The sequence below is a fragment of the Pelodiscus sinensis genome, chromosome 4 (genome assembly GCF_052426305.1).
Source record: "Pelodiscus sinensis isolate ZL-2025 chromosome 4, ASM5242630v1, whole genome shotgun sequence".
Lineage (NCBI taxonomy): Eukaryota > Metazoa > Chordata > Testudines > Trionychidae > Pelodiscus > Pelodiscus sinensis.
This window is the reverse complement of record NC_143055.1, coordinates 58,251,213-58,323,301: the sequence shown is the minus strand read 5'-3', so window position 1 is coordinate 58,323,301 and position 72,089 is coordinate 58,251,213. Positions and strand designations below refer to the sequence as shown.

The 72,089-nt window shown below is 42.4% G+C and overlaps 1 long non-coding RNA gene across 1 annotated transcript; it reads right to left on the bottom strand.

Annotated features, from left to right (window-relative positions):
* Positions 1-22,569: 22,569 nt before the first annotated feature.
* LOC142829642 (uncharacterized) lies at positions 22,570-48,343 on the bottom strand. Its single transcript, XR_012904279.2, has 3 exons — positions 47,690-48,343; positions 24,048-24,167; positions 22,570-23,946 (listed from the first exon to the last, which is right to left on the bottom strand). It is a non-coding gene; the product is annotated as an uncharacterized LOC142829642 (long non-coding RNA).
* Positions 48,344-72,089: the final 23,746 nt, after the last annotated feature.

Here is a 72,089-nt window from a genome sequence, read left to right as displayed (position 1 = left end):
TCAAGGTGGTGTGTGGGGGCGGGGGAACAGAGGGGGATCTTAATCCAAGGAACGGTGGCTGGGTGGGTGGGTATTTAGGAAGGGGTCCTATGGTACTGATATCTTTACTTCTGCACCGTGCTGGCATCAGTCCAGTAGTGTGTTCAGGCATAATGTTCTTGATGCATTTGTGCGGCTTTCATCCCCCCTCTCTCCTGCCACACACACACACAGAGGATTAATGGATAGAGTGAACCACAGACAAGCCATCAATGGCAGCACAAAAACTGAATAGATAATTACCTAACTTATCCACTTTCACAAAATGGATTTATATTTAGAAACATAAATCCCACAAACTTATGCTCCGGTACTAATGCTTCGCCTAGATGTTTCAAACCACTAGTGCTTGTAGTAACTGTGTGCAACTGTTTAATATAAGACAGTTAGTGCCAGACATTAGACTTTAGTGCTATACACTGCTGCAGTGATCCACTGCAGCATCAGAATGACAGTAAATATTTTCTTCCTTTGCAAGCACTGTGGAGACAGTGAAGAAAATGTAAAGAGATAAGGATAGAGATGAGTAAAGTCAAAGTGAAGGGAGGGAAAGGAAATGAGGGTGGGTTCAAAGACTAAAATAAAGCAAAAGGAGAAAGCAGGGCATAACACAAAGAGAGAGAGAGCGCCCCACTTTCTATTGTCATGGAGTCCAATAGCATAGTCAGGATCATGGCCCCAGAGGCTGTATAAACACCTGATAAGACATGGCCTCCATCCCTGCTAGTTTACAGCCTAATGAGCAACATAACAAAATAAGTTAACAGGCAATGGGAGAGGAGGAAGAAAAATCACACGGGTACATAGTTTGCAGCGAAGAATTACAGCTACAAAACTGACAGCAGAACTTGACCCCTTGCATAAAACTCAGCCAACAACATGGAGGACCACAGCATACCATGATTCAGCTCTCCATGCATGAACACTGAAAACAGCCGTGTCACACTTTTTATAGGTTGAATGTGTCCATGGAGGAAGGAGAGGAAATGGGGAAGAAAGGATTAAAAAACAATGAACAAAACATCCATCCCACAATCACCCACCATAAACACACAAACCAGAAGTAATGGAAGTGTAGCTAGCTGTCAAAGCAATCCCAACATTTAACTACAGGAGCCAGGGAAGAGAGCCAGCAATGTTAATTAAACATGAGTTCTTAAAATAGCCACCCCTCTGCTTTCTCCTAAACTCAGATGTGTAGGCCATCCACCAGGGAAATACAAAATAAAGTTACAATAAAAATCAACCAAGTAGGGCTCGTGGTGTGTGTTTTTATTTTGCTCCCTCCAGCCTCGTTCCCCTTTCATTTCTTTATCCCTTCTTGGACTTAGTCTAGCTCCATGCTCCTCTCTGCCTTCCCCCATGACTCTGACTCCTCCTCCATCTGCCTTCCCTCTGAATTCTCCCACCCATCCACCCAAATCATTTTTCTCTCTTCTTTTGCCTTCTAGTTCCTCTTATTGCCCTGACACCCTGAAAGAGGTGGCTATGAGCAGCAAAAAACAATCCTTATTTTTCCCATCAACCCCGAAAAAAGTGTATGTTGCCTTAGATAAGAGTGCTCAGCTCTGCTGTTACTGAGGGGAGTTAATGCATTGGCCTGCAGTTGTCTACCTGCCTCTCTCTCAGTGATTTCTGTTTCTCCACTATGCTGCAGTGCGGCTCGGAGGAGGCTGGGGGCAAGGAGAAAAAAAGCACTAAGACTGGCTGCATAGAGCAGGTGTCCACAGTTACTTGCGGGTGAGGAAGACATACATCAGTCTTGCAACTACTCTGTGGGATAACACACACACAAGTGGTGGGTACTTCTGAGGCAATTTAGGCCTGTTCTGCATGACGTAAGAGAGTTGATATCCCTAGATCAAGCTGTTTAAATAGGTTAATTAGTAGGATTTGATTGTGTGGGTAAGTTTCCAGAGGGCTCTTTGGCAAACTTTAAATAGGATCCTGCTACCTGAACCACTGCCTAGAAATTCTGTGGCAAGGACAGCAGGATATAAATAGAAAGTAGCCAGATGCAGTCCATGAGCCAAATCTGGCCCTTGGGCCACATCTTGCCCTATCCTGCTTTAGCAGCAAGATTCTGGCTTTGCTGAATGCTCCTTTAACAAATGTCAGAACAAAATGTTTAACCTAAACTATATAGACACAGTGCTGGTCAAAACTTAAATGTTACAAAACTACAATTTATGTTTCAAACACCTGCTTTTAAGACTAGCGTGTAACCTAGTAAATGTCAGTTTATAAAATCTGTGTAAGAAAGCGGTATTGCTACTGCAGCAAGCAAATAAAGTAATTGCAATAAAAAATAATATAGTAATGTCAAAAGCTTAGCAAGAATTGTATACTTCTTAGATCTCACTTGAATCCTAGAGTCAAACAGCAGAACTGTTTGTTAAGGTATTTTAGGAAGAACGCAGATTTTCATGGCATTGATTCAACAAAGTACTTAAGCATGTCCCTAATTGTCAGTATGGGTATGTCTACACTACAATGTTAGTTCGAACTAACGGACGTTAGTTCGAACTAACATTCATAGGCGCTACACTAGCGCTCCGCTAGTTCGAATTTGAATCGAACTAGCGGAGCGCTTAGTTCGAACTAGGAAAACCTCATTTTACGAGGATTAAGCCTAGTTTGAACTTACTAGTTCGAATTAAGGGGTGTGTAGCCCCTTAATTCGAACTAGTGGGAGGCTAGCCCTCCCCAGGTTTCCCTGGTGGCCACTCTGGCCAACACCAGGGAAACTCTATTGCCCCCCTCCCGGCCCCGGACCCCTGAAAGGGGCACGGGCTGGCTACGGTGCCCGTGCCAGGTGCAAGCCTGCCAGCACCCAGCCAGCAGACCCTGCACCTGGCACGGCACAGAGCCACCCACCCGATGTCCCCCAGCCCACCCCCTCTTCCCGGGACCAGGCTGGCGGCTCCTGGGAGCTTGCCCGGGACCGCAAGAGGTGGGCACCTTCCTGGGCTAGTGCGGACATCGTGGACCTCGTCCACGATCTCCGCACTAGGCACAGGAAAGTGGCTGGCTAGGGCAGGAGAGCTGCCAGCCTGGCCATCCAGGAGCAGGTGTGCATGAAAATCAAGGGGGTCCACTGAGACCCCCGACCCTGAGCCCTGAGCTTACAATGGCCGTCCTGGGTCAGACCAAAGGTCCATCTAGCCCAGTAGCCTGTCTGCTGACAGCGGCCAACCCTAGGGACCCTGGAGGGGATGGACCGAAGACAGTGACCAAGCCATTTGTCTCATGCCATCCCTCTCCAGTCTTCCACAAACTTTGGGCAGGGACACCACTCCTACCCTCTGGCTAAGACTAGTCAATGGACCCAACCTCCATGACTTGATCTCACTTCCCTTTAAACTCTGATTTAGTTGTAGCCTTCACAGCCTCCTGCAGCTAGGAGTTCCACAGGTTAACTATTTGCTTTGTGAACAACAACTTTCTCTTACTAGTTTGAAGCCTGCTACCCATTCCTTTCCTTTGGTGTCCTCTAGTCCTTTTTTATGGGAACTCATGAAGAACTTTTCTGAATGCACCCTCTCCACCCAACCCCTGCTTTTAGAGACCTCTGTCCTGTCCCTGCTCCATCTCCTCTTTTCTAAGCTGAACAGTCCCAGTCTCTGTAGTCTCTCTTCATCTGGGACCTGTTCCCAACCCCTGATCATGTTAGTTGCCCTCCCCTCTCCCAGCCTTTCTCTTCCCCTCTCCCACCTCCTTTTCCCAGTCTCCCCCAGTTTTGTTCAATAAAGACAGAGTCAATGTTGGAAGAAACGTTATCTTTATTTTGTACATCAGGAAGGGGGGCTAGGGAGGGGTAAGTGGAAGGAGGTGAGGGAGGAATGGGGTATGAGCCCCCGAGGGGGAGGACTGAGCTGGCTCTGTGGGCTTTTGGGGGTGGAAGCTCTCCTGCAGCCCCCCAATTGCCCCCTCTCCCCAGATGGCAGCCTGCGGCAAGTGCAGCCGGTCTGATGGCCGAGTGCTGTGATGTGCCCAGTGTGGGCACTCCGGGCACTCCAAGCCAGGACTGGTTTTCAAGCAGGGCACCCCTGAGAACTGTCTGTCCGGGGTGGGGGTCGGGTCCCTTTAAGCGCAGCCCTCGGCTAGCCTTAGACAGCATCTCCATGCTCTAAGTCCTCCTCTGATGCCCTGCTGGCACTGCTTCCGGCCATCCTTAAGCCCTGTTCAGGGTCCACTCAATGTGGACATGCTAGTTCGAATTAGCAAAACGCTAATTCGAACTAGTTTTTAGTTCTAGACGCGTTAGTTTGAATTAGCTTAGTTCGAATTAACTAATTCGAACTAAGTTAGTTCGAACTAACTCTGTAGTGTAGACATACCCTATGTGAGTAGAGAAACTGACTCCAAAGGCAATGTTCATTATCTTGAAATTAGGCACATGTTTAAGTGGCTTGCTGGATAAGGCCATAGAAAAGTAACATGTCTGCAATCAACATTGAGCAGTGGAGAGGTAGAATATGACTTTCAATCTCATATATATTTTATTTCATAAAGTTTGGAAAAAAATTCTAGTCAATAGGGTTTTTTAAATTATTTTTTCACAGTATGTGGTCTTGGGTGCATTATCAATAGCTTCATCCACACCACATCCTGAAGTATTTGTCCATCGGTCACCATTGTAACGTATGCAGTAGGTCTTTTAAAAAATTAAAATAATTTTAGTGAACTAAGATAGCATAGTTATAACGATGGGGGATAGTTCCACCTAAAAGTTTCACTGATAGTCATATTGACACTCCACTTCAAATTAATAAACAGGCTAACAGCAGCTCGTAACAGGGAATCAGAACTGCACTATTATATGGGGAAATGAATTAATACTTGTGATTACATATTTTCCCTATAAAATCTTTCCACCATTGGAGTGAATGGTAAAACTTCCCTAGACTATAATAGACACAGATTCAGACCCTGACTCTGGTATGGTCTACAACCATATATCAGCATAACTACATATTTATACCAAACTAACTCCTGGTGCAGACAACATTATATCTATGGGAGGATTTCACTGCACTGATATCTCCTCCTGGGGAGATGAAGTACTTAAGCTGATGGGAGAAGCTTATGCAGAGTTCTGTTTTTTTCCTACCTGAGGAGATTTTTTAGTCTACTCCAAAGAAGTTTACAGAGCAATGAATATACTCAAAGAACATTCAAGATGTGACAGAAGCTAACTGATCTTCAGCACTTAGCCCTAATAGAGTGACTCTTTGGCCTATTTCCATAGGTCACTGCAGTCAGTCTCAAAAAGAAAATTCCATGTTTTAATACCATATTTCATGCAATCAACATTTTTCAATGTGTTTTGATTAGTTAATTAAATAATACATGGCTTTGTCATGCTTACATATTTAGTAACATTAGAATGGGGTTAGAAAGTGCACCTTTCATCCTATCAGCATGGAATAAAATATTTTACAGTACACAGGGCAGTGTGTTGGCCATGCTTAGAATAGTAATAGAAATGTAGCTGTGTTAGTCTGGTGTAGCTGAAGCAAAATGCAGGACTATGTAGCACTTTAAAGACTAACAAGATGGTTTATTAGATGATGAGCTTTCATGGGCCAGACCCACTTCCTCAGATCAAATAGCGGAAGAAAATAGTCACAACTATATATACCAAAGGATACAATTCATATTTGGGTTCGGCCCACAAAAGCTCATCATCTAATAAACCATCTTGTTAGTCTTTAAAGTGCTACATAGTCCTGCATTTTGCTTGCTTAGAATAGGCTGGGCAATTAGGACCAAATTCCATTCTCAGTTATAGTAATGCAGCTAACTCCACTGTCTTCAAACAAGTTGAACCAAGTCAATGTACTGAATGGCCCTTCTAATTTGATTATTGAAGATGTTATTCTTCTACACCTGAGCCCAGATTTGGTAACTTTAACCTTGCACAGTTATCTAGACTTTTCTTCCATATGTAGTGGAGTTGAATTTTTTTTAGAAGCTTCTGTTTGTCTAATGTTTGATGAGTATAATTCAATTACTCTGGGTTCTTACCTGATGTAATGCACCTAGCAATTCACAGGTGCTATGAAATAAACAAAGGTGCCACAGATGCTGGAATTTTTATTAGTATAAGTCCCACCTGAATAGTTTCTAAGGAATAGAAAGAAGGACCTCAGTTTAATAGCGCTGCTAAAATATTTATAATCATTGACTTTTTCATAATATAGAATTGATAGCTATTCATTGCAAGAATCAAAAATATTCACTGAAAATTCACAAGTTCAGATCTTGCCATATAAAATGTGAACGTAGCTCCCTATGCAAAATGAAAGTATAGAAAATCATACCTACAATATAATCCTGTTTCATTTTAGAGTCATAATATTGTGTCTGTTACAACTTCGCTGATAGAGCCCTTTCTGCTTTTTATTTCTTCTGTGCTGGTTTTTTATATCTGTTTAAACATGTAAGAATAAGGCTGATACCAAAAAAAGCTTTTAAGCAAACTGAATGGCTAAATATAGACAGCTAAAGTTAGTTTCCTTTTAAATATTCAATAAAAACTCAGCCTGTTCTCCCTCTGAACCTTACTGTTGAGTTCCCATCCTTTTTTAGCTACACATCTATATGCAAACCTAGTTTATTATTTAACAAGATTTAACAAACCAGAAAACAACATGGAAAGTCTTCACTTAGGAAGCTAAAAATAAAAAAGGGTACTGACAAAAGACAGGATAATTATCTCAATGGATAACAGTTGAAAATTCCATTATAAAAATCTTGAAAGGATGGCAAAATGCTGAGAAAATGGAGTGGTACTGCCTAAACAATATACTTACTACTATGGCCTAAGGCTGTGTCTACACTGGCACGATCTTGTGCCAAAGTGGCTGCTTTTGCGCAAAAACTTGCTGCCTGTCTACACTGGCCTTATGTTCTTGCTCAAGTAAACTGACATTCTAATGTATGAAATCAGGGCTTTTTGTGCCAGAACTCTGACGCTCCCGCTCAGGAATAAGCCCTTTTGCACTACTGTTCTTGCGCAAGAGGCCAGTGTAGACAGGCAACATGATTTTTTTGCGCAAGAAAGCCCTATGGTTAAAATGGCCATCAGAGCTTTCTTGCACAAGAGAGTGTCTACACTGGCATGGATGCTCTTGCGCAAAAGCACATGCCAGTGTAGACGCTCTCTTCTGGAAGAGTTTTTGCACAAGAACTCTTCTGCAAAAGAGTTCTTGCGCAAGAAGCTGCCAGTGTAGACGTAGCCTAACAGAATGGTACCACTGTTGTACAAATATATAACATTGTCTATTATTTAAATAGTGTGTGGCATATAAGTTATAGTTCTTGGCCCCAATGACCAACCAAAGTGACCGGTTTCAATCTAAACCATTTTGTTTTCCTTGAAACATCCCTAAATAGGGGAAATCACCTATAAGTCTTTGGGTATGTCTATACTGCCATTCTAGTTCAAACTAGGGTGGCTAATGTAGATATTTGAATTTGCAAATGAAGTCCGGGATTTAAATATCTTGGGCTTCATTTGCATGTTCCCTGGCGCCGCCATTTTTAAATGCCCGGTAGTTCAAACTACCTGCCCGTGGCTACACGCGGCATGGGCTAGGTAGTTCGAATTAAAGCTCCTATGTGTAAAAGAAAAGGTTACTCACCTTGTGCAGTAACTTCTGTTCTTCGAGATGTGTGTCCCCGTGGGTGCTCCACTACAGGTGTCGGGCTCGTCCCGGCGCCGCAAACCGGAAACTTCTTCGTAGCAGTAGCCCCCTCCGGAGGACCGCGCGTGCGCAGTGTGCCCCGCGGTGTTCGCGCCTTTTCTGCGTCGCGCGGTCCGACCCGCCAGTTCCTCCTAGCCGGAACATCTGCAAGATACAAGAGAGATCTCCGAAGCAGGGAGGAGGGCGGGTCGTGGAGCACCCACGGGGACACACATCTCGAAGAACAGAAGTTACTGCACAAGGTGAGTAACCTTTTCTTCTTCTTCGAGTGATGTCCCCGTGGGTGCTCCACTACAGGTGAGTATGAAGCAGTCACCCTCGCACTGATTGTGCTTCGTATTTACTTGTGCACGGACGAAAGGACTGCTTGAGCGACTGCTGTGTCAGCGACCTTGAGACGGTCAAGGGCATAGTGTCTAGCGAAGGTGGATGCGGACGACCATGTCGCTGCCCTGCATATGTCTGTAAGAGATACATTTTTCATAAAAGCTGTGGAGGCAGCCATACTTCTGGTTGAATGCGCTGTTAGCGAACAGGGCAGAGATTTCCCCCTGAGAGTGTAGCAACGGGTGATGCAGTTAACTATATGTTTGGAAATACGTTGGGACGACAGCTGATGACCTTTAGAGCGATCAGCGAGTGATAATAGCAAACGCGGAGACTTCCGGAATGGACGTGTTCTGTCAAGGTAAAATGCCAATGCCCTTCTAATGTCCAGAGTGTGCCAGCGGGCTTCCTCCGGTGTAGCATGCGGTTTGGGGTAGAAAGTAGGGAAGAGTATAGGTTCATTGACATGAAAGGACGAGTTGACTTTTGGCAAGAAGGATGGGTGATATCTCAGTGAGACTCCCTGCTGAGTGAACATCGTGTATGGCGGGTCCGCTGAGAGTGCCGCAAGCTCTGAAACTCGCCGAGCTGAGGCTATTGCCAGGAGAAAGGTAACCTTTATCGTGAGAATTTGTAACTCACAAGTCGCAAGTGGTTCAAATGGTGGGCGGGTAAGGGTGTCCAGTACAAGGCCAAGGTCCCATGGCTGCGGGATAGGCTTGTGTGGTGGACAAATATTGGAAATTCCCTTGAGAAATTTCTTCGTAAGTGGATGAGAGAAAACGGAAAAGCTCTCTATGGGAGCGTGAAAAGCCGAAATAGCTGCCAAGTGTACTTTTAGCGAAGCAGCGGCCAATCCTTGGGAGTGTAAATGCAGGACGTAGTCCAGAATACGCTGGATCTGCACATTTAGGGGGTTAATGGCTTGTGGCCGGCACCAGGCTGAGAAGCGACGCCACTTATAGATGTACGATCGTTGGGTGCTGTGTCGTCTGCTTTGCACGAGTACATCCATGACTGCTTGGGAGCAGGCTAACTCTAGGCCCTGGAGCCAGTTAGGAGCCAAGCTGTCAGGTGCAAGCGGTCGACATCCGGGTGGAGAAAGTTGCCGTTTTGTTGTGAGATCAAGTTGTTGATCCTTGGAAGACGTTGAGGTCTGGACACCGACATCTGCATGAGTTGCGTGAGCCAAGTCTGGCGCGGCCAGAAGGGAGCCACGAGGATTACTGTCGCCGAGTCTGATAGTATTTTCTGTATTACCCGCGGTATCAGCGGGATTGGGGGAAAAGCGTAGAGGAGATGGTACGCCCCCCAATTGAGAAGGAAGGCATCCCCCAAGGATTGGTTGTCTATCCCCGCTCTCGAACAGTAAGAGCGGCACTTCCTGTTGTCGCGAGTGGCAAAGAGGTCGATTTCTGGGTAACCCCATGCCCGAAACAGATCGAGGGCTACAGAGTGAAGGAGCTCCCATTCGTGTTGGGAGTGGAATGATCTGCTGAGCGTGTCCGCAATTATATTGGTTTTGCCGGGGAGATAGGAAGCTACGAGCGCGATCCTGTGGCGGATCGCCCAGTTCCACAGGCGCACTGCTTCCGCACACAAAGTCCTGGACCGGGCCCCGCCTTGCCGGTTGATGTAGTAAACCGTGCATATGTTGTCGGTAAGGACTTGTATGGTGGTCCCCTGTATATGTTGGACAAAGTGGCGGCATGCGTTGAAGACTGCCCTGAGCTCCAGGAAGTTTATATGGAGTAGGGATTCCTGATGGGACCACAGTCCCTGAATCCGGTAGTGCAACATATGCGCCCCCCAGCCTATTAGCGACGCGTCCGTGGTCAATTGAATGGATGGGGGCTGGATCCGGAATGGAACGCCTGCTAGAGTATTGGCAGGTAGAGTCCACCAAACGAGCGATTTCCTGACTCGGGCAGGGATGGTTATGAAAGTGTTGATATTGGTAATGCCCGGTTTGTAGGCTATGAGGAGCCAATGTTGCAGACATCGCATGCGGAGGCGAGCATGGGCTATGACGTATGTGGTAGAGGCCATGTGGCCCAATAGTTTCAGGCAGGTAAGGTAAGAGACCTTCGGGGCTGTGAGCAAGACGTTCGATAGGTCTCGAATGGTGTCGGCTCTGTCCGTAGGCAGATACGCCATAGCAGTGGTAGAGTCTAGTCTGGCCCCAATGAACACGATGGACTGGGCCGGAGTTAGAGTAGATTTTGGCAGATTGATAATTAGGCCAAGGGTCTCGAAGATGCCTTTTGTAGTGGCAACTGCCATCTCGGCTTGTTCTCTCGAAGGTGCTGAGAGGAGGTAGTCGTCGAGATAAGGGAAGATGGTGATCCCCGCTCGACGGAGGTATGCCGCTATGACTGCCATGGTCTTTGAAAATACTCTCGGAGCTGCGGATAGGCCGAAGGGAAGTACCGCATATTGGTAGTGGTCGTCTCCGACGGTGAATCGCAGAAACCTCCTGTGAGCTGGATGGATAGGAATGTGGAAGTATGCGTCCTGCAGGTCGAGAGACGCGAACCAATCCCCCTTTTGTAGTGTTGGAATGATGGAACCCAGAGTAACCATCTTGAATCTGTATCTTCGCAGGTAGCGGTTGAGACCGCGAAGGTCTAGTATCGGCCTCCATCCCCCCGACTTTTTCTCTGTGAGGAAGTATCGGGAATAGAACCCCCTGCGATGGAATTCGGGAGGAACTATTTCCACCGCACCTATGGTAAGTAGGTGTACTACTTCCTGTCGTAACAGATTTTCGTGGGAGGGGTCCCTGAAAAGGGGTGGGGAGGGAGGGTTGGTGGGAGGCAAGGTGGAGAACGGAATGGTGAGTCCTGAGGTTACAATCTCCCTGACCCAGCGGTCTGTGGTGATGGCAAACCAACGAAGGGAGTATGGATACAGACGGCGGTTGAAGAGTTTGGTTACTCTCGCGTTGGGTTCTAGTTGAGGGATGGCTCGCAGACTCTCGATCAGTATGTCAAACTTGCTGTCTAGATTGTTGCTGGTTGTTGGCCTTGTTAGGTTGCTGGCGGCGACGTTGGGGGCGCTGCCTCTGTCTATGCTGGTCGTATGGCCTAAATCGTTGGTTGGTATAGTAGGAAGCCGAAGAAGGAGGCGGCCTCTGCCTGTTATATGGCCAGGCTCTCCTGCGCCTGAAGGGCGGGGTGTACATCCCTAGAGTTCTTAACGTATTTCTAGAGTCTTTTCCTGAGTGGAACACTTGGTCTGTGTTTTGAGCGAACAGGGATGCTCGGTCAAATGGGAGGTCCTCCACCTTAGGGTGTAGATCCTTTGGCACGGAAGCCAGGTGGAGCCAAGAGTCTCGTCGCATGACGATGGACGTCGCGGTAGTGCGGGAGGCCGAGTCCGCGATATCGAGGGATATCTGGAGCGCATTACGGGCCACTGTGTACCCCTCTTGTACTATGGCCTTCAGTACCTCCCTTTGGGAATGTGGGAGATGCTGTATGAGCGGCACTAACTTCGAATAGTTGTCGAAGTCGTGGTTGGCAAGATGGGCAGAGTAGTTTGCCATCCTCAATGTGGCCGTAGCAGATGAATAGACCTTTCTGCCTAGCAAATCCAAGCGTTTGGCCTCTTTGTCCGCGATAGAATTTCTCGCCTGCGCGGATCTCGCCTTTTGCTGTGCTGCGTCAACCACGATAGAGTTCGGAACAGGATGGGTAAAGAGAAACTCTGCATCCTTGGCGTCGATAAAATATTTCCTGTCCGTGCGTTTGTTGGTAGGAGGCATAGACGCCGGAGTTTGCCAGATGTCATTGGCTACCTCCAATATCGCGGCATCGAAAGGAAGAGCTAGCTTGGATTTACTAGAATGTTGTAAATTTCTGAGCAGCGGATGGTGTTTTGGAGGCGCCCCCGAGGTGCGTAAGTTTTGTGAATCCGCTACCCGTGTAAAAAGCTCATGGAACTGCTTATAATCATCTGCTAGAGGGGGTTCGTCGTTAAACACCGCATCATCAGGAGAAGAGGAAGCGACATCTGTCGGGGAGGCCACTGACTGGTGTTCCGCCACTGGTGACTGAGTGGTATCGTCCTGTGGGACCGAAGTCGTGGACGCATCTCCCGTAGGCGCTGGTGGGCGTTGAGCCGGTGGAATAGAGCCTTGGGTCGTTGGCGAATATATTTGCTGTCGGCTCGGAGACAAGGGTGAGCGCCTCGGTATTGATCGTGAACGCTCCGAATGCGGTGAGCGGTGACGAGACGCACGATGAGAGTATTGTGGAGAATAGGACAGAGTGCTCCTATGACGATAATAGCGGGAGCGGGTAGGTGATCGAGGGGAACGAGAACGGTACGAGTAACGGTACGGCGATCTGGAGTAGTATGATCGGTGATAGTGAGGCGGTGTGATGGACCTTCTCGGGGATCTATAGTAGCGGCGTGCAGGAGAGTACTCGTGATAGTGGCTCCGCCGTCTTTGAGGTGAAATCGAAGGTCCAGGCGAGAAGGCTGCCCTGTCCGAACCTGGAGAAGGGGTACGAGGGTGGTGTGTTCTCCTCTGTGCCTTCGTCGGTACCGCTCTAGAAGTATGGGGGACCGGGCTATCTGGGATCGAGATAAGTGAGGCCCCATCAGAGATTTCCCCTGGAAGGCATGGTGATTGAGGCGCAGGAGGCGAGGAAGGCGGAAGCACTTCTTGTCCCGACACCTGAGGGTGTAAGGTCGTCGGATCCGGTGCCGAAACGGGAGACTGAGACGGCTGCTCCACTTCCAGCGATCGGTCGGTGCGGTGCGGTGCCGACGCGCCCTGAGGATGAGGAGTGGCTGCGTCGCTAGGCTTTGGATGGGATCTGGGTGCCGAGTGTTTCCTCGGTGCCGTGTCCGGTGCCTTAGGTTGTTGCGGCTTAGGCTTCGGTGCCTGTTTAGGCTTCGGTGCCGGGCCGGCCACCGGTGCCGTCTTAGTCGGGGCACGGTCATGCGCCGACGGTGCCGATTGCCTCGGTGCCGAGGACCGCACCGAATCCGGCTGCGGTGCCGCTCGGAGGCTCGGTGCCGCTGATGATGGTGCCGACTCCGGACGGGTTGGCGGGGCCGATGCCACAGAGAGTGCGGGGCTCGGCGCCGATGTGCTACGGGCTTTGGAAGGCTTTTCCATCGCCTGTGGGTGGCCCGACGCGGCTCTCGAGTCTGCCGCACTTAGGCTCCTGGACGAAGCGGAGGCCTTTTCTTTGGTCTTGTGCGTACCCTCCGTCTCTCGCTCTGTTGACGTCGGCGGCTGGAGAGCCTTGTTGAAGAGGAGCATTTTAAGGCGCATCTCTCTGTCACGCCTCGTGCGCGCCGTTAGCTTGGCGCAATGGCCACACTTCTGAGGGATATGGCCCTCCCCTAGGCAGCGAATGCAGCGGGAGTGGCCATCCGACACCGGCATAGCCTCGCCGCATGATGCGCACTTCTTGAACCCGGGAGAACCGGGCATGGTTCGCTGTGCGGGTGTAACCCCCGGGATTAAAACAGGGGGTTGAAGTAACAGGGGTGTTGTGTTTTTTTTTTTTTTTTTTTTTTTTTTTTTAAACAATTAACCAATCTAACTAACTAACGATATAACACTGACTAACACTACGTTGGGAAGGGGCTAACTGGGAAAACAACTGAACATATATCTGATTTCTTTGACTAAACGATTTCTCCTCAGGAGAGGAGCGTGTTCCAGATCCGTCTGCGGCCGTGGACGGTTAGGAGGAACTGGCGGGTTGGACCGCGCGACGCAGAAAAGGCGCGAACGCCGCGGGGCACACTGCGCACGCGCGGTCCTCCGGAGGGGGCTACTGCTACGAAGAAGTTTCCGGTTTGCGGCGCCAGGACGAGCCCGACACCTGTAGTGGAGCACCCACGGGGACATCACTCGAAGAAGAACTGATTGTTCTTTCCTAAGAGAAAGAACACTTTGCATTTGTCTTTTTCCTGTCATGGTACAAAGGTTTGTAGGAACTTCAAACATTAATCATAACTGATTTGTTATTAATGTAGGTCAGATTAGAGTCTAGCTTTTCCTGACGCTCACATTTCTGCAAATTGAGGTTCTGGGATACTGCTACACTTTAACACCTCATTCAACACTGATATTCCTTTACTTTTCATTTCTGTGCTTTTACATGTTTCAAGTTGGACATTTTAAAATGAATTATACATATTGTCTCATTTTTGCCTGTGAATGTGTAGACATAGGGTACGTCTAGACTACATGCCTCTGTCACCAGAGGCATGTAGATTAGGCTACCAGACATAGTAAAATGAAGCGGCAATTTAAATAATCACCTCTTCATTTAAATTTACATGGCTGCTGCGCTGAGCCGACAAACAGCTAATCAGCTGTTTGTCGGCTCAGCGCAATAGTCTGGATGCGCAGATGGCGAAATCAAAGGTATTTGTCGACCACCCAGGTATACCTCATCCCAGGAGGCATACCTGGGTGGTCGACAAATACCTTTGATGTCGACACCCGTGCGTCCAGACTATCGCGCTGAGCCGACAAACAACTGATCAGCTGTTTGTCGGCTCAGCGCGGCAGCCATGTAAATTTAAATGAAGCGGTGATTATTTAAATCGCCGCTTCATTTTACTATGTCTGGTAGCCTAATCTACATGCCTCTGGTAACAGAGGCATATAGTCTAGATGTACCCATATTCAGAGATTTCCTTATCCATACATATTTGTCTATCTGTGAGTGTGTATTCTAAATGATATGTGAACACAAATAAATGCTTTAGTTGTATTATAAATGGCCTATTCACATTAATGCACATTGAAAAGAATATTTTAATTTAAGGCTGTCAAGTGATTAAAAAATTAATCACAATTAATCATGCTGTTGAACAACATTTTAAGTATTTTTGGATGTTTTCTACATTTTCAAATATACTGATTTCAGTTACATCACAGAATAGAAAATGCACATGGCTAACATTACATTTATTTTATTACAAATATTTGCATGGTAAAAACAAAAGAAATAGCATTTTTCAATTCATCTCATACAAGAACTGTAGTGCAATCTCTTTATCATGAAAGATGAACTTAAAAGGTAGAATTATGCACAAAAAATAATTGCATCCAAAAATACTACCATGTAAAACTTTAACATCTACAAGACCACTCAGTCCTATTTCTTGAAAAGCCAGTGGCTAAGACAAACAAGTTCGTTTACATTTATAGGAAATAATGCTGCCCTCGTCTTGTTTACAATATTACCTGAAAGTGAGAACAGATATTTGCATGGTAGTGTTGTAGCCAGCATTACAGGTATTTACATACCAGACATGCTGAACATTTGAACAACTATCAAGCCAGAGGACATGCTTCCATGCTGATGGCACTTATTAAATGTGTTAATTAAATGTATTACTGGCCTCCTTGTGACTTAGAATTGTATGTGTCCTGCTTTGTTCTACCTGAATTCCCTCATATATTTCAAGTTAGCTGTCTTGGATGATGACCCAACACATACTCATTTTAAGAACACTTTCATTGCAGATTTGTCAAAACACAAAGAGGGCACTAATGTGAGATTTCTAAAAGTAGCTACAGCATTCATCTCAAGGTTTAAGAATCTGAAGTGCCTTCCAAAATCTCAGGGCTGAATTATGGAGTATGCTTTCAGAAATCATAAAAAAGCAACACTCCAGTGCAGAAACTTTAGCACCCAAAATCCCAAAAATGAAAATTAATTTTCTGCAGGTGGTATTTGATTTAAATGATGAAACTGAACATGTGTTGGTTCATACAGCTTTGGATCACTATCAAGCAGAACCCATCATTAGCATGCACGCATGATCTCTGGAATAGTACTCGCAGCCAAAAGGAACTTATGCATCTTTAGCACACCAGGCACATAAATAATTTGTGATGCTGGCTAAAACAGAACCACCCAAATGCTTGTTTTCACTTTCAGGTGACATTGTAAATAAGAAGTGGGCAACATTATCTCCACAAATGTAAACAAACTTGTTTGCCTGAGCAATTGGTTGAAGAAGAAGTAGGACTCAGTGGATTTGTAGTCTATAAAGTTTTACATTGTTTTGTACTTTCATAATAGATTTCACTACAATATTTATATAAGGTGAATTGCAAAATGTTATTTATTTTTTGACTGTGCAAATATTTGTAATAAAAGTAATGTAAAGTGAGGACATACATTTTGCATTCAGTATTGTGATTGAAATCAATATAGTTGAAAATGTAGAAAAACATTCACAAATATTTAATAAATTTCAATCTACAGGCAGTCCCCGGGTTACATGGATCCGACTTACATCGGATCCCTACTTACAAACGGGGTGAGGCAACCCCACACTAGCTGCTTCCCCCCAGCAGACCAGGGAGACGCGAAGCTAGCACCCCACCCCAGTAGACTAGGGAGACGCAGAGCGGCTTTTCTTAGTAGACACGTCAGCTTGAGAATAAAGGACTGAGGGAAGTGAGGTGTGGGAGAATAAAACTGAGCTCTGGAGAAATGTTTGGCTAGAGTTTCCCCTACAATATGTACCAGTTCCGACTTACATACAAATTCAACTTAAGAACAAACCTACAGTCCCTATCTTGTACGTAACCCAGGGACTGCCTGTATATTCTATTGTTTAACAACACAATTAAAAGAGCAATTAATTTTTACAATTGTAATTACTTTTTTCAGTTAGCTGTTTGAGTTAACTGTGATTAATCAATATCTCTATTTTAAATATGACCCTTCAATGCCTAGAAAAAATTATATCTGAATTCTAACAACCAGAAGAAAGAAGCACAAAATATTTTTGGATAATAAACAAATCAGGATGTTGAATGAAATCACTGCTATCGCCAATTAAATGCAATGTACTATGCTAATACAATAGTAACACTGATAATTTAAAATGATTGGATGTCAGCTAATTCAAATAGGTTACCAAAGTAACATCAATTCATTTGTATTTTACAGTAAACAATATTTTGCATTTTTATTTATTGTGTTACATTTATGTTCAAGTGTGTGTTTATCTGATGCTGTGCAGTGGTGCTGTACATTTATATTAAAGCATTTGTGTGTAGTGGGAGAGAGTTACAAGCATGCTAGAACAGGTTTGTGCAACCTGGCCAATTAGAGTAGGGAGCAGTCAGCCAATGAGGGCCAGGCTGCAAGGGCTGAGAGGTGCATGCTCTTGCTCCAGCTGTGGATCAGGAGGAACCTGGCCACAGGGACAGGGACAGGGATGTGCTACAGGCCTGATACAGAGGCCTAAAGAGTGCTGTGGCTGCAGGAAGGCAGCCAGGGTAGGAGAAGGCAGCGGGTCCACACCCCTGTTGCCAATGATGGGTGGCCATTTCAGACTGCAGGTTGCATCTGAGGCGGGGCTAGATGACTACTGGCAGTGGGTCACTGAGGCAAGAAGGGTATAAGGGATTGGGGTTACCTGGGAGGGGAGGAACCCAGACACAGAGACACTGCTGCAGGGACGTACCATGCAGGAAGGACAGTGGGAACTGGAAGGGACATGAGGCCTGAAGTAGCACATAAGACAGGTAACTGAGGGCGAGACACTTGTTGGTCAGTAGTGGGCACTCCAGGGCTGGAAGAGCTAATTTCCAAGGAAACCAGCAGGTGGCATAGCACTGGTGAGTTGATCCCACTATATGCTGTTATTGTAAGATATCAAGTTCAATGGGAGGACCCTAAGCCACTTATCTCATTAACGGTCTGTCTTTGCTGACCGATCAAAGGTCTCTTCCACCAACCTGTCTCTCATGTTCCCACTTGGGGAGGGTCTCCCAGTAAATTAACAATCACATTTTGAATCAGTAAATAAAAATGAATACCACTACTCAGTTCTTGCACAATGTTAGTCTCACACAGAAATCAGAATGCTTAATAAAGGAAATTAAGTAGTATTAGATCCATTTTACTCAATGAGAAACTAAGTCCCAGAGGGTATGTCTACACTACAAAGTTAGTTCGAACTAACGGACGTTAGTTCGAACTAACTTTAATAGGCGCTACACTAGCGCTCCGCTAGTTCGAATTTGAATCGAACTAGCGGAGCGCTTAGTTCGAACTAGGTAAACCTCATTTTACGAGGACTAACGCCTAGTTCGAACTAGCTAGTTCGAACTAAGGGCTGTGTAGCCCTTTAGTTCGAACTAGTGGGAGGCTAGCCCTCCCCAGGTTTCCCTGGTGGCCACTCTGGCCAACACCAGGGAAACTCTATGCCCCCCTCCCGGCCCCAGACCCCTTAAAGGGGCACGGGCTGGCTACGGTGCCCGTGCCAGGTGCAAGCCTGCCAGCACCCAGCTAGCAGACCCTGCACCTGGCACGGCACAGAGCCACCCACCCGATGCCCCCAAGCCCACCCCCTCTTGCCGGGACCAGGCTGGCGGCTCCCGGGAGCTTGCCCTGGACCGCAAGAGGCGGGCACCTTCCTGGGCTAGTGCGGACATCGTGGACCTCGTCCACGATCTCCGCACTAGGCACAGGAAAGTGGCCGTCTAGGGCAGGAGAGCTGCCAGCCTGGCCACCCAGGACCAGGTGTGCATGAAAATCAAGGGGGTCCACTGAGACCCCCGACACTGAGCCCTGAGCTTACAATGGCCGTACTGGGTCAGACCAAAGGTCCATCTAGCCCAGTAGCCTGTCTGCCGACAGCGGCCAACCCTAGGGACCCTGGAGGGGATGGACCGAAGACAGTGACCAAGCCATTTGTCTCGTGCCATCCCTCTCCAGCCTTCCACAAACTTTGGGCAGGGACACCACTCCTACCCTCTGGCTAATAGGACTCCATGGACCCAACCTCCATGACTTGATCTCACTTCCCTTTAAACTCTGTTCTAGTTGTAGCCTTCACAGCCTCCTGCAGCAAGGAGTTCCACAGGTTAACTATTTGCTTTGTCAAGAACAACAACTTTCTCTTACTAGTTTGAAGCCTGCTACCCATTCCTTTCCTTTGATGTCCTCTAGTCCTTCTTTATGGGAACTCAGGAAGAACTTTTCTGAATGCACCCTCTCCACCCAACCCCTGCTTTTAGAGACCTCTATCCTGTCCCCCCTCCGTCTCCTCTTTTCTAAGCTGAACAGTCCCAGTCTCTGTAGCCTTTCTTCATCTGGGACCTGTTCCCAACCCCTGATCATGTTAGTTGCCCTCCCCTCTCCCAGCCTTTCTCTTCCCCTCTCCCACCTCCTTTTCCCAGTCTCCCCCAGTTTTTTTTCAATAAAGACAGAGTCAATGTTGGAAGAAACGTTATCTTTATTTTGTACATCAATAAGAAGGGGGGCTAAGGAAGGGTAAGTGGAAGGAGGTGAGGGAGGAATGGGGTACGAGCCCCCGATGGGGAGGACTGGGCTGGCTCTGCGGGCTTCTGGGGGTGGAAGCTCTCCTGCAGCCCCCCAATTACTCCCTCTCCCCAGATGGCAGCCTGTGGCAAGTGCAGCCGGGCTGATGGCCGAGTGCTGTGATGTGCCCAGTGTGGGCACTCAGGGCACTCCAAGCCAGAACTTCGTTGCAAGCGGGGCACCCCTTAGAACTGTGTGTCCGGGGTGGGGGTCGGGACCCTTTAAGCGCAGCCCTCGGCTAGCCTGAGACAGCATCTCCATGCTCTAAGTCCTCCTTTTATGCCCTGCCGGCACTGCTTCCGGCCATCCTTAAGCCCTGTTCAGAGTCCACTCAATGTGGACTTGCTAGTTCGAACTAGCAAAACGCTAGTTCGAACTAGTTTTTAGTTCTAGATGCGTTAGTTCGAACTAGCTTAGTTCGAATTAACTAATTCGAACTAAGTTAGTTCGAACTAGCGCTGTAGTGTAGACATACCCTGCGTGATTAAGTGGCTTGGCCAAAGTCATATGGTAGTTCATGGCAGAATCTGGCTCCTGATTCTTAAGGGCTTGTCTATACAGTGAGCAAGCATATGGCATGCCAGGGTTTCAATCTATATTTCCCTAGCTTGCTGCACACTAGCTGGCTGTACGGACCCTACTACCATGCATAAAAATCTCGTTTCAAGTGGCAGTACATCAAAGCACATTATGCAGTTTTTACTGCATGGTAGCAGGGTCCATATAGTTAGTTAGGGTACGTCTACCCTGCACGCTTATTTTGAAATAAGCTATTCCAGAAGACATACCCTGAAATAGCTTATTTCAAAATATCACATCTACGGTACAGAGAAGCCTCAAAATTAGTCCAAGGCAGACTTCACTGACGTGGACGTGCTACCTGATTTAGAGCCCCAGGAGGCAGTGGGGAGTAATTAGTTTGAATGGCCCTGGGGAGGAGTTAGTTTGAAATAGCAGCAGTGGAGCGTCCACACTACTGTTATTCTGAAACAGCTATTTCGGAATAAATGTTATTCCTTCTGGAATGAGGTTTATAGAGTTCAAAATAAGCCAGCCATTATTTGGAAATTATCTTGAAATAACGGAACTGCTGTGTAGACGCCTGCATTATTATTTCAAAATAGCGTCAGTTATTTCAAAATAACTATGCTGTGTAGATGCACCCTTACTGTGTGGCAGGCTATTGTGATATACTGTTATATCCCAGTTTGCTACCAGTGAAGATAAGGCTTTAGTTTATTGTCCTATCCAGGGAAATATGTATCTTAATACAGTATACTTCCGATAATCTGGCATCTTTGGGATCTAGGTGGTGCTGGATTATTGGATATGCCAGAGTATCAGGAGGTACTGCATACTCCCCCCCCCCCCCCCAACCTTATGTTCAGGTCCCGGAGTTGCTGGTACAGCCATGCGTCTCCCTCCAGGCACTGGGGCACGTGTGCTGAGCAGCCGGCTTTTCAGTGAGCTGGCTGGGATGCCGTGTGTAACTCAAGCCCCCTCTGCTTCCCTTCCCCAGAGCCAAACTGACTCTCCTCCCTGCTGACCCATTCCCCTCTCCCCACCTCCCCACAACCTTGTGCTCGGGTCCCGGAGCAGCCGCACGTCTCCCTCCAGGCGCTGAGGCACGTGCGCTGAGCGGCTGGCTTTTCAATGAGCTGGCCGGGATGCCGTGTGTAACCCAATTCCTCTTCTCTCCCTTCCCCTCTCTTCCCCCAGAGCTAAATACCTCCTTTCCCTGCTGTAACCCATGTGAGAGCAGCTGACCTGAGCAGCTCCGGGTTCCATCCCGGTTCCGTCAGGCGCACTTGCCATTTTGATGCTGGACTACCGGGAGTGCCGGACAATTGGGTGCCAGACTACTGGAGTTTTACTGTAACTAAATCTAGTGTGAAATCCTGTTCTCAATGAAGTTATGGGCCTGCCTGTCCCCGGTAGTGATTTCATTGTGGCCATGATTTCACTTTAAGAGCCTGTCTACACTACAATTAAACATTCCCCTTGGCCTGAGCCTGAGCCAGGTCTAATTGCCATGTAGACATTCCAGCTCAGGCTACTGCCTGAGCTCTGAGACTTTCTCAGTCTCACAGCATCCTAATGCTTGTACCTGAATATTTACACTACATTAAACAGCTCCTTAACCTGAGCCTTCTGAAAGCCCCTGACAACTGGAGTAGGCCAGCCACCAATTTTTAATTGCAGTGTGGGCATTACCCTTAGATGACTTATATCACTAGTGAAATATTTGTGCTTATATACTCCTGTCTTGCACACCAAGTCCTGTTAGCAGATCAGAACATCTGTACATTTCCATTGGTTCTGCTTGTTTGCAGATGCCCTTTCACTCTTGATTCTTCATCTTTGTTACCAAGAGGCAGTAAGGCTGGAGTTCACTGCTTCCACAATAATGCTCTATTGTTGGAGTACTATGCCTAGTGGCAATGGAATTAAAATGTTAGTGTTTGCTCCTCTACATCATTCATCTGCTTAAGAGCTATGTGAATTGTCTTTGTGGACAATAGCCCTGGGTTATTTCTGATGCAGTTCAGAAAGTAAAGAATATGTTTATTGTTAATTTAATTGAAATAGTGCATGAATTAACTATATTTTAATGGTAAGATATTATTCTTTGCAATTTTCAATGCTGTCATTAACATTGGATCAGTCCCCAATAGGAATGTAATAGTGCAGTTGATTAATCGAAGCAAAAGTTTATAGCTTTAATGCTATAGACTACACACATTTCTACCCCCCACCCTCCAGTAAATTTTTTAGCAGGCTGGGCAGCCCAGCTCAGTCTTAGCTCATGCCGGATCCAGAACCTGACTGCTGCTCTGAATTTAAAGTGAATTAGGAGCCAGGCGGGCAGAGAGCCCAGCTCAGTTCTAGCTTATGCCGGGTCTGGGAGCGGAGCTCAGCCCCCTCTACTCCCGCCAGTCAGGGGATGATGCCACCCTGCACTGCTTCCTCTGTATCAGAGGCGGCAGTGCTGGGTGACAGGCAGCCAGTCTGCGAAGGGAGCTGGTTTTTAAACTGGCTCCCCTTACGGATCAGCTCCCACCTGGTGTCCCTTGTGGATCAGCCCCTGCCTAATACAGAGGCAGCAGCACCAAGTAGCAGGGGGCTCCTTGGGAGTGGAGCCAGAGTACACTGACTGCCAGCCCCACCCCAGGGAACTATAGAATAGTCGAGTAACTTATAAGAATTTATTAGGTTAATTGACTGTTCAATTAACCAATATTTAACAGCCCCAGTCCCCAAAATTAGTATACTTGTCATGTCTGACAGTCTCTGATGAATTCATATAAAACTTGGTTTTCTGTGCATGGAACTCACCTGCATCAAATAAATGCAACAGTAGACAGTCATTAAAATGTATGTTTGCATTCATTTATTGAACAAATTGAATCTCAAAGGGAGACAGCACAGAATGCTAGAAATTGAATTTTCAGAGTTCTGAAAAAAAATATATATGGCTGAGTCCGCACATGCTCCAGTCTTAAGGGTGGGTGAACTAGTGGATCACAGAAATCACTGACAGTAAAATTCCTAAAGTACTAATTTGAAGACCCTTTTAGTTGCCCTTTAAAATGAATTATATTATATGATTCTGTTACATGTTGCTGAATGCTCTTTGCTAACAGATTTGGTTGTGAATATTTCCCATATCCTGAGCAGGAGGGCTGACAGTTTTGCTGGGCCCTTGTGCAAGGTGTGGAGTAGTGGGTCCATGCTCCTGGAAGGGGAGGGGCCTCTCTTGGAAGGGGCAGGACTGGTGCTAACGAGCCCTCAGCTCCACCCCAGTGTGCCAACACCCCAACTTTCAGAGTCACCCAGAGCACAGCTCTCTGGAGGTGATTTAAAGGGCCCTGGGGTTCTTTTGAATCACCAGGCTCCAGGGAAACATCTTCCCCTGCAGTCCCCATCAACGAGCCTGTTCCAAAGGTAGGTGCTGACGGTAGAAACCTTCCCTGATTTTCACTGCTCATTCTCCAGGTTAGGGAGGGAGGGGCTTAGGCGTTTTTTTGTAAGCAGCAGGAACATTTAACTAAGCTAAGAACTTGGTGTAAAGCAGTAGTACCGAGCTACTTGCCTGAAATGTAGGTTCTGTTAACAGGTCAGAGGAAGAGGCAGAAATCCCTCTCCCACAAAAGCTACTACCCTTGGCATTGTCAGGGATAGAGAAATAAGAAACTCCCCAGCCCTAGGGATATCAGAGTTGCAAAACTTTTTACTATACACCTCTACCATCGGAAGCTAGATATACAGAAGTAGCAGAAATTAGCCCTCTCTCCCTTATTAAGATCATTCAGTTGAAGGGACTGTAGCCAGAATAAGACATTACATGAGGCATGTGGGGGCAGCATTTATGTTCTTCTGGGGGCAATGGAGGGAAAAAAAATCAGCAGAAGGCTATTCCAACTCCAGTGAATGCTTCATTGCTCAAGATCGGACACTGATCAACATTTAGAGCTGGTCTTTTTTCTTCTTATCACTGCATCTTTTTGACATTTCCTCCTCCTTCCTTCACATAGAAGCTGTGGGATAAAAAAAGACAAAAAATGTGTCCAGTAGCATACACTCCATGATTCTCAAGCAAAAATAGACAAAAAGCCAGGAGTCAACTTGGAATACGTACCTACAATTAGTGACAGAATTTTTGATCTCCTTTCTGGATAGGTACTGACAAGCAACTCTCTCTAAAGGACTGTCAATAGTAAAATGTGACACCCCCTCCATAAAAATCATATTCAAATTTCTACAAGACAGAAAAAGAACATTATTGAATATCCCAATTTAATTCTTCTGTTTTTCCAGTAGCTCACATCATGCTAAAGAGGATTTGATTGTACTCTTGACATCCAGTGCAGCTTTATGTGAGGAAGTCTTATACAAACTCAAGTGTGAGGGTACATCTACACAACAGGGCTAAAGTCGAATTAAGCTACACAACTTCAGGTATGTCAAATGTGTAGCTTAAGTCGATAGCTTGATTCAGCTTTTGGCTGGAAGTCGAAGGAAAAACACTCTTACTCTGACTCATGGTAACCCTAATTTCATGAGGGATAAGGGAAGTCGAAGGAAGAAGTCCTTCAGCTCAACATTTTGAAGTAAAGGCTTGTAGTGTAGATGTGCACTATGTTATTTCAGAATAACTTCAGTTATTTCAAAATAATGATGCTCTGTAGATGTACCCTAAGTGTCCTTTAGTTGAGATCTGCATTTTTCTAAACACATGGTACTAATCAATACAGACAGAGGCTTTAGAAACCTTCCTGAATGCAAACTTTTTTCAGCTAGTATAAAGCAATCTAATTCCATTGAAAGTAGGAATAAAATATCCTCCGGAAAAGGGTTTATTTTCCGGAGAATCACGTCTAGACTGGCACTTTTCTCCGGCTTATCCCCAAGCCAGAAAAAAGCAGCAGCCATGTTAATGCAAATACCACAGTGGATATTTAAATCCCCCGCGGATTTGCCTATTCCAAAGTGTCTAATCTGCATCCCTTTTCCGGAAAAGGGGTGCAGTGTAGACACAGACTTGCAGTCTATGGTATTATACCAGCATAATACATTCTCATGCTTTTGCCCACGCTGCCTCTTCTGCTTGAGATGAGCTCCCTATGAACATTTGCAAAGCTACTCCTTATCCTTCTTCAACTTTCCTTTGCTATGATAACTACATACAATGTGACAATGGTAAGCCGACTGGGGTGCTGAAACCACTGCCTACTCTGCTATCTCATTATTTCCTTGTACTTCCTATTTATATTACCTCTAAAGAGGAGGATCTGGTTGGTCTGCCTGTATCCAGCTGTTCTCTTATTTTGTACTTGGATTGTAAACTGTTTGGGAAAGGAATCATCTTTGTGTTTGTATTGCACCTAGCACAAAGAGATCTTGATGCTTAATGAAGGCTCTTAGACACTGTGGTAATACAAATAGTAAGTACAGCATAGTGGACAATCAATCCTATACTTTTAGCCTTAAATTATCAGCACTATGTGAAGGATAGACACACAGTTCCTATTAAAATAACCTCCAGATCCTGCCTGTTACTCTATTCTCAGTCTGTTAGGAGTAGTGTTCGAGATCTGAACATTCAATTATTAAAAAACCATCTAATTTTTCTATGGCCTAATCGTCAATCACAGTACTCAGTGGCTGCACTGGAAGTGTGTATGAATGTTCTTTAAATCACCTATCAGTCTTACCGCAAGATATTCAAAGGGTATTGCTCCTGGATGGATAAAATTGATGTGAGAAGCCTGCAATTACAACTGGCCATTTGTTAAAACAAGCGCTACATGGAACAATCAAGCACCTAAGAACAGTTCAGCAATGACTTTATGGCCTCCTTCCAGCATAACATACTGTCTCTAGTAGGTTCAATCTCAGGGATTCCAGACATCTGTCATGGGAAGAAGCCTCTGTTCCACAGCCAGAACTGACATCTGCTCAGTTTCCTGTTTAAAATGTTAATTGTAAAATAAAAGTTTAATTAGCTACTCTGTGGCACTGGCTGATGATCATAAATCATAAACCATGATTTATACTTCTGGTTACTGTCTGTCGCCTGCTACAAATCAGCAAAAGTAGTGTTAGAAGACTTTTTGAACTCTAGGGATTACATTTTTGATGCATTATACCATAAGAACTCCTTGGCCTTATGTTTGTTAGATAAAATCTCTTTTGGCCCCAGTGTTATCAGTCTCAAAATTGTAGGTTATTACTTGAAAGAAATAGAGCTTACCATGGAAACTCAATCACAGCATGCACGATCTAGCTATTACTGCCACTCCACAATGCTTATGCCTGGGGAACTGGTAGGGTTAGGAGAGGAACAGATGGATACTTGGCAGCACAAAGGCTTGTACACTGAAGGGGATCAACAATCTTAGGGCAGATCTACACTATGGAGTGAAGGCAACCAATTCCAGCTATGTGACTAGGTAGACTTACCTAGGCATCTTACCTTACTAAGGGATATATAAACCATGCTAGCTCAATGGGAGAATTTCTCCCATTGACTTTCCTTACAGTTCTCATTCTGATTGAGTACTGGAGTTGATGGGAGAGCAATCTACAGTTGATTTAGCAGGTCTTCATTAGACCTGCTAAATTGACCCCTGACCACCCCCTAATTCTCTGCTTCTTACTTGTTTGAATCTGCATGACTCGGTGTAAGAAACTGTACAAGCAAAGCAGATATACAAAAAGAAATAAGCTGTGCAGTGTCTGAAAAGCATTTCCATTTGGCCTCAATATGCCTGCTCTTAGGGGCCAAATATGTGAAGTTTGAGCTGGATGGAATTTTTTTGATAAAACAGATAATTGACATGAGAAGCTGATTCATCAAAACTAAAATGTTTAATTTTTATGAACTTTTGCTGAAAAAATGGGTAGGCAGGATCCTAACAGAACCTGCCTGGTTTCCTGCCACCTCACCTAGTGAGCTGCTGAGGAGCTGAGACTTCCAGTGTCCACTGGCTCTGAGGCAGCCCCATCATGTTAACTTGACTCAGAGGCTATGTCTACACTGCACTCTTCTTTCGAGAGAGGAATGCAAATGAAGAAAAACAAAATTACAAATTAAGCGCAGATTTGAATTTCCCGTGCTTCATTTGCATAATCGCTGCCGTCCACTTTTTCAAAATAACCTATTTTGAGATAGAAAAATTCTGTGTAGATGTGGTTATTTCGAAGAAAAAGACTTTTTGAAATAATCTATACTCCTTATAAAATGAGGTTTAAGGGTTATTTTGAAAGAAGGTTTTTTTCTCAAAATAGGGTATTTCAAAAAAGTGGCTGGCCACGATTATGCAAATGAAGTTTGGAAAATTCAAATCCGTGCTTCATTTGCAATTTCGTTTGTCTGCATTTGCATTCCTCTCTTGAAAGAGGAATGCAGTGTAGACATACCCAGAGTTGGGAACCTGAGAAAGGCTGGCAGCCCTGTAAATACTGAGTGAACTTCTAGGTTCCCCCATTCTTGTTATACCAAATAAAAGCAAGCAGGATCTTATGAGGGGGATAAGGCAAAAAGCCACATTTATTGTAAAGATAATAATAAAAAAAAATAAAGAAAAGATAGAAGCAAACAACATTGTTTAACTACTTAACCCTTATACATATAAACATTCATTCATCCATTTATTCAGGTTCTGTGTATTTGTTATAGTTACCAGCCTGGAAGTTGCTTGTGACAGAATACTGGCCAGGTATTTTGTACACAAGTGATGGTAGTGGGGAGCGAAGTCCTGATCAGATGCGCATCTGAAGCTCCTGGTAGGCTGGCAGCAGAACCTTGGACTCTGATTCCATAGTTTTTTAGTCCAGTTCTTATAGGAATTTTTTCCTATGCCAGTCTATGGAAATTGCTGCATTATGCTGATGTCTTCAGGGTGGTTGCCAGGTGCTCATCAGTGATCTCATCGGGTGGACCTCCAGTACTTGGTTTTCTCCACTTGACACCTTTTGGTTGCACTGGCACCTGACGCCTTCTTCAGCCCTTGTTGCTGTATTCTCAGGCTGGTACCTCTCAGAACCATTCATTCATCGTCCAAGCACTCTCTCTCTCTCTCTCTCTCACATACATTCCCTAATTAATGTTTCCCATACAGTATTTCATATAACAACAACTTTACATATTCAAGAGTTGTAGTTACAAAAAAGTCAAGTTGCTGGGTGGCATTTCTTGAAACATTCTCTGTCTGAGTGCTGAGTTACAGTTGAAGAGAACAGGCGTCAATTATGCAACAATGCCCTTAGTCAATTACAGGGCTTGGCTCCCATAGCAGAGTTAGTGGCTTGACAATGCATTGTTACAATGTATCTCTGCAATGTCAATTTCAAGCAGCCCCTTGCATAAGCTTGAGCTTGCCCTGGGACACGGGGGGGGGGGGGGGGGGGGAGAGCTATTTCTGGCTACATAGTCCTAACATTATATTCCTAACAAATTATATTCTAGAGGGGCAATAATTATAAAAATCTAAACATTTAACAATCTTAACAAATAAATAATAATAAAATAATAATAATAATAATAAATCTAAACACTTTAAGTTGTGAGGAACAAATTATGGGGAGTCACTTCCACTTGGGGGAATCATTTTTAATACATTGATATGTTATCCCTACATTCTCTTGCCTCACATGGCTTCTCCCAATTCCAGGGAACTCCCAGAACTGTTCTTCACTCCCTAGGAGCAGCACAGGGAGTGCAATGGGTGTAATGCATGGAATCCTAAGAGTTGAGACAGCTAGGTGTAGGTGCTCTGGCTCTTCAGAAAACAAAAAAGTTGATTTTTTTTCTTCAAAAAGAAAAATTATTTAGCATTTCAATTGAAAATCCTTAGATTTTATTCCAATTTGAAACTCAGTTTTTGAAATGTCAGAAGTCCTGCAGAACAAAAAAATCCAAGTTTCTATGAGTTTAATCTAAAATATAAATGGACCCCGCCAAAAAAATTTGGACCTGGATTTCTAATTGCCAACCACAAGTCTGGTGATGTTTAGTTTTGGGGTCTGGCTCAGGCCCATGTCTAATCTGCAATGCAGGAGACATGTTTCCAGAATGAATTCGAAGAATCCCAAAGATCTTCAGTTAAGTAAGGCTTATAGTGAGTGAAAATGCTCCAAAAGACATTTTTTTGGAGATAGAAAATGGTAAATCTGACAGCAAAATTTTGCCAACTGATTTTTAGATTTACTCTTACTTTAAGAGTTCTTCATAGAGCCAACCATAGCCACTATTAGGAATACATTTAGTTAATTCAAAGATTGTATTAATTCAATGAATAATTTCCCCCAGAAGAAGATTCCTGCTACTTTGTAAAGTTTTAATTTACATTTGTAATATATTTAAAAAATCCTAAACAATTCTGAGCTGTGAGTTAGAAGACAGTACAAAATCTTCTTCCAGGTACTTGTTTGCTCATGCAATAAATTACACATAGTATTTACATACCTGCCAAGCTCCTCTCATTTGAAGTGAGACTAATAGCTGGCATGCATTCAAAATTCATTTGCTCAAAGAAAAAAAAAATTATATATAAAGAAATGTTGACATATCTAAAAAAGCTTTGTTTGAACAAAAGTTGAATAACCAAACTGAAGTGGTAGATCTATTTTAGGCAAATATTCAATATTTAACCATTTTAAATGAACATTCTATTAATAGAACCAAAGATCTGTTTTAAATACTAGAACAAAGTGACCTGAAAATTGTGCCCTCAGGTTGCTTCACTTCTTAATGTTTAGGTATTGATTTAGCCTATTCCCTCTGGATAGGATAAGACAAAAGAGATGGTGGAAAGGTTCTTAAGTAAATAGAAAATAAATCTAAAAGACACTTGTATATATGAACAAGGAAAATGATATTTTGGACACTACTTTTTGATATTCTCTTTTAGTTTACAAAAACAATTTTAATACAGCAAATATAATTTTTGTAGAAAAATTACCTATGCAAATTTTTTCCATGACCACAGATTCTGGGATATCAACTGGCATGTGGTAACTAAGGGTACATCTAGACTACATGCCTCTGCTGACAGAGGTATCTAAAATAGGCTACCCGACATAGTCAATGAAGTGGGGATTTAAATATCCCGGGCTTCATTAAAATAAAAATGGCTGCTGCGCTGTGCCAGCTCAGCTGATTGTTGGCACAGTGCACGAGTCAAGACGTGGATCGATTGACAAGGGAAGCCTTTGTCAACTGCTCCTGTAAACCTGCTGTGGTGGAGTAAGAAAATATTTTACAAACCTCCTATTCAGGAGGAAACATACTCCTACCCTGGCTCTTCAAGCTAGTGCATAAGGAGGCAGAATTATGATTTTGCCTACCATTACCTACATGTACACACACTGAGGGAGAGGAGATAATGGGGCATGCAGCCATTACGCTCCCTTAAATATTAGAGCTGCAGTTTAGGTAGTCCTAATGCATGACCTGTGCAGTTGAATTAAGGCTAGGCCCATCTAGCCTTTAGTCTTGTGTGCACAAAGCCACTGTTAACATTAGTTTAAATGGATTATAATTAGTAATCTCTCCTTTAAAAGAGATAACTTGATACAAATTTGATTTTACTAATTGCTAATCAATGAAATAAGATCTATATATGTATCAAAAGGCATACATTATAATATGTGATACAGTATTGTTTTTCGCTGTCTGCTATTGGGATGTAGGTTGAAATGGAATTGCCAGCTCATTCCAAGTTTTTCTAATTATAATAGACTATACCGAAACTAATGAGAACCATGTAAATGAGTGTCTTTCTTTCTCAGCTCTAAGGTATTGATGCATTCATTTTATAAACAGGAAAACCCATTCCAGTCCATTGGAGGATTTGGCCCCAAAAACACAAGTTTCAAGTGCTCATTTTAGTCAAAAGATTGACTGACCATTTTGTAATAAAATGAACTAGTTACACCCGCGAAACAGAAAGCCAGCCAAGTGTAATAGGTGGAAACATACTCTCTTTAAGAGATGTAATCTTACACTACAAGAAATGGAGTTGTTTTGGAGAAATGAGATTTAGCTTCAATTCATCATCTAATTACAGGCACATACTCCCAATTACAGTAATGCAAATAAATATCATCTAAAGTGTAAGAACAAATTAAGGTCTGCACAGTAGCAAGGGATTTAAATACAGTAATTTAAGGACAAGTATTTTCCTACTAGCTGGACGCATGATGAAAATTTATTGTAATTTGGGCACATGTAGTAAGTAATTGCTTAAAGCAATAAAGAGACTGAATTATGCTGCCTGTGAACCTCTGCAGGTATAAAGCAAGCAAAAAAATATAACCACTGAATTAGAAGTTTGGCAAATTCCATTTCTTAAACAGTAAAAGATGTAGCCAATAGTCTGATTCCCTTCTCACTCATCCCGATGTAAATTAGGAGTCATTTAAACTAAAGTCAATAGCATTTAGCCAACATAACAGTAGTCTGAGAGGCAAATCACCCTCAATACAGGCAGTCCCCGAGTTACGCGGATCCGACTTATGTCGGATCCACACTTACGAACAGGGCTCTCTCGCCCCAGAGCTCGCAGGCAGCGGGACCGCCCAGAGCGCAGCGGTCCCGCCACCTCGACCTACGGGGCGAGAAAAACTGCTCCGGGTGCCCCTGGTCTGCTGGGGACCATCTCCAGCAGACCAGGGACACCGGGAGCAAAGCCGCAGCGGCGGCGGGGTCCCGCACCTCAGAGGCTTTGCCAAAGAGGGGGGGGGGCTCAGCTAGTGCACTTCCCCCCAGCAGACCAGGCTTTTGTTGTGGACCCTGGGGTACAGCAGCTGGGGTGCTGCCGGGTTGGTCCTGCAGAGACCTACCTGGCAGCCCAGCTGTTCTGTCCCAGGCTCGAGATTCAGCCGCTGTTGAAACTGATCAGTGGCTGATTCCAGGAAGCTGGGGGTAGAGCAATTCTGCCTCCAGCTTCATGTAGTCAGCCCCTGGTCAGTTTCAGCAGCAGCGGCTGAATCTGGAGCCAGTTCAGACTTACATACAAATTCAACTTAAGAACAAACCTACAGTCCCTATCTTGTATGTAACCCGGGGACTGCCTGTATTTCTGAAGAATATTTAGCTCTGAATGATGGCCCAAACTGCATGGCGCTACCTCTGTGTAAGAGGGCATTAGACCCTCCCTCTACTTCCACACAACATCCCTGGGTTTTGAATTTGGGAACATGAGTGTGAAAGCAGGCTCTTTGCTGGCCAGGCCTCTCGTGCATATTGCCATCCAAGCAAAAGGTCAACTTCCCCTTGATGAAAACCCTTACACTATGTAACTTAAAGATCAGCGATGAACAGGAACCAAAACCAGACCCAAAAAGTTCATGTAAAGTTCGTGCTGGTTGTGCTGACTGTGCCATGCCCAATAAGGCAGAAAAGGAAAAACAGGAAACCATCTCACCCCCTTACTCCTGTCACTTAACAGACAGGGTCTGCTAGCCTATCACAAAAAGCGTGCAAAAACTCTCTCTCTAAAACAGCTTCCCCTCCTGTATCAAATTGAGGAATCCCGAATAAACATTGGATGGCAGAATATGAGCCAGGTCTGAGGACTGATCACCCGAGGGCCACCTCCCTCTCACCACTCCTGTAGAGCGTAACGTATACCAAACATAACGAATACCAAATATGTTATTATTGTAGTTTGTTGTCTGTTAAATGTAAGTATTGTTATCTGAAATTGTTTAGAGGTATTGTTAAGTAGTAGTGTTAAAAGTTTTAGATAAATGATTAGACTTATAAGACTGATGTAAATGTAACTGTTAATAAACCCTAGTCCCTTGTTAACAACTATTGGGATTTAGAGAAACCTCAAGGAATTTTCTTTACTGTATTGCATTTTGCTTATTGGACATTTTAATAATTATTTGATGCCTGCATATGTAAGAAATTGATAAAATAATAATTTATACGTAGAAGCCCTTTAATAAAAGTTTAAAAGATATTTAGTAATAGTTTGCCTGTTTCTGTGCCTCCCTGGGACTAGCCACATTTCCAAACCTTTTACTTTAAACCACAATGAGGTAAGCAGGTTCGGAGCTCCTTTTTTTGAGCAAGTGGGATGGGCCCCAGAGTGGACAGAGATTAGATTCTGATCCCCAAGCTGCTGGGCAGCTCAGCTGAGGCAGCAAGAAAATATGATACTGTTACAGGGCCAAGTATCCACTGGAGCAAATTGAGTTGCAAGGTAGAAACATGCTATGAGACCTCTTTTAATGGAGCCAAAATAAATGCTGAGGAAGAGTCATAAAAATCTGCTAGATGAAAGAGATAAACATGTGGCCTTTTATAACTTATTTTATTGTCATGTTTTGTCTCCACATGAAATGGTCAGATGTAGCAGCAGTATTCCATGACCTTCTCACTCCTGGGTAGCTAATGGATGTGGCATGAAGCTTATCAAGCAAATCCATCTGAATTCTATTAGATCAGTATAACCAAATACTTCGCTCTTTGGTGTCACCAGCTGATGCAGCAATGAAATATAAAAAGCTGTCAATGAGTTGTATTTCTCCGGTGACAAGAGAAAGATTTTCCCTGGTGGGTTATATGAAGCCATGTACTGCAGCTAAAGCATCAGCTTGTCCTCCAGTGACACATCACTGACTGCTGACTGCCAGGAGAAAGGTTAACTTCCTTTAGAAAGAGTTTTGGTCCTCTTATTACATTGAATGATACTTGCAAAGCCACCTTGGCATTTACGTTCACAATAATTGTAATTGGGACCTGGCAATCCAGCTCCTCTAGGCTGCTTTGAAATTCTCACCGATCAGCTTATACCCTATTGATTTCAGTCAGGCTAGCTGCACTTGAACCTTTTTAATCCAGCTACCCCAGGAAACAGGGAATGACAGATTGAAGATTTTACTGGGTAAGGGAGGGCATGACTAGGGTGAGGTTGGGGCACTAGGTCTGGGCATGACTAGGGTGAGGTTGGGGCACTTACCTGGCACACTGCTCCCAGAGGCAAATATGGCTCCACTGTCACTACCAGGCATTGTCCCCCCTGCTGCTATAGGAGTGGCAAGAAGAAAAACACAGGGGAAGCAGAGTCGACATGCTGCTCTGCCATTCCCCCAGTTGGAGGAAGGGGGAGTGGCGGCGCACAGAGCTACTTCCTCCTCCATACTACCAGTGTTTCTGGGTTAGGGACACCTGGAATATGGAGATTTAAGTGGTTTACACACTGGCCCCTAATTTCCGCAATGGGATTCCACCCCTGCTCGGCCCCACATTCTGCCCCAACTCTACCCCTTCTCCCAAGCTCTACACACTGCTTCTTCCCACCTCTGCCCTCAAGGCCCTCCCCATGTCCTGCCTTATTCCTGCCTCCACTCTACGTCTTCCCTGCGTAGTCTCACCTCATTCTACCCCATCCCTGAGCACACCCCATTCTCCCTCCTCCCTCTCCCTCCCACACCTCCTGTGTGCCATAGAATAGCTCTTCTCCAGGGTGTAGGAGCTGCTGGGAGGAAGAGAAGAAAGAAGTTGATCAGCAGTGACTGAAGGCAGATGGGAATGGGGAAGAGGAAAAAGAGGCTGGCTGCCAGTGGGTGCTAAGCATTTGCTAATTTTTTCCATTGGTCCTGGAGCATGCTCAGTGTCAGCACCTGTGGTATTACATTCCATGGTTAGCGGCTCAGAGCTAAGTCCAAAATAAATGGATAGAGAGGTAGAGGAAAGACATTTTTGTTTAAAATCTAAGATGCTACGAAGAGAAAAATGAAAACAGATTTCTGTAAATTTGTCACATTCTATGTCTACTTGGCAATTCTTTGCTGTACTAGCTGTGAAGAATCTCAGTCAGCGTGAGGTGATTTTTTTTTAAGGCAAATATAGTTTCAGGCAGCAGGATTCAAGTTGCCTTCTAAGCTTACAGGAAATGAAGGATTTTTAGATAAATCAAAAATCAAATACGCCTTGTGTGTGATGGTGAGAACACAAAGGAAATACAATAAAAATATTGAATAATATACATCACTACAATATTAAACAGTACACTCCTGTTTCAGTAAGGAACTTTTTTCTTAAATGGATTTTAACACAAAATATATTTCTTCAAAATACATGTTTCATTTTGCTAGCCTCTCTTCTTGCTGCCTCATCTCAATAGTTATGTTGGCAGTGTCTGAGTAGCCAATCCTTCTTTGTCATCTCTACTTTACACCATTTTTCTCATTCCATTCAGTTCTCCTCCTCCTTCTCTTTCCCTATGTCTTCCCTCCCTCCCACCCATAACTTCATCACTGTCTTCTCATTTTAGTATCGTACCCTCTTCCTGAGAGGCTTCATTTATCATGTGCACAACACCTCTGATTTAATAGGAACAAATGATACAAGATTGAAAGGAACCTCCTGGATCAATTAATCCAATCAGCTATTGCAAGGGACCCCATGATATAATCCCCTTCATAAATTTGCCAAACTCCATCTTAAAATTAGTTTGGTTTTTTCCTCCCACCACTCCTAATGGAAAACTGTTCCAGAACCATACTCCTCTAAGGGTTAGATATGTTCTGAGTTCTAGCCTAAACTTTTTCTGGGCCAGTTTATAACCACTTGTTTTTGAGCCAACATTGTTCTTTAGCTTAAAATAGCTTTTCTTCTCCTCTGATATCTACCACCTTGATGTATTTATAGACAGCATTCATATCCCCTCTCAGCATTTGTCTTGTCAGGCTAACAAAGTCAAGTTGTTTTTATCTTCTCTTATAAAATAGGCTCTCCATTTCCCTGATCATCCTAGTAGCTCTTCTCTGTTCCAGTCTGAATTTGTCTTGCTTACAATAATCCACATGAAGTGGTAGCAGTGCTTTGAACGACGGCATTAATACTTCCCTCTTTCTAATGGAAATACCAAAGTTTACATGTCCTAGGCTCACATTTGCCTCTTTTACAGCTGCATCCCACTGATGGGTCATGATCATTCCAGGGCTGGTTAATATACACAAGTCTTTCTTCTCCTCTCATCATTTCCTGCTGGTAAGATACCAATTTTATAATATGAAATGCAGAGTCATGTACCTGGGGACTATTTTGGATTTCTATAGTAAATTCCATCTTATTTCTATTTCTAGTGTTCAAGGTAATTCCATTCTTCCTGTACACTACTCCTCCCAACTGTTGATGCCTCGCAACATTGGATGAGGGCAGGTAGGGAAGTGAGTTTGTCTGGAAGCATAAGTAGGAATTCTTCACTATAATAAATATAACACTAGTGGTTCCAACTGGAATTTTAGTATGTTGTACTGTGTTCATAAATAATGATGTTATTTAACAACAAAAAACCTAGAAAATTTATATTTGTTATGCCATTGATAAATTATACATATATTTAAAAGAACAGTTCAAATCACATGGAAATTAAGGCAGAATGAATTCAGTTATCATATTACAGATGTGTACAATATCAGGAGCTGTTTAATGTTCTAACCATGAATTTTGTACTGGTTAAGTAATTCTAAAGGCTCATTCCAGGAATAGTCCTGTGGCGTCTTGCGGTTTTTCTACGCTACGGGATAATGTCAAATTAAGATATGCAAACTGAGCTACATTAATTGTGTTTTTAAAGTTGCAGACTAACATGGCTACCTCTCTGAGACTTCATTCTGGGAATGTACAAAATAATCATTTCAGAGCACTCCAAAGGAATTTAAAATGCTAGGAGCTATTTTGCCATTTGAGACTTCAAAGGCAGTCACTCTGACTATAGGCAGAATGTGCTAGTCCTACAACCAGGATTAGATACATTATGGGCCTACTAATTAAAAAATAAAGCAAAAGGCATTCCAATGTAACTAGATTGTCCATCACCCAGAACAGTTTAATTGACAAGAAAGTCACAGATGCTATGTTGGAGAAGAATTTTTTTAGGGGCCAAATGCATTTCTGGTATATATAGGCATAATTCTTTAACCTTTGCAAAGCTGAATCTGCTTATACCAAATCTGAATTTGATTCTGAGCCCCCACCAAAGCCATAGGGTAATTTCACAAAAACTACTAAAAACATAGCTAGTCAATAAGCTTCAGAATTTAGCCGTCAGTAAATGGCACTCTGTTTTCATGTCCTCTGACTCAATTTTTGGAAGAACATTGTTAAATACTGGTGACCTGAAAAGACAACATGGAAGATAGAGATCTATTCAAGAAGTTAAAACTGAACACTGATGTTCACAGACAACATAGTGGTCTATTCAGTGCTTATTTGTAATGAAAGATGTGTCAGGACTCAAGCAATTAGATGCTAGGGCTCAAACAACGTTTTTACTTTCATAACTGACACAGCAAGCCAAGAGTCGCTGGGGCTATGAACTGCCAAGCCTAGAGGTGCTGGGACTCAATCATAGCAAGTCCTGGCACAAATTAAACACTGGTTGGAATGTCCCATCAGGCTAGTGTTATACCTCAATATATGTAGCAACATACTCAGATAGAAGATCATTTCTGCATGCCTTCCCCATTGAAAGATTAGTAAGACCCATAATAGAAGTGTGTTCACTATACTCCAAACATCTATCTCTACACTTCAGGCCATATACATGATACACAGGGCACTCACTTGCATGTCTAGAGCCAAAACTCACTTGGAATAAATCTGATTGTTGACATAAAGGCCAAATATCTCAGGCAAAAAGCTAAAGTTCTCATCTACATGTGTACCCTGAAGACCATATCTACATTCTCCACCAGAGAGAATTTTGGTGACTAGTACAGTGACTGCTTTGCATCAGGCTGATGTAAGACATGTTTCCATTTTAGTTTTATACTAAGTGGATGCACTCAAAGAATTTAATCTCTGGAATTAGACATTTTCTACATCTGAGATCAGACACTAACCATCCCAATACTCAATTTTCCATGTGCCTAGGATTTGTGCTATACTACACTACATGGATAGCCAAAAAGAAGTATGCAATCACAAGACCTACACATAGGTCTCAGTGATAAAGATTTAATATTGTATTCATCACTATGTCATAGATAGTGCTGTTTTACTGATATAGTTATTTCTAGGATACCCAGGGCCATAGAATTTGAATGCCAATGCATTAAAGATGATCAGCTTGGCATTCAAAGTTTAGGGTGACCAACCCAGGTTTAGGGTTATTGCTATGTGCTTTAGACAAAACTATCAGAAAAAGGAACGCAAATTGTGGAGTGCAATTTGCGTATCTTTTTCCAATAAAAAGCAGCACTCTAGCCTGGGTGCATAAATAAGAATTGGCACTACATAAATCTTGAGAGATGATGCTGGAGTAGAACACTGAAGGGTCTTTTCAGATTTTGCATTCCATTTATATGGCTATTTGTTGAACACCTACAACTTTCCTAATTGTGAAGACAATGGGAAATGAGGCACTCAAAAACAACACAGGATGAAGCATTTAAAATCTTGTGTTTGATGGAATTTGGTGAGCTGTATTTTTAGAATAATTTCAGAATCATGAGCATAATTTTAAGTGGCAGAAATTATAGAATAAGTACGTACTTGAACATATAAGTTCTCTTTTTAGTATGCAGTGAGAAATTATACTGAACATTATGTAATTCATTCTTTTGAAATTTTGCTCAGGGATTCAAAATGACCTAGTGGGCCAATTTTATTGGATTTTGGAAATAGTTTTAGTTGCTGTGAAAATGACCGTTCAAGCAGTGTTCCAACAAGTGAATAGCTAGTTACACATACACATATTGTGGCACAGAAAGGATAAGTCTTCTAGTTTGATTTCACTTATGCCTCTATATAGAATAGAATTTCAGCTAAAAAATATTTTGTTTTCTTTTTCCTCATAGCGTATCTCAGGGAGCTTTAGTGTGTTTGTCTATTTTTAATTTTCAAAAATATGGTTGTGTAAGGACATTTATTCAATAATCAAATAAAGTATTCCACTTAGGAAGAAACAATCAATTGCACACACATCAAAAAGAGAAATGACTACTTAAGAAGTAGTACTACAGAAATGGATCTAGGGGTCACAGTGGATCACAAGCTAAATATGATTCAGAGTAAGACTTACAAAAAAAAAAAGTGCAAACATTCTGGGAAGCATTAGTCGGTGTGTTTTAAGCAAGATACAAGAGGGCAAGACTCCATATTAATTAGGCCTCAGCTGAAGTATTGTGTCTACTTCTGGGTGCCACATTTCAGGAAAGATGTGGACAAACTCCATTTTGGGAAAGATGTGGAGAAAATCCAGAGAAGAGCAACAAGAATTATTAAAAGTCAAGAAAACACAGCCTATGAGGGAAGATTGAAATGACTGTGTTTGTTATTATCATATCCACTCTCAGTCTTCTCTTCTTCAGACTAGTTTTCAAAAACATAAAAGATTGTTACAAGGAGGAGGGAGAAAAATTGTTCTCCTTAGCCTTTGAGAATAGGACAAGAAGCAATGGTCCTAAATTGCATGCAAGGGACATGGAGTGTGAACATTAGGAAAAACTTCGGGGTAGTTAAGCTCTGGAACATACTGCCTAGTGAGGTTGTGGAATCTCCATCATAGGAAATTTTAAGAACAGGCTAAACAAATACCTGTCAGGAATGGTCTTGATAAAACTTGAGATGAGTGCAGGAGACTCACTCCCACTCCTGAGGTTCCTTCAAGTCCTATGATTCTATGGTAAGATGAAACCATCTTGAATTCCCTTGTACAAGCATGGCTAACACTTCCTCGATGGGTCAACATGAGCTTCCAGAATCCTGGCAATCGAGCAGGGGTATTTCACCTCACAGATGAGTAATTCTTGAACCATTAAATTTATCAGATGCAAACAGGTTTCCCTAAACTATCAGGAATGCAAAAGATCTTTCCACCTTGTTTTTTTCTTTTAGGAAAAAAATTCACATTGGTATTGTTAGAATTAGCAATTTTATGTAAAAGTTTGGTTCCCTGTACGTCTTCTATAGTATCTTAGGTTACTAAGGAATTTCAAGCCTTGATATAGAACCATTTCTTCTTAAAGAAATCACTGGAACTTACGGTATAATCAAATAAATGTCAACCCACTGAATCACATGGGTTTTTTTAATACAAAGTTTCTCTTTCATTCTAATCATACCTTTTAAAAATAAAAAGCATCAACGTTTAGTTGAAAATGTATGAAGTATTTTAAACAGAACTTACATCCCATAAAAATGACATAGCCACAACAGAAAAACCACTGGATATTATTGTACTTTTATGGAGAAACAAAAATCAATACTATAATTTCCATTTATATTGTTGTACTAGTTTTCAGCTTCATTATGACTCATTTTTTCATTGAGAATTGTTTTCATTGAGGATTAATTGCAGTGTTGTGAGACAACAAGCTTGATACTGAGGACAGCGGAATTCAATTTGGGGAATGCAGGTTTATCCATCTTGAATTGCACTTAATCTTTGTTAGTAGATTAACAAAATGTATGTTCCTGTTTCTTGCAGATTACAGAGAAATGCTCGCTCTAAAGATAGATTAGAGGTAAAGATCCAGATCTTCTATAGTTATGGCTAGAAAGCCATTAACTGTCATTGGCAATATCTTTATGATACACTATAAAATTTCCCAGCATTGCCAGGGTCCTTGACTTAATTTTTGTTTTTCTTCATTTAAAGAATTGCTGTGGGGTGGGGCTGAGGATGAGGTGTTCAGTATTCAGGCTGCGCTAGGGACATAGGACTAATCCAGCTTTCACCCATTGCAGCAGCTTGGGGCCCAGGTGAGAAGCACCTCTCCGAGGCTACCCCAGCTCCAATGGGTACAGCTGGGGGAGGGGGAACGTCCTCTGGCAGAGTGTCTGGGAGTGAAGGGAAAGTGCATCATTTGCTGCATTCCTCAAAGAGGAACAGCCAGAAACATTCCCATAAAAATGGGAGAAAGCTGCAGCTTCCCCCCACCATCCCTAAAGGGAGTCTTTGGGCTGGGACACTCCCAAATGGGGGATACATTCCCAGGCAGCTCTTTCAATCTGCCTGGGATTCTGTCCCTTTTCTGTATGGTTTTATGCATCCTCATAAGGCAAGAGAAAACTGCATACCAAATTTGGTGGTCCTAGTTCTTACCATTTAGGAGGAGTTTAACAAATGGATAGAAAGACAGACAAACTTGCTTGCTCACAAACTCTCAAATATATAGTAGATGAAGACAGCCAAATCAGAAAAAACAATATTTATACAAAGGAGAATCTTTATCAAAAAATCCTCTTAAGGTCTCCTCTTGTTCCCTATTAAGTCTATGAGGTACTCTTGTAAAAAAAATTATACACATTGGATCAAATTCATTATTGGTATTATTACAGTGACCCAAACACAGAGCAACCCAAATAATACATTTGCCATACAGATTTCTGGCATGTGAGTGAGTGGTGGTAATACAACTAGTTACTGCAGGAGGTATTGAACCCTCACTTGAATTTTTAGGTAAATTCAGATTCAAACCCAAATGGATGACTCAAACTCATCTCTGTTATGAGCCCAGATCAGCCTGCTATTTTTTTAAGATGCATTCAACTGCTTTAACCTGGTAATTGGATACAGAAATCGTTAAATTAATAGTGTTAGAAAACAGTGTGAAACAATAGCATGGAACTTAGTTGTTTAATATTATTCATGAATCTCAGCAACAAGGCTCATGCATTAGGGATATATTTCCCCCCTGTTGAGCAATCAGTCCTATTAATATTACCTGGACTGATTTTTGCATATAGAGAGTTGAAGAGGCCATTTAGCACCTGCACCAACAACTGCATGGATATGTGCTCCAACAGGCCTATCACTTACTTCTGTGTACTTGTGGAAAGTCATTCTTTGGAACGTTTCAGTCATGCTAAGTATTCCAGCTTGCTGTCTGTAAATATAATGCCTTTCAAACCGCATAATTTAAACACCCCCTTGAAATGTTTTATACAGTATTAAATATGCCACTTCTTACTTATTTAGCACCCTGAAAAGTTATTGTTAGTCATATAAATTCATTATTAAGCAAGTCAATATACTATGAGAGAGCCAGGCACTGGCAAGTAAGTGGTAGGAAAAAGTTTCAAAGTCATCATGCATGCACATTTCTAAGAGATTAAATTAAAATGATAGTTTGGTAACTTTTTAGCAGTTTTAACCTAACTGTAAACAAACAGCTTCTAATCTGGTTAAATATATACAAAACAATCTGCTTTCTTGTGGAAACCAATCAAGTTGTAGAATAATCTTTGTTAATATTTGGCTGCCTTCACTATCAAAACATAATCACTTATGTTTAGGCTCCACCCTTCACACTCTTAGCTCGGATTATGTCAGGATATATATATGTGGCTGCTACTATGCAAATTGCTTGAGAAAACTGTTGCATAAGACATGCATTGCCTATATTTGATATGTGCAAAGAATATTAGTTACAAGAAGGGAAGTAACTAAGAACTAGAGGGTCACCAAATGAAATTTATGGGAAGCAAGTTTAAAACAAACAAAAAGGAAGTTTTTCTTCATGCAGCTCATAGTCAACCTGTGGAACTCCTTGCCAGAGGATGTTGTGAAGAGCAAGACTAACAGGGTTCAAAAAAGAACTAGATAAATTCATGGAAGATTGGGTCCATCAATGGCTATTAGCCAGAATGGACAGGGATGGTGTCCTTAGCTTTTGTTTGTCAGACTGGAAATGGATGACAGGAAGGGATCACTTGATAATTACCTGTTCTCTTCATTCACTCTGGGACATCTGGTATTGGCCACTGTTGGCAGACAAGGTACTGGGCTAAATGGACCTTTGGTCTGACCCAGAATGGCCATTCTTATGTTTTTATTTCTTGTGGAGAGATGGATATAAAATAAAGAAGAGCTGGCACTAGAGAACCATGTATTTTATTCTGAATGGCTGCTAGCTATCTCAACCCAGAAGTGAGAGGAAACACAGTTCTGTTAGGCTATGTTTACTCAGCAGCGTTATTTCAGAATAACTGACGTTATTTTGAAATAAAGTCAACGTCTACATGACAAGCAGTTATTTCGACAATGTCAAAATAATGTCGAGCTGGAGGACTTCTTACTCTGACTCCTGTAACCCTCATTGTACAAGGAGTAAGGGAAGTCAGAAGAAGAGTGTTCTTTCTTGGACTTCCTGCTGTGTAGATAGTGCCAAAAGCCGAAATAAGCTATTTTGACTTGAGCTACACAATTGAAGTAGCTCAAGTTGTGTAGCTTATTTCAGCTTCAGCCCTACTGTGTAGATAAAACCTTAGTGAAAACAAAGCAGGAATAAGAATATTCACAAAAAATAGCTCCTATATAGTTTAACCACAATAAAAAACTTAATACCTTGAAAATCTTTTTACAGCATGCAGTAATTAAGGTAATGATTTAACAAAATCCAGACTTATTTTTACACTGGTATATTATTATGGAATAATTACTAGTTTACAATGTAATGTCCAACTGAATTTTCAAAAATATACTTCTCTCCCCTTGCAACTGTTTGCTCCATAGAAAACTGAACAGCATAGTGCAACACAAAATAACATCAAGCAAGGAAATTGCTGAAGAAAACCACAGTCTATAATTTGAACTGGGACAGCCAGGTAGAATAATTTAGCAACATGTTCAATATATTTTTCATCAGTCCTGTGAACAGTAGCTTTAGTAAAATAGTCTTAAATTTATAGGCGAACAATATAAAAGGGTAGCTGATAGTGGTAGGAAAGAAAAGTAGAAATACCCCATACATAAATGGAACAATCCTTTTCACATATTCAAAAATTAGCACAAAAACCTGACTTGTTATTAGCAGAAAAGATAATATGTAAGTAAAATTGTCTTCTTACATAACATGACCATAAGTCCTTCCAATGGACTTGCATCCTTCTCTGCAAAAAAGCTCTAGAACTGTCAGTCATGAGCTGGTAAATAAAATGAAGCAATTGCTATTTCATCACAGTGAAATGAGTTCTGTTGCCCTAAGAGAGATTTTCTGGAGGGAAAGGTTAATGCCTCCAGCTCATTATTCATTGTGTAATTTTGGCTTCTGAGGTTGTTCTTCCTTTGCTTGCTTATTTTATTTATTGTGTTTCTTTTCACATCAGTGTTCAAACCTGCTCCAAATCTTTAAAGGTACTCAGGAAATAGATTTGCTTCCAGAGGGCAAAAAATTGAGAGTATGGATTTCTTTCTTACTAAGCCAATTCTGCAGAACGAAATTGTATCCCCCTCACAGTGTGACCTTGCGGGCCCAGAGAGGACACCATTTGGTAGGTTATGCACTGTATACAAAAAATTGTGGCATGACACTTTCAGTAAGGTACGCTACTGCTCAGGCTGAGTTTCAAGATATACAGATGCGGCATATCCTGTTTTGCAAAGCTTTCCAGATATGACCACATTACCATTTGACTACACCGTACCAGTGCGCACTGAACACTGCACTCTATACTCGATCCTGCTTTCAAATTGTAATCTCTTCAGGATAGAGCAGGGGTGTCCAAACTTTTTTCAAAGAGGGCCAGATTTGATGAAGTGAACATGCGTGAGGGGCGACCATTTTGCCTGACATTCTTTGAACCATTAAAATTAAATGCAAATTAACTATTTTATGCAAAGTTTATTGCAAACGGCATACTTTTCATTTCGTCACATGGATGACAAATCTAAACAGGTGTTAAATCACTCTGCCTTTCATATCTGAAGGCCAGATGAAAAAAAAATCCAGGAAACTGAAATATATGTCAGGAACATTGTAAAGTACATTACATATTATTGGTAATAAAGGTTGTCTGTCAACTTTTAAGTTCAAAAAATATGAACAGGAACATAACACCAAGTATACATGTTGTGTCCAAATATATTTATAACTGATTTAGACCAACTAACATTAACTGAGATTTTACAATGTATTCATCTCAATACATATGGATTCGTTGGGGGCCATAAAAGATAGATAGTGCCAAATTACCCGGGGGGCCGTATTAAACTGGAACACGGGCCGCAATTGGCCCGCGGGCCGGACTTTGGACATGCCTGGGATAGAGATTTGGTTCTTCATTCAGCACACTCTTCCTATTATAAAGCACTGATTGCACTAAGAAATTAAGAACAACGAGCTCAGTAGAGGAGAGATTGGCTTATCACTTATTTAAAATTCAAGCATCACAGACAGTTATTAAAATAACACCTGTTTTCTTTCTTTTTTGATGGACTTTGATAATGGAAGAAGGGGCTTCTAATTCAGGTGTTCTATTCTTCACAAGTGAAGAAACAGAGAAGTACAGTAACATTCCCAATGAAAGACAGATTTCATCAGGGGAGAGCCATACTGAAGAAAGCAGGTTATAAACACCATTCTTTGTCCCAGGTACAGATTACTTTTTTTTGTCAGTGAAAATAGTCAAACAGCAAAACTGAATAAATCAGGAGACTCTGTTCTTTAGGGTTACTATTTGTAACCAGTGAGAGTCTGTTTTCCTGGGCAGGAAGGCACATTTCCCGCTGGATCATAGCCATCCTTGCAGTGATTAGAGAGTATATTAGATGGAAGAAGACAGATCCCAACATTCTATCTCTTGGTTATTTAGCGATTAGAAAAGTGTTGGTGGTCTCTGTAAATTTCCTAGTAAAGAGATGTCTGGAGATCACAAAAACTACTACCAGAATGATGACCATGATTGGCAGTCTCAGCAGAGAGGCCACGTAGTGAAGGTGTAAAGGTCAACCAGTAAAAGGAGGCAGCATATTGGCAGTATGGAGAAATGTATGCTATTGATAGCTATATTTAGCTTCCAATTTCTAAATTTATTTTAGAAGAAAACGCAGCTGGAGAAAGTTTGTCCTGAAAATCCAAATCAAAGTACTTGTTACTGAAACAAGAAATGATGTAGTATCATTTTTCTTCCTAAAACAAACATCCTCTTGTGGAGGATCTTTGTTGGAAAAAAAAAAGTAGGTTCTTCTTGAGAAATATTTTATGCTCAATACAAAGCTAAAGGAAAAAGTTGTGTCTCCTGAAGTAGCAGGTTTTTTGTCGTCTTCTTCCCGTACTTGCTATTAATATGCCAGAAAATGGAGGTGAAAGACTTTGCTGTTTCACTAACAAGGTTACAAAAACTGTTCTCTGAAGCTATATGAGAGTAGAAATTAGGGTAACTCCTTGTTACATGAAAGACTGTTTAAACAAAAAACTATATTGGCTCTTGTTTTCTCAGAGAAAAGCATCAGGACTGACCCAGACTGAGGGCACAATATTCTGGTAGGAACAAAAGCAGGCTTCTCTTTCATTTTACCTGATTGATGATGGATACCTTTAAAACTGCCTCCTGTTCACTGTAAGGAAGGGCATAGCTTAGTAGTACTGATTAGTAGACACTTTCAGCGGGGAAAATGCAGCACAGGCAAGTATTTCTATTGCGCTGAGAAGGGGAGAATGGAAAACATTGAACTGGTTCTCTTTTGACCTAATGCTAAAAGGTGCTGAAATCCCTCATCTGTTGAAGAAAGCTAGAGTTGAGGGACCTCAGCAATGCACTGGAGACACTCTGATTCTGTACCTTAAAGAGCTTCTGGGAAATTCAGACACCATTGTAGAATAGGGGATTGATTCAGCAGTTCTTAGGAAAATCTTCCACTGAATTCAGTGGGCAATCTGATCTTGTAGTCCTTACTTTGGATTTTAAATTCAGAGTTGAGCATCGGCTGATAAAAGACTGCTAAGTAAAGAAACATATGTTTATAGTACCAGTGTTGTTTGGAATTCAAGCACAGTGCTGATTCAAGAAGCTGTTACAATATAACTGCTGTATAGTCAATCAGTTGCTACTAGTGCTAGAATTTGAGTAACAAGTCCTATTTAAGTAACAGTATTCTATTTATGAAAGACAGTGAGTAAGGTGGAAAGTACTACATTTTGGACTGTATTTTTAGGCTCCAAAAACGTGGAATATTTTTCCCTCTGGTGTCTAATAGGTGAAATTACAATTGCTAGAATGGATTTTTGAGCAATTTCAGTATTTTAATGAATTTCTAAAGAATGTGAAACTTTGCTAAAGGTCAACAGCAGGTTTAGATATAATTTGTATTTATTAGTTTACTTTCTAATTAACTATAGAATGTGGGTTCAATCCTCCTCACACTGATGTCAGCAAGAGATTTGTCATTAACTTCAATGAGAACTACATTTCTTGTTATAATAAAAATATGAAGGGGAGAGCTATTACAAAATTAGTTGTATAAATTAATTTGTATCACACCACCAAATCACAAGAAAATACATTTTTAGTAAATGGCAGTTAACATGGAAAAGAACTTCTGTTTCACAGAGAGAATCTAAAAAATATTATTACTTGAACTGGGGGGAGATGTAGAACAATGCACTGCTACACCTACTAGTATGATCTGTAATAAAAGGCCACAGCTTCTAAAAATGGCCAACATACTTTTCCAAGCTCCCTGCAATCTGAAATTAAGCCTGCTGCTGAGCTCCACCATTTATCAATGGGCCTTACATGCTTAAGTTACTAATTTCTGTTGAATTTTAACCACAAGACTGAGTATATTTTTGCCTATAGATTACTGCCACTCAAGACTGTTCCATTTCCTGTAACATACTTACCAAAGCAACATTTGCAGCACTATTCTGGTGCTATAGGACTCCTCATACTTTCAGACCAAACTCTTTTTTTTTTTTTTTTTTTTTTAAATGAAGGGTCTGCTCATTTCCAGAAGCAACATACTGCACTTCCTTGCATGAGGGAGGAAGAGGAAAAAAAAGAATGGAGCTATGGTTCCTCCTACTCACCATTCCCTGCTCTCATGCTCTTGAAGGTTTAGAGGCAGAGGTCACAGAACGTTCCTGCTCTCCTTCTACCCAGACTCATGATCTGAATGAGACTTTAACAATCACACAGAAGGGCCAGGTGGGAGAAGGACTTCTTGCAGCTGTGTAGGACTGAGACACAATTAAGTCATCAGGTTTTAGTCAGTCCCAGACTATGTCTACACTACTGCTTTTTATCAGAAAAAGGTACACAAATAATCTCATCAGTTTATTTTGGGTGGGTGAAGAGGAGTTTCTAGCTCTCATAGATGCAGAGGTAAAAAAATCTTGGAAGTCTGAAATGAGTGGACTCTAAAGGCTTAAAGCAAATAAAAAGAACCTTACTTTTTAAAAAATACCTTGTGTTTTATAGGCCAAGCTCATGATTCCAAGATGCATGAGACTGCAGTCCTTACCCAGGCAAGAATCCATGATTTGAACCATTTTGCTAGAAGTGAAAAGTTTACTTGCCTATTCTAACTGACTTTCAAATTTAGTTTAGAATCATGTCAGTTTCAGTCATCAGGTTCCAGAGCTTCACTGATCATAGCTTATTTGGAAACACCCTGTATTATTATTCTGAAATGATTTTTTTTCAGGAATATTCAGATTACAGAATTCTAAGCCATATCTTTTGTGAACCAGAAATTCTAAATTTCAATAAGCTCAGGTGAGTAATCGCATGAGACCGACTCATGAGTCATCTGTGCTTTTTAGTCTGAGCCCATTCCCTTAACTCAAATTAGAGTTCAAATCTATTTTTGAGTTCAAACCTATTCCTAGACTGATTCTGTCTCAAACATGAACCGCACTCTGAATAGGTATTTTAAAAACATGTTTAATAATGTAGCCATTTCAAATCTTAGTGGTTACACACTGTATATATGATGTGCCTAATATACATCTCTGTCAACAAATAGGTGTAGTCTAGACACCCTAAAAGCAACGCTGTCATCCGGGAGCCAGTGTGCACCAAGAGCCAGCTTGTGTTGGCCCCACTTCCAAGAAGCTGACTGCCATGGGCTCTAATACAGAGTCAGCAGTGAAGGGTAGCAGCCAACAGCTAGGAGCCAGTGCATGCTGGAGCTCCTGGCTACCATTCCCACTTCCAGAGAACCAGCTTCATTGTGGGATCTGCAGTATAAAGTCTATGGGATGACAGACAGCTCCCCGGGAGCAGGGCCAACAGCCAGAGCTGGTGCACACCAGGAGTCAGCTTATATGCACCAGGTCCCAGCTGCCAGCCCTGCTCCCATGAGATGGCAGACAGCTCCCTGGGAGCTAGTGCACACTGGGAGCTGGCTTATGAGCCAGGAGCCAGTATGTAACAGAAACCAATGATCTGATGCTTATCGGTTAACGTGTTTAAATGGTTAGATTCTCACACCCCTACTATGAATCTCACCTAGTCCAGGAATAAGATACAATGCTTTGGCCATCTCTACTATTTACTTTTCATCTCTTTCCCAAAAATCACAAATACCTTTATTTCAACTTTTTTACTGTGTCTGTAGTATTAAAAATATGATTGTGCTGTTCCCTGGATAAGAAAAGATGCACTGGACTAAAAAAGGCAAGCCTCTAGATGAAGTGGAAATCATATAAGATTTCTTTTATTCTCAAGAAAGTAACCAATCATGCACAATAGTCAAAAAGAGTGAGCAAGATGATGTACTTCGTTTCACTGAACCAAAATAAGCAGAAAGAAACCTTTGCTTTTTAGTAGCACACATAGTCAAAATACAATCTATTTAGGTGTATATCTACATTTATGTTCCCAAGATATTTACCTCCTCCAAGGGAAAAACAAAAACAAAACTATATGAACCAAAGAGACACATATGGGCTTTTGCTGAGACTGAAGAAAATCAGTAACTCAGTCTTTCCATCAAAATATTTACTTCACCATGGCCATGGAATAGCATCTGCTGTCAAAAGCTTAAATAGTTCTTTATAAAAATGCAAAACAAACTGAAAAAAATTAGAATATTTATGCAAGTGATTATTAATTATAATTTGTATTAATCTTCACAACTGATGGGAGAATTGTTTGCAGTATTTACAATGTTGTTATCCGCTTTGCATGATAAAGAGTGTGCATAATGTTTCTACTACACTTCAACCTTGCTCTCCCACCTGTCCCAATAAACAAACACAGGCACACAAAAAGCAAAGTACACATGAACTCCTGCCTGGAGAGTAATTATTTTTGCCTTTATTTTATTTTCCTGATGAATAAATCAAAATCATCGTACGTTACTTAAAAACAAACATTTTTACTGATCCCAGGTTGAATGTGTAATATGGAGGAAATGTAAAGGAGAAAAGGATTTAGGAAAAATGCCATCAAATAAAAATTAAGAAACCAAGCTTCTTTCTTCATTATTTATTTGCAATGAAAAGACCTGCATTAAGTCTTCAAGGTTTCAAGTGAAACCAATGGTGGGTGAGATCATTTTCAATAAGAATGAATAAAAAAGGATGATTCCACCCTCCCAACTCGATTATCAAAACCTCTCTCCTTCTTTTCCTGTAACCTTTGTGTTCATAAGCGTACAAAAAGGAAGAATAATTTCGAAGTAGGTTTTAATGCTGAGTTTAACATATTATGTGAAAGGATAAAGTACTGCATTTCATTCAAAAATATGGAGAAGATCATGAAAAATATTTTATTTAACGGGGTAAGTGTAGAAGAGCCACAAGCTAAATTTCCATTCAGAATTAGGGTTGACAGGTGTTCGGTATTCAACCGGTCAGTTTGGTATTTTTGCCTCCTGTCCAATAAAAAAATTCAGAAAATACTGGACACCTAAATATTTTCTGATTTTATCCCAGCCAGGAGGTGAAAATCCCGGGTGCTTATCGGGTTCTGCAGAGGAGCTGTCCAGTCCGGTGCAGGGAGGTAAGACGGCAGGCGGCCGCTGGCAGTCTGTTAGGGCCAAAAAGGCTCAAAAGCAAAATGTTTTTTAAAGGGGCCATACTTGTTTTTTTGTTTGTTTGTTATGTTTTGTTTAACAACTCTTGGGGTCCTTTTTTTTTTTGCTCAACAACTTTGGTCTCCCCCTCTTTTTTTTGTGCTCAACAGAGTTTTTTTCCCGTGTTTTTTTTTGGGGGGGGGGGCAAGGGGAAGGGATGTTAGGTATTTTTTGTTAATCCATCTGGCAACCCTATTGATGAACCCTAAATGAAAACCATCTGTGGTTGCTAATAATAGAATCCATACATCTCACTTATGACTGCTTCCACAAAAGCTTCTTTTGGAGTAAGACTTCCACCATTCATTTCCTCTCAGCATGCAGTTGTCCTTTCTTCATTCAGCTACACAGGACACGTATTCCAACCTTTCTCTGGAGCAGTCTCATTCCTCTGATCTTGCTTCTTTTATCTATGTTCATACATTCTGCACCTAAATCCTGTTCCTTTTCCATTTCTCTTCTCTTTCTGTTCATGTTCAGACTTCTCTTATACTCTGAGTTATTCATTCCAGATCTTCTAACTTCTCTTTTCTTGCTTCTTCCCTTCTGCATTTATACATGCTGTTATTACTCCAGTCCTAGTAAAACCAATCTCCATTTCCTTTTTTTCTAAGCTCTATGAATACAATGACTACTTCCAGAGTCTCCTCTAGCACTCTCCTTGATCTACTCTATGAAACCTAAATTGCCCTTGAAGTTACTCATAACTCTGATTTCCAAGACTAAAATTTGTCCCCTCCATATTCATTCATCAGTCACACCCCTGTATTTGATGTTGTGGAGAACCCTCTTTTCCTTCAGCATGTATGTCTATTCTTGGCTTGTTCTCTACCTACCTTAGTTACTGCTCCATCATTATCTTTACATTTCTCCCACTTACTTTCCACTTGAATTTCTCAGTCTATCCTTATTTTCCCATTCTATACTAGCTTTGTGATGACCTAACCTACCCAGTCCTCAAGCATGCATGCTTATTATGAGGATTTCACATTACCTCTGTGATAAGAAAAGAAAACATTTAACTGGAATATTTGCCAGCTGGAAGGCACAGAAATGCAGCAGAGAACTGCCAAATGGACATTATCTTTGCCAAATCAAAAGGGCCAACTCTAAGAAAAAGCATGTTGGGAAAGATAATCAACATATTCAGTCAGTTATCATTATTATTCATTATTTGTACAACAATAATGCCTACTTGAAATATTCATAATTCGAATAAAGGGATGGACGTGATTAGCTTTGCAGTCTGACAGCTTGTCTCCTTAAAAAATTCTCAATAATTCCACTAGAGACATTTTCACCGTGATATGTAAAAGCTACCAAAAAAAGGAAGGTAGAAACAAAACTTTAATGCCTTGTAACAAGCCAGCATAAATTTGCTCCATGTGCATCAACTTCTGTCACTATATGCTGAAACTAGAAATAATTCGCTGCAGCTTCTTTTAATGTACTTTAATGAAGACAACTGCCCTGTGGGGGGGGGGGGGGGGAGTTCCAAGGAGTGTTCCATCCAATATTATAAAACAGATTTTTAACATGCTAACTACTGCCAAAAGCACTGCCGACAGATTATTTTCAAAAACTCAAGCGGCAAAAAAATAATCTTATAAAGCTCTGGTGAGCTGTAAAAATCTGATGTTTGTTGAACCTTTGGCTAAGTGGTGCCAAAAGAAGTATAAATCAACTACTTTGCCTAAAATGGCTTTTTAACAAAATCCCTCAGAGTTTGCTGTAGATGAATTAACAAGCAATTGGTTGTAGAGGGAGTTCTCTGTACATGGCAAGCTAATGAAATCTGACAGGTTGAATGGTGCAAAAGATAATGGGCTGAGCTATCCACTGACTGTAAAGCAGAAGCTGATTAAGGTTTAGATTTGGGTGGGAACAAACCCCCAAACCCCAGAATTGTATTGAAAGGAACTATGTGTTCATTTTAAGGGTTTGATTGGAAAAAGTTCGATTTTCTTACTAAACACTACCTTCTTTGTATTCATTTTTCCCTTTCTTATTCAGCATCTGATGAAGTGAGTTGTAGCTCACAAAAGCTTATGCCCTAATCCCTAATAAATTTGTTAGTCTTTAAAGTGCCACTGGACTCTTTGTTTTTGCTGAAAGAAACTAATGGCTACCTCTAAGGCCCAATCTACACTAAAGGGGAAAGCTGACAAGATACACAACTCCAGCTACATTAAATATGTAGCCGGAATCGATGTATCTTAAATCATGTTTTCTTATCGCCCATATAGCAGGAGGTCTATGGGAGCAAATGCTCCCATTGACTTCCCTTACTCCTCATGAGGAGCAGCTCTACTGGCTTCAATGGGGGTGCCCTCTCAGTTTCAACTAGCTGTTCTTCACTAGACCCGCTAATTTGAACCCCAGAAGATCAACTGTGGCAATGTCAATCTTCTGCGTAAAGCCCTAAAGTATTAATTCAATAATAATAGCACCCTCTATATGATGTTTATAGAATCACTGTAATTCACCATTGCCTCGATTCTCATGGCAACATTCATCTCTCCACTCTAAGGGCTCATCTAGACTACAAGAAACGGTCAAAAGAAGATATGCAAATTCCACGGGAATTTGCATATCTTCTTCCGATCGCATTTTCAAAAGCAGAGCTTTCAAAAGTGAAAGTAATTAAAACACGGCTTTTTCGATGACCCCCCCCTTTGTCAAAAAGTTGCGTAAATCTCCTTTATTGGGGAAGAGCGGCTTTTCAACGAAGGGGGTGGTTCGCTGAAAAAGCCATGTCTTAATTACTTTCACTTTTGAAAGCTCTCAAAACTGCAATTGGAAGAAGATATGCAAATTCCACAGGAATTTGCATATTGTCTTTTGACCGTTCTGCATAGTGTAGATATGCCCAAAGTGTGAGCCTACACATATAGTTATGTTTAAACATTCTAATATAGAAACAGAGAGATTATATCATTACTGCATCTGAACAGAACCATTCTTTGGAATAAAATATCAAAAATACAGGTATGATGAATCAGACTGCAGAAGTGGAAGACTTACAATACTAACAAGATCAATCCACCAGTCCAAAGAACTGTTGGACAATTTAATTTTAGCAGGAAAAAAAAAGGACAATTTGATGCTTTTAGAATAAAAGGCTGCTGTCAGCAAGACAGTAAGTAAGGAAAATGTACAAAAGAGATGGGTGAGAATGCTGATTGACTTTTGGCTGCCCCAGAAGTGGACAAGCATAGTAAGCTATATAATCAACAAAGCTATCTCACCATAACCACAATTTCAGGTGCCAACCAATACAAGGAGGAGTACTTATTCATCGCAGAAAAGATTCAGAAGTTCCAGTGTCATACTAGACCCAAAGAAAAAACTCTGAATAAAAAGGTGACCACATACTAGTGCCAAGCTGATCTATTCATAAGGTACTCAGAAAGCACCAATATAAGTGCTTTTATTTGCCAGGGATATTATGTTCTAGTATCAGCAGGCTATAACTGACTGCCCAGTGAGAGTTCTCATGGTATGGAACAAGAGGATAGTGTGATCTCAATGGAAAGCTTTCAAGTATGGAACTCTGCCTTGCCAGCAATCAGGTTGGGTTGTGACTTGCCACTTTCAAAACAATCCAAAACCTGCTTCTTTCTCTCAATAAGGAGTGCTGTAAAATAGGTCAGCCACATTTTGCCCTTTGCAATGACTACGCCTACCCCTACCCCATATAAATACAGCATAGCAGAAAATTTGGGAGCAGAGAATTTGGGACTCAGTCCTGTAAACACTTAAACATGTGTATACTTAAATAGGGGACTACTAAATAAATGGGACTACTGATGTGCGTTAAGTTTATGAGCACACTTAAAATTTTGCAGGACCAAGTTTCTGGTCTTTAACTGGTAGAACTGCCTGGACAATTTCATGAAGCTGTTTATGGGTAGAAATAGAGGGAAACTGTATACAGTACATTTTGGTGATGTGTTCTTCATATATTTCCATCAGTTCTATTAATTAGAAACCATCAGTATTTTTTTTCTAAATCTGTTTATCAGACTCCTAGGCATTGATGTACTAAGCACATTAGGGCTAGATTTAAAAGGTTTCATTGCAGTGTAGATAGTAATCTAGCAATCTCTGATTTGCTGTCACTAGAGCTTTTCTTAAAGCTTGGATGGGCAGAGGTAAGGGCTAGCAGCTCCACCCAGGAAAACAATTGAAATCAGAGCTGGTTGGCTTAATGGTACAGTGTAAATGCTGTCTCATCAAAGCACCGCATTAGAAACAGAAAGTAGGGGGAATGCGCAAATAATAGCTAATCTCTGCTATTCATTAACTCCATTGTTTACACAGATTTAATGACGTAGGTTATGAGAGAAAGGAGATGTATCTATCTGGAAGATGTTTTGTCTTAAAATAATGCAAAGATTAACAAGATTCTGGACAGGCAGGTGTGGCAAATCAATTTCTTGCCAAAAGCAGATGCCATAGATAACTTGTCTTAGTGTCTGATAAATGCCTTAGTGCCTTTAATCACATAATTCATCCATTCTTTATTATTATTATTTGTATTACAGTTGTGCTCATAGGCCTCACTGAGCACAATCTGAAAAACTCATTACACTCAGTATAATCTATCCACTAGAAACGAGAGAACTTATATGTACATTTAGTTTCCAGTCTCTTCAAATATGCTGATGTGAACCATAGTTTTAGTCAGCTAACTAGAATGTGTACATACATGACAGATGAAATGTAAAAAGGATTCCCATTCAACTGTTATTCATGCTGTTACAGGTTGAACCTGAAAAATCCAGGACTCTCTTGTCTGGCAACATCCTGTCAGACAATGGATATTGTTGGATCAGAGAGCGTCAGCACCTGGAAGTGCAAACCGGTGGGGAGTCCTGTCCCTGGAGAGCCCCGATCAGCAGGACCAGCAAGCTCCATCTCTGCCAAGCCCTGGTTGGGCCAGATAGCATTGGGCCCAGCAAGCCCCATCCCTGGGGAGCCCTTGCCGGGTGAGGCAGTAGCAGGGCAGCCAGTGGCAAAAGTGGGAAAGCCGGCAAGCCCCATCCCCGGAGACCCCCAGTGGAGCACGGCAGAAGCAGCGTAGCTGGCAAGCCCCATTCCTGGGGATCCCAGTTGGGTGGGGCAGAAGCAGGACCACAGTGGCTGGGGAGCTCCATCTCCAAAGGGCCCCAGTGGCTGTGGGGCCTGCAGGCTAGAGCCCAGCAGTGGCAGTGGGGCTGGAGCGGAGCCAGCTGCAAGGAGGGGGAGCATCCTGGGAGGCTGGTGGCAGGGAACCTTGCCTAATCCAGCAAATTTCCTCATTTGGGACAGGTCAGGTCCCGAGGGTGCCTGACAAGGGAGATACAGCCTATAGACAGTTTATTCGTATGTGGAAGAGGTATTCTTTTCTTGAATGTTTAGCTCAGAAGTCCAAAAAATGAATAAGCACCAGACAGATAATACTTTATGACAATGGCCAACCTGTTAGAAACACAGTAGACTTCCGATAATTTGGTACCTTTGGGACCTAGGTGGTGCCGGATTATCAGATATGCTGGAGTATTGGGAGGTACTGTGGGGAGCTGTGCTGGGTCTTCCGGGACCCGCACTGTGTCCGGGGGGATGGTCAGGGAACGGCGCGGCGAGGGGCGAACCCTCTGCCATTTTGCAGGAAGGCGGGGGAAGCCCCGCACAGCCGCCGAGAATTTCTGGGAGGGGAGCGAGCTCCCGACCCCCCAGACTGCAGTAGTTATCGCTGAGCAGGGGGGTGAGGGGCAGCGCTGAGAGACCAACCCGGCAGCACCCCAGCTGCTCTGCTCCGCTGCTTCCCCAAGTCCGCCGCTCATCTGTTTCAGAAGCAGCAGTGGCAGACTTGGGGAAGCGGTGGAGCAGAGCAGCTGGGGTGCTGCCAGGTTGATCCCGCAGCACCGCCCCTCACCCCCCGCTACACGATAACTACTGCAGTCTGAAGGGTGGGGAGCCCACTCCCCTCCTGGAAACTCTTGGAGGTGGCACAGGCCTGAGCGCAGCCGGAACGGGGCAAGTTCGGGGACTTAGCTCTCGTGGCTGTGCAGGGATTCCCCCGCCTTCCTGCACAATGGCAGAGGGTTTGGCCCTCGCCGCACCATTCCCTGCCCACCCCCCACCCCCCCCGGCCAGACACAGTGCAGGTCCCGGCAGACCTGTCACAGGGATATAATCCCTTTCCCCTCTTCTCCCCTTCCCTTTCCCAGCTGTGAGCACCCATGGGGCTCACAGCAGCTCCAATTATCTGGCTGGCCTGAGTGCTTCTGGGTTCCAGTTAGTGCCAGACTATCGGGAGTGCTGGACCACTGGATGCTGGACAATTGGAGTTTTACTGTAATTAGAAAGAAGTAGCTGTTTGAACTAGCACAAGAGATATAAGCAAAGCATGAAGCCATCAAATGCAGTGGTGAAGCAAATTATCTGCCTTGGAGTGCTCTAATCCGACTTATTGTTACTCTAGAAGACTTACCCAGAGTGGCCCAGGTTCTTCAGAGCAGAGCACTGGCAGTGTGGGGGTGCAAGAGTCAGGGTAAGAAGTTGGGAGAAGGAAGACTCAGGGCAGTCCCATTCCTGGCACTTCCAATTTTCCTGGCACACCAAACCCTGACCTTGTTCTAAGTTAGAAGAGGAAGTTACATATCAAATTTGGTGGCCCTAGCTATTACCATTTAGGAGGAGTTCTTGAACAAACAGACTCACAGGCAGACAGATGCACATTTCTTAGACAGACAGACAGACAGACAGATAGATAGATATTTCGTAATACTTCCTGAAAATGGAAAAAGATACCTATTAGCAGTGCCAAATAGAGTTCTTAGATGACAAATATTCCAAAATAGAATAAAATGCATACTGAGACAGATGGACTAAAATCATCCAGAAACTTTCCTGAACTTCAGATTGAATGAGATGGAAAAATCAGTTTTGTCCAGCCAGTACACAAACAAAGGTATCACTGGCCCTTTTTTAAATTAAATTCTAGGGCCAGAGAACAAAATTCAAAGGTTTTATGTGACATTCCTGCCATTCTCAAAAGCGCACACAAAAGTGAAGTGGTTATAGAATCATAGAATAATAGCATCCTAGGGCTGGAAGAGACCTCAGAAGGTCATCAAGTACAGCTCCCTGCCCAAAGCAGGTTCAACCTGTATTAGCACGAATGACAGTTGAATGGGAATCTAAGGCACGTTCCTACTCATTGGAAGACAGAGTTTTGCCATTGACTTTAAAGGGGAGAAGGAATCTATCATAGCCTATTATTTCTTAAATCTGTATTAGAATATGAAAACATAATTATGCGGCGGCAGGTCTTCAGGTGATATACATTGTTGTACTCCATTACCTATGGCAAATTACACCAGCTGAAGATCTGTCCCTAAAATATTAATCAACTGTTTAAAGGGAAGAATCGCCTAAGTCTCCCATGACACATGAAACTCCATTATCACTAGGGCTGTCAATTTGCAGACAACTACATGATTAACCGATAAGACTGCACTTAACCAATTAACCAATAAACCTGGGGGGAGGCGAGAGCCAGTAACTGTGGAGAGTCAGCTTTCAGACAGCTCCCCATGAGCATCAGATCCATCTGCCCCCCCCCGCCCCCCACTCCAGAGCTGATAGAGAGGCAGCAGCATGAAAGATGGAGAGGAGGGGGGAGGCGGGAGCCAATAAACATGGGAAGCTTGCTTTTAAGCTGACTCTGCACATGTGCCAGCTCTGCGGACCTTCCCCTCCCCCCCTTTTCTCCTCCCCACTGCCTCCTACAAAAGCAACAGGGGTGGGGAGGAACGGCTTAAAAGCTGTCTCTCCCCAGCACTGGCTCAGCAGTGCCATCTGCCCCCCCCCACCACTGTGCTGGTGCCTCTGATATTGAGGCAGCAGAATGGGGAGGCAGGAAGCTCTCTGGGAGTGAGGCTGAGAGTGCACGGGCTGCCAGCTCTGCCCCCCAAGGACTATTGAATAGTCCTGTAACTGTTAAAATTTCAGGCAGTTACATGAGTATTCAATCACACCTTATCTAACATCCCTTATTATCATACAACAAACTATGATCAATGCAGGCACTAGTTAAGTGTAGACATTCATCAGGATTAAATATAATTTGGCAGAGTGCACTGAACTTCCATCATACAGATGAAATACACAGAAATGAAAGAACAGATTGAGAGACTCAGCAAGAATGTCTTTTGAAGAGAAACGTACAGGTAGAATTGAATGTATTGTGAGGACAGCCATTCCAAAAACCTGCAATGAAAAGTGTGAATGTGGTATTTAAAATAAAATGATAGTCTGATGACTAATTTAGATTTTTTTATGAACATACCCACTTGCAATCTGCCATCCTCTAACATAAGTAAAATACAATTTAAGACTAAAATACATAGACTTAGAATGTAGGACTGACCTAAAACACTCGTTTAGCTAATTTCTAACGGATTGTAAGTCCAGGGGGACAGAGATCATCTCTTTGTTCTGTTTGCACAGTGCTGGCCACAATGAGACCGGGTCCATGAATAAGAGGGATTAGAGAGAAGGAACAAAGGTTTTATTTTATAAATGGGGAGGTCAAGATCTAATGCGCTTTTGATCCAGGTGAATTTTGTATGGGTTTATAATGGCAGTACAGCAAACAGTGCAAACAAATGTACAAACAGAAATACGACATTCTAGATTCTCAACCGTCCAGTGTCATAAGTGGGGAAGCACTACACAAACTGCACCTAATGCTCTCAGAATGTGTCACACACAAAACCCATTGAGACTAAGAAAAAAGGCTGTGATCTGTACAGGGAAACATTACATTTTAAAACCTGAAAAGTTTTACACACTGTCAGGTCAGGTCAGATAGAGTCTAATAATCATGTTCTTACTGACTAGCCAGTAGAGCACCATTTTATTATTTCACTTTAACTGAAAAATAAGATTTCAAAGTAAACCTCACTGACAAAGCAGAGACAACAATTATATTTATTTATCTTTGCAGACAACTACATGATTTACCATTATGGTGAAACTACAGGTGCAGTTTCAGTTGTGCATAGGAAATAAGATGCTTCATGTTAAGGAATGTAATGATGAACCTCTGTGACTGATAAGAAGAATATTAATATTAGGAGAGAATATTGTAAGAGTCTCATGAAATTTCCATGCTTGGCTTCACAGGAGAACAAGTCCATAGGAGGAGGAAAACTCAGCTAAATTAAGATATAGAAAAATATAATGGAGCACAAGAAGTTAAGAGCATGGACAGCAAGGTGAAAAAGTAGAAACATTGACTTCATTAGTGAATACAGTTGGTTTACAGTTAGTGGAGGGACTACATGTTGAACCTCTCTAGTCTGGTACCCTCAGGATCTAACCAGTGCCGAACCAGAAAATTTAACAAACCATGGAAAGTCAATATTGTCTAGAATCATTACCAATCACTTCCATGGTTTACATGGCTCTCAGAAGACATTTAGGGGTAAATTAGAGATAAATAACGGCCCAAAACACTGAGAGCCAGGACTGTCTGTAAACAAATTTATGGGATCACAGGAAACTTGACCATACCCATGATAAGTGGACATCCGGCTAACTAAAATCATGCCAGACCACAGATGTTGCCAGACAAGAGAGTGCCGTACTAGAGAGGTTCTGCCTGTATAAGAAGGTATATCTAATCTATCTTGAAAACTGAGTGAGTTATGAGGGAAACACCTGAATTGCTTGTACACAAATGCAAAGAGTCCAGGCAAAATAAAGGAACTGGAACTATAGGTGCAGGAGGTCAAACTAGCTATTACAGGAATTACAGAAACATGCTGGAACAGTACTCATGACTGGAACTGAACTATTGAAGAATATGTACTATTCAGGAGAGAAAATTAATAAACGCCAAAGCAGTGGGGTGGAGCAGTACATCAATGATGCGATAAACAGGAAAGAAATATGAAGTGATAGTATAAACAAAACACTGTTTGTTTGGATCAAAATCTTTTTGAGGAAGAATTGTAAAAGCATTTATTGTAATAGTGTTAAGGGGCTGCTACAGATCTTCTGAGTCAGATTTGAGTATAGATAGAGCTCTACTTAATATTGTTAAGCTCTTGGGAATTGTGTTATAGCAGATGAACTTCTGGATACAAATTGATGAATAAATGCTATTATCAGACAGTTTTCTTCATCAAATCATCACTGATCCAAGAGGTGATATAATTTTAGACTTAGTTTTGGTAAATAATGAGGACATCATAAAACTAATATACTTGGATCAAGTGAAGAATACTCAACACCAGGTCATCAACTATGTTGATTTCAAATTGTCAGAGATTGGGAGAATTAAGAGAATTAGCTTAAAGTGTCAACTGAACTAAAGAGTTTTCAAGGACTCAAATATGGAACAGGTTTAGAATTTGTTTAAAGAAACTATAAATCAACAATCTTAAAAAGGTTATTAGCAGTAAGCAGAGAGCTTATCGTGAATGGGAAAGGGGATGGATCAGAAAACAATGCTACATCTTGGAGGCTAGAAAAAGTAAAAATAAAGTTCAAATTACTGAGTCAGAATTTCCTCCTGCTGAGGAAATTAAAATACATAATGATAGGCTTTTTAGTTATATCATTTTAAAAGAAGAAAAGGATGAGGTTAGGCAATTACAAAATTAATCGTGAAACTAGAGGAGATCGTGATTAATACAAGGATTGTCAAGTGGAAGAAAAACTGTATAAGAGGGAGAAGTTTGTGCTGAAAGGTGAACTGTGGGACTGTAGAGAAATTACTAATGGAGTTCATCAAGGAATAGTCTTGAAACCCATATTTAGTATTTTTATTAATTATCTTGGCACAAAAAGTAGGACTGTGCTGGTGAAATCTGGTAATGATACAAAGTTGGGAGGCATTGTCAACAGAGGAAGACTAGAACATTATTCAATAGTGTAAAGTGCAAGGCCATGCACTTGAGCTTTAATAAGAATTTCTGGTATAAACCGGGGTCTCATCAGTTGAACATGACAGCGGAGAAGACAGACCTAGTGCTTGTTGATCACAGGACAACCATGAGCCACAAATATAGTGCAGCTGTGAAAAAAGGCAAATGTTACCCTAGGTTGTACCAGGTAAGGCATTTCTAATAACGCTTAATGCCACTGTATATTCCTCTGGTAAAACCTCATCAAGAATACTATATACATTTCTGGTCACCTATTCTCTAGAAAGTGGAACAGGTACAGAGAACAACAGCTAGGATGATCAGAGGAATGGAGGGTCTTTCTTATGAGAGGAGACTGGTAGAGCTTGTCTTGCCTAGCCTAACAAAAAGAAGCCTGTGAGTGGATATGATTGCCCTCTACTTATTAGGGGAGTAAATACCAGGCAGGCTATTAAAGCTAAAGAGCAATGCTGGCCATGAACAAATTCAGGATGGAAGCTAGAAGAAAGTTTATAATCAGAGGAAGGTGCTGTAACAGCCTCCAATTATGAGTTGTGGGGGCAAAACCAACTAATTAGTTTAAAGAAAGAGCTGGAGTGGAATATGAGTGTAATTATCCAACAGGGATTCCTGCAACTCCCTCCTGCTTTATGTATTACGTTATTAAAGTTCATGATTTAGGAACTCAGCTGCCCACTTGGGATCAGACAAGCATTTTCTCCATCCATTCTCCCTACAGCTGTTCTCCATCCATTCTTCCTGTTTTGGTTTGTTCTCCTTTCTTTGAAGCACCACAGATGGCCACCACCGAGGATAGGATATTGGACAGGAAGAGTGAGGGCTATGTTTCAAGTGACAATGAGCATCATCTCTCTCAGGGCTGACTGGTTCTTGCTCACATGCCCAGGGTTCATATGTGAGTTCAGAAAGGAATTTTCCCTGGCCGGAGTGGCAGTGATCTTGCGGAGGGGGGGGGTTCCCCTTCCTCTACAGTGTGAACCTATGTATCACTTGTCAGGATTACTTTGGTGTAACCCACTTAGTCAATTCCCTGCCATTGCAGGGACCATAAATATTAGTGTATCTCAGTCCCTCTTATTCTCTGCCTATGACACGTAACAGTTTCTTAAGAGCTGTAATTCTATTTTTTTTCTCATTTTATTCTAATTTTAGTTCTTGGATATAGTTTGTGGTTGTTGGTTGGTGCTGGCATTAGTAGCCACAATGCTGAATTACTAGTATCCACATTTGAAAAAGCCAGTTCAGTGAGTGCCAAAAATTTAACCTGGAATGGTTCCAGCTGGTACAAAATACAGACCCCTGACTACTTCAAGCAATAAATGAGTTTACAACAATAACTTTTATAGCCTCACATCTTCAGTTTGCCACAGCCCTGAACCAAGGTCAAACAAATAAAGGCAAAAGTCAGGTTGAGGCTGTTCTGTAGTGTAGCCAGGGTCTGTATTAGAAAGGATACTAAAGGCTCCACACTTTAAATGTCACATGAAGCAGCTGGAACATATTTGAAATGCCTCACATAAAAAATAAAACAGAAACAAACAAGGCTAAAACTTTGTTTGCACATTGTTTACTTCTGCATAACCACCCAGTCAGCAGCTAAGGAGGTGGTAAGACATCTCTATATTGTGTTACTATGGAGGATTCTGTTTGGCAGTAACCTTTGTACTTTCCCTCCCTGACTTTCAGTGCTTTGGCTCCTTGGGAGCTAACGATTGAACAAGCTACGCCAGTTATATTGTTCTGAACTCTGACTATTGGCCAAATGCTGATCCTTGCCTCTAGCAAGGAAGGAAACACTATTCATATGGCAACCTGTGGGATTTGGGGAATGGCACAGGTACAGGTAAGCCAGAGAACAGCCGTTTTAGATTGCATGCTCCTCTTTGAATCCTATAGAGGCAAGAGGGAGATCCACAACATCATGACTAAGGGAAAGCAGGCCTGGGATCTTTAAGTACATGGATTCCTTCCAGATATCTGAGCATTCAAAAATGACAGTGATGATTCTTTGCTCCAACTTTGTACCTGCGACTTTTTGGTCTCAATTAATAGTGAGTTAGGACAATAAAGTATCAGACTTAATTTTTCCCCTTTTGCACGCTGCTTGGAAAAAAGATTGTTTTGTCTGCCTAGTACCTTCCCTTTATATGGTGAAAACCAGACACTGATTCCTTCTCTGGCTTTTCAGTAGGATTTCCTTGTGGCATGGCACATACCTTATTTGTAATGGCAAGGTTTCTTCTTGTGCACAAAAAACATACGGCTTAATGGATTGCATTAAATACTGTATTGGCAAGTGCCTGAAATGTCTTTGGCATTCATAACAGAAAAGACAACTCATTTTGTCCACCCAAAGAACTTTGAAAAAGGTTAAAAATCAAATGAAGGGCAAGCAAAGAACTTAAAACTATATTATACAATCTGAGAGATTTGTTATTCTTCACATCATACTTTTTGTTTTTCTTCTTCATGTGTATAAAAAGCTGCATATAATGACAATGACCTTAATAAGCCTTAAGGCTAACTCTGTGGTTTTAAGTTTCTGAGAAGGAAATGAAGGAGAAACTTGAAATAGCAGTTATGGCAAAACTAAATTTCACTGAGTATGTACAATCTATAGAATTCTCTGGGTAATTAAACATTAAGAATGTCCCAGACTCTATTATGGTTTACCTTGATGTGGAAGAATTAGTTGGAAACAAGACACCCAAGAAGGAAATGTTAATCTTAAACTGTAGGCAACTAAGAAACATGTTTTGTGGACTTGGGGCCTATGGTGGTTCAGCAGTAGGGTTCCTCCCCTCTGGATCTGTGGGAGTTCAGTTCTCCCCACTGTACCTCAGGACATCACCTCTAATGGGGAATTAGTGGCACAGTAAGAGTCTGTTAGCTCAGGCCTGTTTTCAGGGTTGAACAGCAAAAGCAGTTTGGTTGTCCTGGCCATCAAGCAAGGTGGGGCAATGAGTCTGTGGTGTGGGCCTGTGTTCAGGATCCTGCAGCAAGGGATTCAGGCTTCCTGGCTCCAATGAAATCCCAACAAGCCTACCCACTCCACAGTATTCCAGTGCAGGGCTCTCAAAATGGCAGTGGGATTTGTCACTAGGTCAGTGGGGATCTTCACCACAACACGCTGACCTATGCTCAGGTGGTGCTGAAGCCATATTGGGGCTGGCTACCCTAGGACACTTCTGACCTCCCCCTCAGGGTGTACCTGATCCTGTAGATGGTTGTCCAGAACTTCCAAGTAGAAGGCCCGAGGTGGTGCTGGTGATTCTTCCAGGGTTGGGTCGGCATATGACTCCAGCAGAAGGCCTCTGACTCTTTCAGTGGCTGCAGCCCAAATCCACTTTTTATACTTCCTGTTCCAACCACTGGTTTCCAATGGGATGAGTGAGTATGGCCTGGCTCCACTTACTAGGACTCAATGAAGGGTTCTTCCCCTTCTGGGTCCATGGGAGGCCAGGCTGCATCACCACAGGGCCTAAGCCAAAGCTAAATCAAGTCAATGGGAGTCTTTATAACTATCATGAAATACATTTTACATTATCTAGGTGTGGAAGGAATTAGAGTCTATGTCACTGATCCAATCAAGTACCCCATCTCACCCACTCATCAGACTGCTGTGAGGGGATCTAACAGTTTTAAACTTTCAGAGTCCAAAGCATGTCTTAGGGTATATTCTGAGGATGCAGATCCTTTATTTAACAACCCCTTTTGAAAGTGGAAACCTTAGTTACCATTAGTTTGAAAGTGGAGACCCTGTTACCATTGCTGACCCACTTAGATGCCTTCTTAGCACAAACACATCTTCTCCAAAAATTTCAGCTAGGAGTGTATCCTGAGTCCACAGGTTGACTCTTCAAATGGCACATAGTAAGCATAAGACATAAAATGCATGCAACAGATTGCACTAGATTCTAAAACACCATTGCTATTTTTTTAAGCAAAAGAAATACAAAGAGCAACTTACATAAAGATAGCAAGAAAATCCTGAATGCAATACCCAATTGTCTCCCAGTTTGCTGATCATGCCACTGACACCTGCCTTCTTGCTCTCCAGGGCTCCCCACCATTCTGTGTTGCTGGGCCAGATCCTCAGGTCTCCCCCATTCTGCCCCACAAAGCACAGAGTTGGGGTATCCACACCCCTGCAGAGAAATGCAGACACTGAAACAGATCAGCTCTAGGAGGATTCAGTTCTAGGACTCAGTGCTCAGGAAATCAACCCCTAAAGAGGACTAAAAACCAACAACTAGATCTGTCTTTCTCTGTGTAAAAGTTTTACACAGTGAAAGCTCATCAGGTAAGCCTTCTTTATCAATGAGAGATATGCATTGTGGTTGCTACCCCCTCTCCCCGGCACAAATTATTTATACTGGACCTGATAGTAATCAAAAGTACAAACACTAAGATTTAAGTGATTGCAAGTGAAAACAGACAGATCAAAGCAAGTTACTATATTAAAAAGAAAACACTTAGCTAGTTCTAATTCACTAATAGACCCAGTGCTCACAGATTCTTATCTTAAAGAGGTGTTCTTATGTCAAGTATAATTTTCAAGTCAGAGACAAATTCTTTTACTCTGATTTGGGTCTCCAGGCCTCTTTGAATTCTTCTGGAATGTACCACACCATTTCCCAGACCAGCTGAAGACAAAGGACTGATAGCTTCCCATTGCTTAAACTCTTTCCCAAGGGTGGAACTCTTTTGTTTTATATCCCCTCACCTGTCTATGGAAATTTACCAGGTTCAAGATGGATCCCAATGCCAGGTAGTCTGGTCACATGTCTTACTAGTCCAATGACCTTTGGACTTACAGGACAAACAAAGCTGTTTACAAATCATTAAGTTGAACACCAAATTATTAGGTTTGGGGCATGGGTGGGGAGTACAAGAACCAAGGGAAGGCAATGCCCTCCCTGAGTTTTAGTGCTAAACCTGTTCCCTCTTGCTATCCCTATTCTGACCATTCCTGAAGGCTCCACAGCAAACTGTTGCTGCTTGCAGAGGGATGACACTCCCCCAAGTGGATCTATTAACTTAAAAGTGAAAGGATTTCCAGCTTGCCAGACCTATCAGCATAACATTGAACCTGTGAAAGAGCCATTAAATGATAATGAAACCATTTAACAGGCATGTGCCAACCCTGAATTTACTGACAAAAAGAGTTGTGCATTACTATATCTAGAGGACCTTAATTTAAAATTTGCTTTAAATATTTCATTAGTTTGTTTCTGACGATTATAAAATCGCATCTCAAAAAATCCTTGAATAGCTATTTAGATGCACAGTCTGAGTATTCAGCTTTTGCCCTACTCCCCTTTCATCCCACTATTGAAGAAAGTCCTTAAAAGCTCCTTTTCTTCCAGATATTTGGACAAATGAATTTCCCTTTTAATCCTGACTATTTGATTAACTAATTTTAAAAGAATCCTCCACCAAAATCTGTACCTTACTAAGATATACAATCCTTTGTTAGGCCTAAAATCTTTGGAAACATATCTTTTAACATAAACATATAAGTGATATTTCATTAACATGTCTTGTTATGAAAATCTCACAGAATAAATTAGTGTTCCCTTGCTCTACAAAGCAATGAACTTTGTTATGAGCACACATAATGATGGATTAATTTAAAATAATGTATTTGTTTCAGTGAGTTTAAATATGTAGTAATCTGGAGAGATTACTTTATGAAGACCTAAGAGTTTCTATAAAATCAGCTTAGAAATACCGATGAAGAAAATGTGAAACAGAGAAAAGCTGCATCCTGTATTCCATAAAATGTTATATTCAGCAGGACAACTGACTTGCTCTTTCTTACCAAGTTTTTGCAAATAAAACTCTGACAAACTTCAGGTTATATAAAAAAAACTGAGACTGACATTTTTTTGTCCTAAATTTAGTGCTTCTAATTAGATACCTTCTGCATATCCTGTCTTCACAATCTGGCAAGCAGTGGGAAACATGCTCCATTTGCTTTAGAAAGACATTTTAGAAGAGTTGGGGTTTTTTTTCAAATGTCATTTGTACATTTGAGTTCAGGGATTTGGTTGGAATGGGTGACCATAGAGAAAAGGGAGACAACGGAGAAGAAAAGAGCCTTGAGCAGAACAGGGATGGAGTATGGATGGGGACACAGTCTGCCTCCCCAAATAGCGGCCTCCCCCACCAGCCATGAACATCAATCTCTAGTTCAATGGTTAGGATACTTGCTTGGGTTGTAGGAGAGCCTGATTCAAATACCCCAGCTGCCTGCTCAGAAGGGGTTTGCAGAGATTTCCTGCCTCTGAGATAACTGTCCTTTGTAGTGGGCCATCTTTATCCAACCCCCCGCTCAAGAGGCTGTTGTCTTCTTGGGATGGGGAGGGGATTCAGACAGGGATTGCTCACCGGTGAGTCTCTTTAGGAGGTGGGATCCCCCAGTTCGCACCCCTCAAAAGAGCAGGGGAGTGCCGGGGGGTCTTCCACCACCTGGACCTGTATCCTGATCCTGCTGGACAAAAGTGAGTGGTGCGTTTTATTGCCCACCAGCAATCCTCTTTAATTAAAAGAACAAAAGGGACTGCAAAAGGCCTTTTGATCAGCCACCAGGGCTCTGCCTTCACACACTAGAGGCCCAGGAGCCTGGCAGAGCTTAGATTTGATCTGGGGCACTCACACCGCACTCTACCTCCCATACCTCAGAAGAGTTTGGAAGCTTTGCCCAGGTTAATATACCGTTAACGTGGAACAACTGAAGGTACTAGCTCACACTGCTACTCATTTCTCAACAAGCAGAAAGGGGATTTTACCCAACCGCTCCTTGTCTCTGGGGCAGGTACCCAAAGCACAGGGCTACAGAGACAGTCACAAGGATTAAGTGGGCCAATTCTCATTTCACATTTCCTGAACATGGCCTACCATGAACAGAAGAAACTGAAGGAGCCTCCATCTCTGACCACCTGCTAGGCCAGCACTTAGGCCATTCATCTGAGACGTAAGAGATCAATGTTGAAAGAGCATACAGGCGATTAAAGCAGGCACTTACATTGCTTAAGCCACAAGCAGCCAAACCCCTGTACTACAGGGAACTCATAGAGGTCTTGTGGCTCAGTGACTATTTAATTATTTAATGATAGTGACCCATCCTCAGAAGGAAATACTGAGAGAGCCAGCACATTGGCATACCTCCTAGCCCAGCTCTTAGGCCTGTCACTTGAGAGATAAGAGATGAACAAGAAAGAAGGGGATGCAAATCCACAACTTCCCAGCTGATGGACATACACTCACACGGTAAGCTACATAGGGCTGTTTGTTGGGGCTTTGGTCCAGTTAAGATGGACAAAATGTGGAGCACCTTCAACAGAAAAGAGCAAGGGAGATGCCCATGTCAGACTAGCACTTAGGCCATTGATGTGACAGAAAAGAGATGCAGGTTCAAATCTCTACTCAGCAAACATTAAGGGGATCTGAACCCCAGACTAACACATGCTAACTACACACCCATGCTACTAGGCTCCACAGGGCTGCTTGCTAGTCTTGTGATCTGCATAAATATGGAATGAAAGTGGAACAACTTCAGCAGAACAGGAGGAAGCAGCAACAACAGGCCCACCTTAGGGAGATCACCTCTTAGTCCAGCAGCTTCAGAGACAGCTGCTCAAATCCCTCTTGAGGAAGCCAAGGAAGGAGTTGATCCCCATATCACCACGCAGTTGAGTAAGCACCCAGATTACTGGTCTACAAAGAGATTCAGCAATTAGACCTTGCCTAATTGCTACATAACAACAATGGCACAGCCTCAACATGCTATTAAGGAGCAACCCACCTTAGCCACTTAGGTGCCAAAATCATTTCTCATGAGGTAGCTTTGCATACCACACCAAACAACTGAGGTGAGTGGGGGAGGAGGCTGAGGCCTATCACCTAATCTTTAGCTTAGTGATTGGGGAGGAGGAGGGGGCTCACATGTGACTGTAGGGAAATGGGGGCGGGCTCCTATTTCAGCATGGGAAAGCCATTACAAAGGCGGAATATTCTAGCATACTGTAAAATGTGGGGAGAAGTGAATAAGGGCATGTTATTCACCCCTTCACATAACAAGAGTGTCCGGGTGACCTGAAGACTTCAATAGGCATGTAGTTTAAGCCAAATCAAATGCGGTACATCTTCCTGCAAGGCACAGTTAGCATGGGACCCTCTCTGCTAGTCAACGTCATGAAGGCCAAACTGTAAGTGGCTCAATAAAAAAAGTGAGCAAGTGCATGGAGAATGGCTCCGCTAAGATGGTCCCATGCTCCAGGCACCCTAAACCTCAGACTGCCAGCTGCTGGGTGTGACCGACAGAGGACGAAATAGTTGATAATTGCTCTGTTCTGTCCATTGCCTTTGAAGCATCTGGCATCAGCCACAGTCAGAAAATGGGCAACTAGACTAGCCGGATTATTGGTCTGACCCAGTCCTACCATTTGTACTATTTTAATTTCCCCAGTTATGTATGAGGCTCTCTCTCTAGTCCAGGGGTGGCTTCTCTGGGGTGTTAAAGGACTTGCTGGGTCAAAACCCCTTTCTACTCCTTGAAAAAGGGTGTGTGGGAAGAGGGGTGTGCTGCAGCCCATGTACATGCCTAGGTTTTACAGCTAGCTATGGTGATGGAGGTTGGGGACTACTTGAGTGTCCCTATTGACTCTCATATACTTTAGTTAAATAATATTTGAACAGTGGCAACTCTTTACTTTGTAGTCCAATGGTTAGACTACCTATCTTACTTAGGGTTGCTGTGGGTTACATCCTCCCTCTGCCTGCCTTAGGAAGGGTTTCAAACACAGTTGTGCTGCGTGTGCTCTGGGTGATGCAGGACTTACTTCCTACTCACTTGTGGAAGCTGTTTAATTAAACATAGGCTAGGCCAAGAACTATACTTGACTTTTTTCTGTAGCCCAGAGATTTGGTTGTGGGCTTGATCTGCAGCAGGTGTGGGTTTAAGTCTGCTCTGGCGCCTAACTCGTTTTTTTCTGCAATAGCTCTTGGCTTGCTGATCTCTTTTCTGTTGAAGCTGTTCTGCTTGAGTTAAATGTGCTTTGGGCCAAGCTCACAGCTACCATCATTGCAGAGTGGTTACTTAAACAAGATAGCGGGAGACAGGAGGCATTTCATATGTGTTGTGAACAGTAACTGATTGTACAGTTTGATTTTGTAAGTAATAGGGATGTAGTATTGAGAACTGGCCTTGAGAAGATTGAAATCCTCATTGGCCACTGCTACCTGGAACTTTTTGGTCATATAACCTGCCTCAGAGATAAAGTATCTGCACACTGAACCCTGAAGATTAGACTTAAGGTCAGCCATTGACTGGTGACAGCCTTGTGGTCTATGATTAATTTGGCTGTACTGGCTCAATAATAACTTTGTGGAGATTTTAAATACCTGGAATAAACCATACAATGGGGCCATGGACATTCAGTGCTAAAACCCCACACTGCCAAGCAGATTGCTGTTATGGTGAAGGAGCCCTCAGGTAGACTGGAAAGGTACATCTACACAGTGGTGCGTAGGTCAAAAAAAGCTACACAATTTGAGCTATGCGAATTGCGTAGCTTATTTCAAAATAGCCTATTTCAAAATTTGGTGCTATCTAAACAGTGTTCATCTCAAAATAGAGCGCTATTCCGCTGTGTCCCTAACAAGCCCATTATTTGAATAACAAGCCCATTATTTTGAATGTATTTTGAAATAATTGGGCTTGCTGTTAAGATGCGCAGAATGCTACGGATGTTATCCCAAAATAGCACCGTTGTATAGATGTACCCAAAGATTCATAGAACTTTCAAGAAAGCCAGAGTTGTTTTAAGGCTTCCCATTAAAATCAAGTAAAATCTCCTATTTCCAGACAGTTTAAAACTTTCAGCTGTTTTGGTTTGATATTGTGGATTCATTTTAACATAAAACCTACATTAAAATGGGCAAGTATATATGTAAACACCACCAGACAGATTTGAACCTGGAACCTCAGGATAGGAGTCTCTATAACTTGCATTGGAAAGCCACCTGGCTCTCATTTTAGGCTGAAAAGCTCCTTTGTTCTTAGTACTCTCTGTAAATGGTCTAAGTGCCACTACATGGGACAGTGAAGCATACTAGGGCTACTGTCTTGTGCAAAAACAGAGTTCTTGTGCAAAAAGTTCATGCGCAAGAGTGTGTCCACACTGCCATGTGCTTTTGCGCAAGAGCGTCCATTGCAGTGTGGACGCTCTCTTGCACAAGAAAGCTCTGACGGCCATTTTAGCCCATCCACACATGCCTTTTTACGCAAGAGCTCTTGCACAAAAAGGCTTATTCTGCATATAACTCTTGTGCAAAAAGCCCAGTGTTCTTACAATTTACTGTATATTTTCATGTGCAAGAATGCGCTTGTAGTGTGGATGCTCCACAAGTTTTTGCGCAAAAACAATTGTTTTTGTGCAAAAACTCTACAGTGTA